Below are 72089 nucleotides of genomic sequence, written 5' to 3' on the forward strand. Positions count from 1 at the left end.
GGGGACTGCAGATTTGGACACCAAAATTGGGCGACACAAGGTGAAACACCCAGTCATAGTAGTGACTCCAGATGTTACACCCCGCCGTGCACATCACTCCAGAAGACGGGCTTGTTCTTTAAAAGGTACGCACAAACATGTTTTCCTTCCTTATGGTATGCAGCGCTTCATTCCCCCATTCCTTTCACAATGGAGATTGCGGCAGGGATTGAACAAACTACGAGTACCATGATGCTCCACTGCGCTATCATGTGCCCTGCGCCTCCAATCACCATGCTCTGACATTTTGCTTTCTCTTTCGGATAAATGCAGTCTTTTCATTCAGCTCGCTGCTTCTGATTGAAGTTGCTGACGCCTTTGAAGTTTCGTCTTCGTCCTTTCTTGAAAATCTGGAATTCTTGACCTTTGCCTGCCTAACGGACCGTCTTGTCTGCTGCTTTGTACTTTACTGCCAGGTTAGTGTACCAGGACCTATTTCTTGTTTTCACGGACTGCCTTGCCAAATCGATTTTGTACTTCTGCTGCCCGCACGTTAACAGGATCCTTTCAAGTCTTGCTCCTAGCCCCGAACAGCACATCTAACAGGATTACCGTCTGGGATTCATTGACATTTCTATCAAGTCTGATATTGGACATTCGGAATTGTGTTTACCTTTCTTCAACAAGTGCACAGGGGGACGCTGCGCCCTCACTAACATTCCCATTTATTATTTTATACTGCCGTTTGTTTCACCTTGGATTGATCCCAACACTACTAGTGGTAAGGAGTGTTTCTTTCCTATTCCAACCTATTGTCATAGTTCCTTGAATAGTCTTGACAGGGATATTGTCTTGAGGTTGAAATAATCCATCCCCGGTCTGCAATTCTAGAACTCATCTCTTCTTCTTTATTTTTACAGCTGGTAAACCGTGGCGGTGTGTTCTCCCCGCTCTTTTGGGTGATCGGGCTCTCGTACTGTTTTAATCAGCGACTTAAAGAGCATTACTCTAGCCGCAGGCACCATTATTGGAATGGTGGTTGATGACCGACATTTTTCCATTGATCTAGGAAATGAACTGTTAGGACCAATCCCCAAGGACTGTTTTGACAGTGACACTGATGACAATACAACACCAGACAGGATTTTCTCCCGCCATGGTGGGAACTTCCTGGTGTACACTTCTTGCCCTTATGGTAAGGAAGATGTGACTTGTGACTTCAGGAGGGATGAGGTGATTTTCCATGTCCATGAGGGCTGCCTTTCCCACCTGAAGCCTCCAGTCCAAATCAGCACTCTGACCAGGGACTTCTCCACCCAGCTGGAGGAGGCCGCTGAGATAGCCAAACCAGAAGTCTTTCCAGGCTTCAGGCAGATGGTGGAAGAGAGGGTCAACCTAGCTGATGCCTGCGTGACTCTGGAACAGAAGCAAAAGTTGAAACAAGTTTTCTTGGATTTCCAAGATCTCTTTGCGGTAGACTCATATGACTGTGGTCGCACCGACATCCACACCACAACAATTCCCACGGACCCCGGAATGACTCCAGTGTTTGTGAAGTAATATCGTTTGCCTCTCGCATCCATGGAGTCCCTTACTGAAATAATTAAGAACCTTGAGTCCCGGGGAATAATCCGTCCAGTACACAGCACCTTCAATAATCCGCTGCTGGGAATATTGAAGACAAACGGCCAGTGGAGACTCTGTGCCGACCTTAGGGAGCTCAACAAACGGGTCCATACTTCCCGATGGCCTCTGCCCTACATTGACCAAGGGCTGGCACAGATCTAGGGGTCACAGGTATTCACTGAAATAGACCTGACCAATGGATACTGGACCGTGCCTGTCAGTAGGGACGACCAATACAAACTGGCTTTTACCTTTGGGGGCCAGCAGTACACATGGACCTGAACTCCCTTCGGATACCTCAACTCCGGCAATGAATTCAACATTTTCCTACATAAGGCCATGCCCGACCTGGGTGCGAGGGATAACCTGGCTTATGTAGATGATGTCCTGTTCAAAAGTTCATCTGTGGAGGAACACATAGCCGAGATCTGTTATGTTCTGACGCAGTTGAGGGCCGGCTGAGCAAAACTTTCCTTTCAGAAAGCACAGTGGTGTAGAACCCGTGTTAATTTCTTGGGGCATGAGATTACTCCCCAGGGTCTCTGTCCCCAAGAAAAGAAAGTGGAAGCACTTCAGAAACTGAAAGACCCCACAACTCTGCGGGAACTAAGGAGCCTCCTTGGACTGACTAATTACAGCAGAAAATTCATTGAAGGCTACGCAGAGATCACTAGACCCCTGATTCATCTCTTGAAGGGGGGGGTCAAGTGGGAATGGGGTCCAGAACAATCCGAGGCAGTAAGACAACTCAAAAGAAGCCTCTCACAAGCGCCTTGCCTAGCTTACCCTGTCAGAAACAAGGCGTTCTTCCTGGAGACAGGGTTCTCTAATACTTGCTTGACGGCAGTACTATACCAAAAGCATGACAAGGTCAATAAAGTAATCTCCTATGCGAGCAAAACTTTATCCTCTGTGGAGGAAAAATTCAACGATTGTGAGAAGGCACTCCTGGCAACGGTTTGGGCATTTAAGAATTACCGCCCATTTACCAGGGGGAACACATCATAGTGGAGACTCCACACCAGCCTCTGCAATACCTCCAAAGTGACAGAATCCGGGCCAGAAATGTGAGTAATTCCCGAATTACTTCCTGGATTCTGTCAATGCAAGGCTTTCCTGTTGAGGTCAGATATGGCCAAAACAAGAAGAGTCCCCTCGCGCAAGGTCTGGCTGACTTGCATGATTGTGCCAGAGAAAACTGTCTCGAGGACGAAAGTCTAAAAATCAAGGACAACATGGAGGCATACCTTAATTCCCCACACAAAGTCTTTGAAGAAGACAAGTGTGAGGGAATGCCCACTGTCTATGTGGATGGATGCTCTTACCATGTTGACAACAATGGGGAGAAAGAACTGGTGGCCGGCGTAGGGAATGCATGGGTGAAGGAGTTTCCAGAACCCTCCACTGGATACAAAATTGGTCCACAAAGTAGTCAGGTGGCAGAATTGATGGCTGTGCATCAGGCCATCCTCAGTGCTGTCCAACATCAACTCCACAAACTGGTCATAATCACATATTCGGATTATGTACGTGGAGCACCTGGTTAACTGGAAAACCAGGGGCATGTTATGTGCTAATAACAAACCCCTGAAACATGGCAAGTTAATCCAAAATATTGATGATCTGGTCACATCGAATGAGATGACCATATACTGGAAAAAGATCATTATTGAACACCTCAACTCTTCACGTGCGGCTGGACCTGACAGTATTTGCAATGGCCTTGTTAAAGCGGATCCTGGAAACTGGACACACAGTTTACACGTATTATTCACCTATATAGGCAAAACAAGCAGTATCCCCGCAACATGGTGTGAAAGTCATATACTACCAGTTTACAAGAAAGGACCATGGAACCTAGCGAACAACTACCGAATGCTTGCAATGTTAAATGTTCCTTCAAAGATACTTGCTAAAGTGCTCCTGGCTGAACTAAATGATTGGATTGCCGCATACACTATATTGCCCCCAAATCAGATGGGTGTTATTAAAAACTCTAATACCACAAACAATCTGCTTATTCTAGTGACGTCCATTGAGCATGCTTGGAAGCGGAGAGACACTCCGGTTTATGCTGCTTTTATAGACTTCGATGCAGCATTTTACTCTGTGCTTCGCAACAGACAATGGAAAACATTGATGCAGTGGAACATTCCACCAGGTCTTCTTAAAATGTTGATGCTGCTCTATACTAAAACCACAGTCAAGATAGGTTAGACACTGAAGGAAAATTATCAGCTCCAATCCCAACACGATGGGTAGTAAAACAGGGGTGCATTGTTGCTGCAACACTTTTTAATCTTTACTCTCTGACGTTGGTTTGGTTTTTAACAACCCAATAATCTGTCTCGTACACATGGGACAACATGTGACTAGCTGGCAGGCCTACGCCGATGATTTCGTCCTCGTGGTTCATACTCCCAAGGGTGTACAAAGCATGATCCTGGCCCTAGGAGAATTTGCAGAAGATAATTGCCTGACAATCAATATAGACAAAAGTAAGACAATGATCTTTGCTCCTTCTGTTCCAAAAAGTCGAAAAATAGTTTGTACACTCAATGCACTGCAACTTGCTAATGTCCCCTCCTGTAAGTAGTTGGATATGTACCTACAAAACAACTTGCAATGGGAAACTCACTGGCAGGAGACCAAACTCAAATGCAATTGACCTGTAGGAACAATTCAGCAATTTGTTGGCAAACAATGTGGCCTTTCCATTGAAACTATCCTCTTTCTTTACCAGACCAAAGTTCGATCGATTCTCTTCTACGGGATGGAAATATGGGGACATACATATAGTACAGATTTTGTTTGTATTTATTTATAGAGCTCACCGAACCCTTAGGTATCTGGGTGCTTTTCTTACAGTTAAATAGAATAAACAATTACAGGGGAGGAAGCATAATAGAGTTACATAGAATATGTATTTACATGATGATGGTACATTTTACAGAATATTTAAAGAAGATATGCAACAAGTTTGGAACATCATTTTACAGGTAGTAGGACAGTGCATGAGTGGGATACAAGAGCAGTATAATTGAAACGTTATGAAGCATCGATAATGCACAAATTATTCTGTTTGCCTCCTTCTCTCCCAATAGAATGTATGTATTTAGAATTTGGAATTGCAGGTGTCTTAGCTGATCTAACGGTAAAGTCAGTAATGTTATGTGATACACTCTTAAAACTTGAGAGGAGTACCATGATGGGGACCTTTGTGGGTGTATTTTGTGAAATTGAACATTGTCATGTAATGGGGATACTTGGCCAGTTGCTTGCTCTTCTCACTAAATGGCAAGATGGATGCTGTGGTCTCAAGGTGAAGGGGGAAGTTTATGTGATCAAGGCTCGCTTAAAATCGAAACTCCTGCAGCACAGTAAAGAACAATACTTAGTTAACCTGTTTTTCAGGAAGCAACAGTTCCTCTTTTTGTGAGTATATTAACTCTCGAGTAGCTTAACCTACTTACTTAATTGCCTACCCATATGGCTCCATTGCAAGACAATATATAAGACGTAAATTCAACATCAGTATTGCACTCATGGCACAAGGTGACTGATTAGGATTTCTGAGGACCTCACGATTCTGTAGGCTATGTGGCACAGAGGCTACTGAAACACTCGAACACCTGCTTATATCTTGTGAGATTTTGCATAGGATAAGAACCAGTTATCTGAAAGCATATAACAATGGTTTAAATGTAGATGATCTCACCTTGGTGTCGCCTGTGTTTTTAAACGGATGTGACCACAATCTGATCTTCTATTTAGTGAAATGTTATTGGAAATGCGTGGAAATAATGAATTTAGTAGCGTGTTAGTTTCCTAATCGTTATTTATTTGTTTTGTTGTGTGAAGTGGTGATAGACAGAATTTTTTATTATTTTATGTAATGTCCAGTCTTACCCTGATGGGATTCTTTTGTATACATTTTTGCTATGGTTTTTGTAACTTTTCATGAATTATTTGTAAACTTGTAGGTCCTGATTTTATGTTTTAATATGAAGGACGTTTTATTCCGGTGTTTTTAGCACACAGTCTGAGCTTTATATGTGTATGTATATGTAATTTCATTGGTGTACTTTGTGTAATTGTATCTGTTGTAAATTGTGTATATACAAAGCCATTAGGCTGAATGTATATAAAATAAATATATAAATTAAAGAGCTTAGGTGGATCTGGTCGGTGCCTGAACTAAGCAGGGGGTGGTGTGCGGTTCAATTGGGCTAATTTGGATTCAATATCCGCTTTAGTTATTGACATTTTGCTGGACATAGCCTTTTCGATTTGGGTGCACCAGTTTGAATCTGTCACAATTGTATCATTAATCGGACAAAGATCATCAACTATTCCTCTAAATGCTACATGTTTTCGCAAATCCGTTGTAAAAGCTTCAAAATGAGACAAAAGCTCGTGGATTCACTTCATATGATTGCAGTTCAAAAATACATACAACATCATCACGATTTTATCCCCAAAATACCAAAACACAAACAGGATTATGCCTATCAGAGTACCAACTGAATTATTTTGTATTATCACACGGCGATCTTTATTGACAATCTCTCAGCCAGTCAGAATGTTCTGAGTGAAGTCAATGACTGCTGGCATTGACCGCATTCTGAACATTCTGTCTTAAAAAAAAAAAAAAAAAACTCGGAATCAATAATGTAGTTCCCAGACAAGATTTTTTTCAACGAGACTCTTCCTCTATGAGAGGAGATTTTGTGCCTCAACATCCTCCTTAACAAAATAAGGGGAAAGCTAAAACATTGGAACATGCTTCCGATTTCTTACACAACAATCATTTACTTTTACATAAATCCTAATGCATAATCATGTTAAAGACAAACCATGTTAAACATGTTTGCAATTTAAATGCTTAATTTATGAACACAACCTTATTTAAATCATGCAAAATAAAAATTTTAAAAAACACATTTAATGTACTAATCCGGTTTGTCTATTTACTTTATTGACTATTAAAGTTACATTTTTACTTCACCATGAAAATTCCACAACTTGTAATACAATACCCCTATCTGCTAATAGCCTTATAGATCTTGGGAGGGGTCATTATTGCTTGGGATGATGAGCCTTTCCCAATTTATAGCCTGAGGCTTCCCCTCGGGCCATAATCTGGCAGGGAGTCATTATCCCGCAATAAGGATCCCTCCCAAGGTTTATAAGTCTTTTATGTTTTGTGTTGGGATAGATCTGGAACACTTCTTCATCATGCCCAAATGGTTGAGGGTTTTCTGAGATGGCATTGCATTTTCCGGTAGTCTGTAAATAGTATTATGGTTTGCGAATGAGATGGAATGTTGCAATTATTCTGGAAAATAGATGCTCAAGTTATCACGAGTCCTTCATCAATCTTCTGAATTTGACAGTTCTACCACATGTAGATTAGCTAGTCTGTTATACTTAACTGGCCTAAAGGCTAAGAGTCCTTTTCTTGTCCCATGTAGTGTAGATTTTCATATATTCAAATGTTTGATCGTATGAAGTGATTCATTTCTTTATCCACATATATAAAAAGTTGTTTATGGTTTGGTTATTTAGGTTGATAAGCTCATCTCGGACAGACACATTTTAAACATTTTAATATTTAAACAACTACAATAAAGTGGCATATTTTATCGTAATATATGTTGTATTGTATTGTATAGTACTAAATGTTTTTAAGTCTGTAGTTGAAACCCTTACACACACACACGCTGTGGGGACTTGATTTCACTGTGGGGACCTAAACCCAAGTCCCCACATGTTAATGCCTTCCAAATGATTTAAAACAACTTAAAAGTCGTCTGTGCCAATTTTTATAACTTTTAAAAAAATGGCCTTGTGGGGACCTGTGTTTATTTTGGTGTGTTGATTTTTTACTCAGCTCTGCCCCTGCAGGCTGAGTGTGGTATTGCAGTCATCAACACATGGACAGGAATTTAAACACACTTGATAAATCGGATGCCCTACATGCTTAGGCAGTAGACAGCAGATTCATGGGAACCATTTATACACAAACACAATTATGTTTTAAATGACCTGAACTCTTCGTTTAAATGTAAAATAATGAAATTAAGATGTTTTTTTGTGTATTTTGTATGTTTACAGAATTGGATATAATTGATGTACAATGTAAGTCTTCCCTCATTGATTGCACAACACACTTCCAGATTCATTTCAAGCATTGGCTACTTTTGTAACATACGAATCACAATGTAACTTACTTTACTTTCTTATTTTTCTGTGATTTGATTTTGTTGAAGTCCCTATAGGGGTGGTGTGTGATGATATTGAATTCTACACTGTCAAGACAACACATTATGAGCACGGATGTCATCTTGTCTATAATCTGATATGTGAATGAATTGAATGTTGGCATTACATTTTGTCTGATTATTCAAAAAAATATTCACAAGGTTGATGTTTAATTGATACTCATTTGGTTACAAGTTGATCTCTAAGGGGAAAAAGTGGAATTTCCGCCACTTTGATCAATCTGCTGATATAAGGGTTATTGAAAATGGACGCTAATTCCTCTGGTGGAATTAACCCTGAAGAAATTAGCGTTGGAGGAATAAGCAATGAAAACCAGTGATAATTCCCCCGTGGCTAAACCCTCCAGTGGAATTAGCGCTGGAAATAAAAATGCTAATTGCATCCTATCTTCAGGTTAAAGTACTGAACGAAACACTGCTAAAAATATGGCTGATTTAACCAAAAATACCTAAAAGGTGAAGGAAAATGCATTCAGGTGATGCAAATGAAGCCACAGATGCACCCAATTGCCCATACAAAGGTATGTGAATACGAATAGTATTTAATGATGCTGAAGTGCCCATAGAGCTGATAGGATGGCACTGAGTCCACCAAAAGGATGGTGTGTGGTCATGTCGAGGTCCCCACTGGGATGTTGTTTAATGACATAGAGGTCTTCACAGGCATGGTGTGTCATGGCATAGAAGGCCCCATAAGAATAGTGTGTAGTTATGCTCAAGGTCCCATAGAGATGGAATGCAATGATATTGAACCCTCCAACTGGATGGTGTGTGCTGATGGTGAGGTACCCACAGGGATGATATGTGATGATATTGAAGTTCTCACATGGATGGTGTATGCTGATGGTGAGGTCCCCAAAGGGATGATATGTGATGATATTGAAGTCCTCAAATGGATGGTGTTTGCTGATGGTGAGGTCCCCACAGGGATGATATGTGATGATATTGAAGTCCTCACATGGATGGTGTCTGCTGATGGTGAGGTCCCCACAGGGATGATATGGGATGATATTGAAGTCCTCACATGGATGGTGTGTGCTGATATTGAGGTCCCCGCAGAGATGATATGTGATGATATTGAAGTTCTCACATGGATGGTGTGCGCTGATGGTGAGTTCCCCGCAGGGTTGATATGTGATGATATTGAAGTCCTCACATGGATGGTGTTTGCTGATTGTGAGGTACCCACAGGGATGATATGTGATGATCTTGAAATCCTCATATGGATGGTGTATGCTGATGGTGAGGTCCCCACAGGGATGATATGTGATGATATTGAAGTCCTCAAATGGATGGTGTGTGCTGATGGTGAGGTCCCCACAGGGATGATATGTGATGATATTGAAGTCCTCACATGGATGGTGTCTGCTGATGGTGAGGTCCCCACAGGGATGATATGTGATGATATTGAAGTCCTCACATGGATGGTGGGTGCTGATATTGAGGTCCCCACAGAGATGATATGTGATGATATTGAAGTCCTCACATGGATGGTGTGTGCTGATGGTGAGGTCCCCACAGGGTTGATATGTGATGATATTGAAGTCCCCACATGGATAGTGTGTGATGATGTTGAAGTCTCCTTAAGGAAGATGTATAATGATATTACATTTTGCATATGTGGGCTCTTTGACATTACATGCCTTACAGATATATAATGCTTCAGTAAAATAGAGGTTTTGTGAAGATGGTGAACTAATTTAAGAAAGTATTTATAAGCCTGAGTGTGTTTTATGTTAACTTGAACGCATGTAATGGTAAATATACATCAAGCTCTGCTTAGTACACGACCAAATCAGAAATCGAACAAAATCTCACCTGACAATGGGGATCATTACGAGTTGGGCGGTATTCCGTCTGTAAATCCACTGGACTTTCTGTTACTGCCACTTGGTCTGGCAGATTTACAGCTGGATTACACGTGGTGCTGGTGGAGTATGTTCCCATTTTTTCAGAGTCCATTGGACCCTATGGGGCATTTTTGACAGAACTACTGCAGCAGTAATTCTGCTGCAGTAATTTCACTGAAAATGGGTAGGTCAGCAGATTTACCTCCAGTTCATAGCTGGAGGTGAATCCTTTACATTTCTGCCAAACTTCTGCCACATTTCACCAACTTCACTGTGCCCATTTATTTAGCATGAAATTCACGACTGTCCTTTACCGGCATGTTGAAGCTGTCCCTCAACTCTCCATTTAGGAGACTTGTTGTTGCTTCAGAGACCACAGCCCAAAATCCAAAAGATAACTTGGCCAAGGTGCAGGATGCATTTAGTGCTTTCAGGGCAAGTTTGCCCGTAGTTAATATCTTGTGGCCTAAAGCATCCAGGCCCTTGCTACCCCGGTCAGGAGACAAAAGGGGGAAAGTTTGGTTGGGAAGCTAGCCACGATGACCTTCACCACCAAACCTTATGGGGATGCATGGGTGGAGGGCAGCAAGACCACCCCCCTTACATTTCTTGCAGGCACTGCTGAGCTCACCTCTGGTGTGCCTATACCTATCCTACCCTACCTACTGACCTAGGCATACATACCCTTTCTCTTCTCGGGGTTAGTGTACATATTTCTAGTGCAAGTTTCCATTTTTCTTTCGTGTAAATAGGATTTTGTGCACATTTGTGGATAAGGATTTGTTTATATTCTTGTAATAATTGTGATTTGCCACCACAGCAGATAGACAGGCACCATCTTCATAAATTGGGTTCTAGTAGCCAGCTGGGCTGAGTGTGAGGGGTTTAAGACTGACCATTAATTAATTATAGGTGATGTTGCATGGAGCACACCCCTACAACAGGTGCTCAAAATGACGGTGTCCCTAGAGTCCCTCGAGTCCCTCACAGGCCAGGTCAAGTGCCTGGGTAAAGACCTTGGGCCAGCAAGGACCAGTATCCTAGTCTGCCATGCTCCTAAGAAAGTCGACGCTGAGACATTGCCCCCTTACCATCCACAGTTGTGACTCAATAGTGTCCTATCCTCTTTGGGCATTAAACATCTGGCCAGTGTTAAAGGCTAGCCTACCATCCATACCACCTATGCCTAGCTCAAGCCCTTCCCTGCCCTGCCTGGACCAATACTGCATGCATTCACTCTACAGTGACCACTGTATGTGCCATCATAGCTGCACCCACAAGCAACACTAGTTCACCTGGGTGTAGCATGCACCAGTTCTACACCAGAGGATAGAGGCACCATACTGAACACTTCCTCCATGGTGAATGCTTTCAAGCATATGTTGAATGAGGGTATCATGACACCAGCAGAACATGGACCCTATATCTTCCTGAGACCCTTCTCTGGTGAGAAACCGACCCGAGATGTGAACCACACCAACCAGATAATCCATGACTGAAGAGCACCTGACAGGGAGACAAGGCATTGCACTCATGAGTCTCTGATGTCTTGCCACAAACCCAAACCCAACATCAAAGGACATTGTACATGCTGGATGGAGTCTTTGGAGTCTGATGCAGAGCTGACATTTTAGTATTATGCGAGCCACCTCCAACACAGTGAGAGTCTCTCAGAATATCTGGCCAGAACTGAACCGATTCTGCGACTGGCTTTCAAGCAGAAGGAGGTTGAGACAAATAACCTGAAACTGGTCAGGCTGCAACATGTAATGTGTGTAGCAAGATCCGTGCTGCTGATGCTTCTGCAGCTACGACTCTGAGAACGTAACCCGAAACCACCTTCCTTTGATGAACTGGCCCAGAAGGAGAGATGATGGACACAGTGTATAGTCTACCTAGTCAACTGGTGTCTCCTTACACAGCCCCAGGATATGATCAGAGACATCAAGTGGTGAAATTGCATTAGACCAGCTTGGTGATGCAGCTGCAGAGGGCACCAGCCAGGACATTACCTTTAGGGTCACCCATGCTACCAGAGTTTGGAAGAGACTCTACACTATCCTCCCAGGAGAGCAAATGCCAGCTCTTCGAGCTCAAGAGCCGCGGCTGACCCAAGAGTGCCAACGGTGAACAGCACCGCTGCAGTCCGGGCAGTTCTGCCAAAGGTGTGGACAGCCGAGCAGCACTTTCTGTATGTGCACAAACCCACCAGATTACATCCGAGTTGCAGAGAAGTTCCAGGCATTGAACATTCCAACATGCGCAATGGTGGGAAATGCCAGTGAGGACCAGAAGGAGGAGCAACCGAATCCTCACAATTATTATGCACTGACAGTGTAAATAAAGAGAACTGCAAGTCTGTGCCACCAGACAGGCCCAAAGCTGCAGTGGCACCACTGTTGGGCAAGTCATCTGAGAACCAGCACCATCCAGACTGGATAGCCCACCTGAGAGGTAGATCACCTGTAATCTAACTACCATCAATAGCAGCACTGGAACACTTTGGGGAGTATCTAAAGGGCTCACATGACCACCAGCCACTGTGACAGTTACCATTAATGGATAGCAGGCACAAACTGCAAAGCGGCTCACAGATGACCATTGTGTATGAATGCTTCTACAGAAAACCCCTAACTGATATCCAATTGGATCCCTTGACTGGACTGATCCTCCTCTGCAAGAGAGATCACCCCTGCAAATATCTGGCATACATCTGATGCAGGCTGCATATTCCATGCAATGTAGCTGGAATCAGCACCTCCATCGTCTCCATGGCTTTGTTGTGCAGCAACCGGAGTGAGGAACCCACTCACCGGTGGTGATTAGAACCAATTCCACGATGTTCAATGCATTGGCTGCACTATGTCGGGAGATGGCTCATAACATGTCAGTACATTGTCCATGCACCCTATGTGCCAGTAGGCATGCTTGCAGATAGATATTCAGTCTAGAACTCCACCTAATGGACCAGTTGGAGCTGTTTGCAACAACTGGTTCGGGCAGATCACAATCCTGGCACACATCATAGTGTGGGGTTCCTGCCAGAGTGCGACTCAGCGGGGAGAAACGCCCAGGATGTCTGATGATGGAGGTCCTGGAATGTGGGGAGATCCAAGGGGGTTTACTAGTACAGGAGACCCTGGTGACAATGGAAAGCATGGACCTGAAGACCATCAAGGTATTGGTCATTAATGTGGCCAATAGGACCATTTGATTACCAGGGTGCACCATCATCATACAGTTACAACTGACCCCTTCTGTGGCCCCAGCAGATGTTGCTACCAGCCCATCCGACACGGTACTGGATTTGAGGACCTTGGACTTTAGATACTCCCTGATCTCAGAAAAGGACCAGGACCACCTGAGAGAACAGCTCACCATGAGCTTCAAGGCTTTCTCTACCAGGGGACATCGCCAAGGCCCAAACAGTGGAACACCGGATGAGTGTGAGCGACGAGACACCCTTCAGGGAGTGATCGTGATGCCTGGTGCCAGGAGATGTGGAGGATGTACATCACCACCTGGACGATAGTCTGAAGGCAAGGATCATCCAAGAGTCCAAGAGCCCTTAAGCTTCTCCTATCATCATCACCCGGAAGAAGAACAGGGATGTCTGGATGTGCAGCGACTAACCCACGCCATTAGGGAGCAATACACCATGCCCCAGGTGGATGATACAATAGACTCCCTGATGGGAAGTGCATGGTTTTTGGTTGTTTATTTTATTTGTAATGCGCTCCTCACCTAAAGGTATATGGGCACGACAAGAATGTACAGATTCTTTATGTACAGAGTATGATGAATTGCAGGTAAGCACAGTAATTACAGTGCATGGGTATTACAAGTAGAGCACAGTATTATAATACAAAAGACAAGAGTGTAGATACAGAGCATGGAGATAGCAATCAGATTTCATTAGACATCAACCAGGTTTTCGTATTTCTCCTAAAACCTGGGACGGTTTGGTCTTTTCGCAGGTGCAGGGGTAGTGCATTCCAGTATTGGGCGGCTTGGACTGGGAAGCCGTTCCCCCCCACCTCTTTTCCGGTTAAATCTGGACATCGTTATTCAATAAGATTGGGCCGCTCTGGTAGGGCGAGATGAAGATTTTCTGCTGATTTTTTTCTTGGATGTACAATGGGGCGCATTGTTCAGACATTTGTGGGTGATTGAAACTAGTTTGAATAGAATCCTATCTTTGATGCGAAGCCATTTGGTTTCTCTTCTGGCCGCAGAGATGTGTCCTCTATTAGGAATGCTCAGAGCAGATCTCAGAGCATTGTTTTGAAGGATGTGTAACTTTTTAGTGATTTGTTTTGCTGGCTCCTGCATAGAGGGTATTGCAGTAGTCGAGTTTAGACATAATTAGGGCTCTCGCTAGGGTGGTGCTGCTCTTAGTGGATAAGTAAGGTTTGCAGGAATGTATAAGCTTACAAGTGTACGCTGTGCAGATGAAGTGGCGTTGACTTGTTTTCCCATGTTCAGTGTGGAGTCTAAGTAGAAGCCTAGGGTTTTAGTTTCTTTAGCCACTTTGATGGTGATGTCATCAATAATAAATGCAGAGTATTGTGCATTGACTTTATTGAGTTGGGCTGGAGCATTTAGGATTAGGATTTCTGTCTTTTCGTCATTCAGGCATAATCCATGGACCACCATCCATGCCTGAATGAGTTGGTAGGAGTTGTTTTGTTAGATCTCGGTCGTAGTCGCCTGATAGGGGGAGTAGTATCTGGGTATCTTCTGCATTGTTGGTGTAGATGATCCGCAGACGGTCCAGTTTGTCGAATAGCGGCTTAGTGAATATATTGTACATGGTGGGGGATACACAAGAAACCCGAGGGACACTGCATGTGATTGGGGAGGGGTCAGTGGCAGCTGCCTGAGAGAAGACCCTCATCGACCTGTTAAGAAAGGATTGGATCCAATCTGTGGCTTTGTGCGAGAAGTTAGCCTCAGTGGAAAGGCGCTTGCAGATAATAGTGTGGTCCACCAAGTCGAAGGCGGCCGACAAGTCAAGTATTAGGACCAGGGCACATTGCCTTTTGTCCTTGAGTAAGTCAATTTGCATTTTTAGGTTGATCAGGGCGGTTTCAGTACCATGGTCTGAAGCCCGATTGTCTGAGTCCTAGGAGTTTGTTTCCAGATAGTGCTGGATCTGCAGGTAGGCCGCCTAATCTACAATTTTAAGGAGGAATGGGATTGTGGTAATTGACCTGTAGTTTGTGGGGATGGTTGGGTCTAGGGAGACTTTCTATAGCAAGGATAAGACCGAGGCGTCCATCAGGTTGGTTGGGAATTTGCAGGTACAAAATGAAGCGTCTATTAATTTAGTGATTAATGGGGCAAGGTCTCTGGCAGCTTCTTTAATTATTTGAGGGGGGGTGTCGCCTTGGCACCTGGAAGGCTTGAGAGATGTGATGATTCTTTCCACCTCTATGATTGCAACTTGTGAGAATTTGAATTCAGGAGTGCATTTCAATTGGGGTTTTGCCGGTTCTGGGTCTGAGTCAGGTTTGGCAATATGTAGCCTTTTGGCTACGATCTTTTTTTGGAGGGTGCCTATTTTGTTTGACAGAGCAATTTGAAAGTCTCTGCACCAAATGTTATCCTTGCTACAGGGATCTTGAGGGGCTATGGGGGATTCCAGTTCCCTTAGGATCGTTAAGATTTCCTTGGTGTTGGAGCTGGCTTTGTTGATCCGGTTTTTGTAAGTTTCTCTTTTAGTTCGAAGGATTTCAGCTTTGTATTTCCTTGCTGATTCGATTAAATTTAGTTTATTTTCTTTGGATGGGAGATTTCTCCATAAAACTGATTTTCTTTTTTCTGCGTTCATGATTTTAACTGGGGGGTGAACCAGGTGTTGAGATGGGCTTTGGGTTTGCTTTTACGTCGTTTGGAGGCGCGATGGCGTCTAGCGCAGTGGTCATGGTGACGTTGTACATTTCAAATAGTTTGGCTGGGTCCAATGATTCTGAAGCGGTGTTCAAGGTGGGTAGTAGGAGAGGAAAGAGCCTCTCAGTAGTTATATTTAGTTTGCTCCTCGTAAGGAGGGGCGTCGCTATCTGATTGGTTTTGGTTTCACTTGTTTGGTCTGAGTGGTGAAGGAGATGAGAAGGTGATCTGTCCAAATTAAGGGTAGTATAGATGATATGGGGGTCTCTGTATTGATGTCCGCTACCCAGTCAAGAGATCTACCTTCTCGTGGGTAGGTTGATTGACTCTTTGAGTAAGGCCCAGTTTCGTTAAGACGTTGGATAGTGCCCTGGCTTGTGTATTGTTAGGGTCATGAAGAACCCAAATTGAAATCACCAAGCAGCAGGATTTGGGATGAGGGCTTGGTGTTGTCTGAAAGTAATGTCATGACGTCTTCTTCGAAGGCACCAATAGGGCCAGAGGGTCTGAATATTAAGTGAATGGTAAGGGTGCTAGTCTTGGTCGTGGGAAGTTTAACTGTAAGTAGTTCACAGGACTTAAGAGTGGGCGAGGGGGTTGCTCTGAGCTCTATGCTAGATTTGGCGATAAAGGCGATGCTACCCCCTTTGCGACGAGACTCTGTCAGGTCTCACAATGGTGAAGTTGTCAGGTACGGCCAACGCGAGGGAGGGACCTGCTGCTTCATGTAGCCAGGTCTTGGATACAGCTAGGAAGTCTAGGTCACCTGTGGTGATTGGATAAGCTATGTCTGTGGCATGGGCCACCAGAGATCTGGCATTGATTAGAGCACCTTTTAGCTGGGGGTTAGTGACGGCCGGGGGGTTGAATCAAATTTTTTCTAGAGAACCTCTATTTTTCTTGGGTGTCTTTGAGGTTGTGAAATTTGTCAAGTTAGAAGTGCAAGGTTTATTTTATGGGTTAGACTGCAGGGCGAGGTTATTGTTAAGTCTAGAGCAGAGCCTGGCATTTCTGACCATAGCAGAGCAAGGAGTGTGTTTCCTGGTATATAGATTAATCCATTGTGCTGGTGTTAGGGTTGCTACTGTATCCGGTTCGGTGTTGGTGTTGGCCTTAGGGGCCTTGGGGGTTTTGCACAGTTCAGGTAAGAATGTTGTGGGTCTGATGTTGAGGTGGTATGCGTTGGTGTTAAGGGAAGGTAGGAATTTCAAAGGTTTGATCCCTAGTGAAGGGGGCAGGGTCATAATAATAATAATTTGGCACTTATATAGTGCTACGAACCCTCAGGTATCTGAGCGCTGTTTATTATTACCCACGGAGTGTGGTGCTCATTTATCGACCTCGGAAGGATGAAAGGCTGAGTTTGGCCCCGCGGGCGAACGCTCTACTCGCTGTGCCACTTGACCGGTTTAGGAGGGATCCATAGCGGGATCTGTTAAGTGACCAGGGAGCTAATAACAGGCCCCGCTATTTGCGGGCCCGTTATTAGCTCCTTCCTCATTCCCATTGAGCCCTATGGGGGCTCGAATGGAATGGAGAATGGTTTTCAGAATGTGGACTTACCGGTCCTCCAAGGTTGGAATGACCCGGTAAGGCCCCATTCCGACTACCCAGACCCGGACACGGGTTTGGAGGCAGCCATGGTGCTAATAGCACATGGCTACCTCCAAACTCTTAATGACCCCCAATGTTCCTAAAAGGGTCCTTCTTGGCAAAGAATCCTAGCAAGTGGAGACCAAGGCTAAGATCACTCAATACATATGGCTGGATATTGGGTGCCCTAATGAGAATGGAGTAAAGTAGACTCATCATGCAAATATACATTCACAAATGGCTGTGACTTTGGGAAGCTCTGAGGTCGAATGATGGGTCAGCGTGAGGTGATGGCGTGCCTGAGCTAGACTGAACAGTAAGGTAGCTAGGCGGAGTCAGGCAACATGCATGTTGAGGTTGGGAGATATAAGGGGGTGTCTGTTCCCCATGGGGTGATAACGTGGGGTATACAGTACACCGTTGAGATTGAGCTCAGTAAAGTTGGCAGAAGCGCAGCATTTGAGGTGTAATTCAAAGCGGTACAGAAGGAGTTGTGTATGACATGCTGTGTGGTATGCTAGTGTGCCAGGAGAGCTGTCCCACAATCATTGGTACGATTCGAATGGCAGTATAAAACCTTTAGAAATAGCCATAGAATACAGCAATACAATAGGTAGATGCTGGGCACACCATAGAGTATCACAATGCGGTGTCTCCATGCAAAGCAACTATAGAATATAGCAATGCAATGGGAGAATCCGATGCTCACCATAGAATACAGGAATGTAGGGCTCAAAATGCGAGGCTCACTAGGGAATACAATAATAGAATAGGCAGATGCGGGGCTCTCCCAGGCATACAGCAATACCCTAGGTGAATGCTGGGTTCGCCCAGGAGTACAATAATACAATAGGCAAATGCGGGGCTCACCCAGGAATACAGCAGTACAGTAGGAAAATGCGGGGCCCACCAAATAGTACAATAATACAGTGGCTCAGTGCCAGGCACCCTAAGGAATATAGCAATGCAATGGGCAAATGCGGGGCTCACCAAGGAATAGCAAGGAATGCAATAGTACAATAGGCAAATGCAGGGCTCTCCCAGGGATACAGTAATACAAAAGATGAATGCTGGGCTCGCCCAGGAATACAGTCGGCAAAAAGTGGGGCTCAATCAGGATCACGCTGGCTAGGTATCAAGAGGTTGGCTATAATATGGTGAATGCAACCATTAGGCGCAAAGATGTCAATGGGGGTCATTACGAGTACGGCGGTAGAGGGTTAACGGCACCGGTAAGGATGCAGTGCCGTTAACCCCCTACCGCTGCATTCTGGTTTTGCCAGCCGCCCTTAGCGGGATCCGTTAAGGGACCAGGGAGCTAATAACAGGCCCACTATTTGCGGGCCCGTTATTAGCTCCTTCCTCATTCCCATTGAGCCCCATGGGGGCTCGAATGGAATGGGGAATGGTTTTCAGAATGGGGACTTACAGGTCCTCCAAGGTTGGAATGACCCGGTAAATCCCCATTCCGACTACCCGGACCCAGACACGGGTTTGGAGGCAGCCATGTTGCTAACAGCACCATGGCTACCACCAAACTCTTAATGACCCCCAATGTTCCTAAAAGGGTCCTTCTTGGCAAAGAATCCTAGCAAGTGGAGACCAAGGCTAAGATCACTCAATACATATGGCTGGATATTGGGTGCCCTAATGAGAATGGAGTAAAGTAGACTCATCATGCAAAAATACATTCACATGCACAAGAATCAGCAATTGTGGGAAGGCGTAGAAATAACAGAAAGCGGTAAATACCAGTTATATGCTCAACGCGGCTGCAATATTACATTGATAATTGCATGTATTTTCATATATCAAAGAGGTGGCATGCAAGCTTTAAAACACATATGGTTATGTTACAAGTACTGGCAACATTTGTCATTAGTTCCATCAATAAAGGCTTTGGAAAATATTTTGTATGATGAGCTATATATTGGTATTAAAAAGGTAGTCCTATGTGATGTTCTAGGTGGACATCAGGATGGGAAAACCGATTTGGTCATGGACCTGCGGAGTGGGTGCTACCAAATCCCAATGCATCCGGTGGATGTTGAGAGAGTGGCATTCACCTGCTTTCTTGGATTGTACAAATTGATCAGGATGCAACAAGGGATTTCCAGTGCACCAGCAAATTTCCAACACCTCATGTAAAAGACTGTCAGTCACATGAACCACCTGAAGGTAATGGTTTACATGAATGATTTCATTTTGTTCGGAAGGACCCTGGAGGAACACAACAAGAGGCTCATGAAGGTGCTTGATCGCCTAAGGGAGCAAGGGCTATAGGTCAGTGTGAACAAGTGCCAGTTTTGCTTGGTAAGCATCAAATACAGCGGAAACATCATCTCTGCAGACAGCATTCCTGTAGATCCTGCAAAGACGGAAGCCCTCCTCACCTGGTCAAGACCTCAGAACTTGAAGGATTTACAGAGTTCCCTTGAATTATTTAACTGCTACTGGATATTTGCTGTGGATTATGCCAACATCGTGCAACCACTTGTGGTCCTTATCAAAAGATACCTGCCTAACCAGATGAGCCGCAGGATTACCATCAACTCTGCAGACCATTTACACCATCCACATGAGCCCTTTGATGATAGGTGGACCGACTAATGACAGGAGGAATTCAAGGAGCTGAAGCGGACCCTCACTACTTGAGCTCCTCGAATCCTCAAACCAATTCTGGGCTACACAGATCCTCAGTTGCCTTGCATCTTGCACATTGATGCAAGTATTCTGCCTGATGATTGTGTGTTGATCCACAGCCTGGGAAAGAGTGGACAGAACAAGCTGAGTGACAAGTGGGAGTCTCAACCATTCCTCATTGAGCAAGATGTGCAAAACCATTAAAGAGACAAGTAACATGACATTTTGCAATACCAGCCCCATTCCCTCGCAGAAACTCTGTGATGACCATGCAAACCACTTTAAAAACAAAGTCATGAACATGAATCAAGTCATCCACGCTATTGCCCACGGGCATAATCAACAATATCACCCATGACCCAAGCCCAGAAGCAAGCAAAGTATTGAACTTCTTCATACCAATCTCAACAAAGGACTTCAATACTAGTGAAAGAAAGCAACAAAGCCAGTTCCCCAGTAGACCCTTGCCCACAAGACATCTTCAAGAACATCCTCAGCAAAGAGACACCTGATAAATTCTTCAACAACCTTCTGAACCATTTGCTGGAAACAGGAACCGCACCTGGGAGTTTCAACGCTGCCTACATTAAACCACTTCTCAAAGATCTCTCATGAAACGCAGACAACCCCGCCAACTCCCAACTTATATCAAACATCTCTATAATGGCAAAACTGCTAGAAACCTACATATATGGACACATCCTGACATGCATGGAAACCAACCACCTATTGGACCAGGCACAAGTCGGCCTCAGACGAATGACTAAGTGAATCAGCACTACTCTCCATACGGGATGAGCTAAAAATGAACTCAGACTCCAACATCACTTCTCCCTGATACTATTGCACCTTTCAGCAGCTTTTGACAAAGTTTATCTTGAAGGAGAGGTGTTTATCAATGTGAAACCTGAGGGACTTGGCGCAGGAGTTGACCTCGGGTGTGAAGCACTCAGGGTTCAAGGTTTATGGCCAGATCTGTATGTCTGGTTGTTCGGTGTTGTTGGTATGGAGTAGTTATTTGGTCTTGGAGGGGTTGAGCTTCACATATGCAGTGAACATCCAAGACTGGATCAGCGATAGGCAGGTTTTGAGCCTGTGGATGTCCTTGATGGAGTTCATCTTGAAGTATAGCTATGTGTTGTCGTTTTATTGGTGGATGTGGATGTTGTGTGTGGCTACGAGGGCTCCCACCGGCTTCATGTACAGAATGAAGATCACTGGGGAGCGGATGGAAACCTGCAGGACTCCACAGGTGACGGGTAGCATTGGCAATCTAGAGGAGTCCATCTGAACAAACGGTTGGCGGTTGGCAAGCTAGGACTTGAACCAGCATAGGACAGGGTCTCTGATCTTCATGTGTCGATGCAGGGTGCCTAGTGGTCTACTGTGTTGAAGGGAGTCAAGAGATCGAGTAGAATCAGGAGGCAGGGATAGCCGTCGTCGAGGATGCTGAGGGAGTCGTCGACCACCTGTATAGTTGCCGACTTGGTGCTGCATCTGGGTTTTAACCCAGATAGGCAGGTTTGGAGGAGATTGTTGGTGTCGATGTGTTGCTGCAGTAACACGCCTACTGCTTTCTCTATGATCTTACTGCAGAACGGAAGATGGGTCATAGGGCGATAGTTACCCAGGTTGTCGAGATCCAGAGTGGGTTTCTTCAGGGGAGGATTTGTCGTGTCTTTAAGGTTGATGGGAAGGTGCCTTGAGTTAGGGAACTGTTGATGATCTGCAGGTAGGGGAAGGAGAGATTCTGCGGGAGGGTCTTGAGGATGGATGCTGGGAGGATGTTGTCTGTATACGATGTGGCTTTGAGGGCAGCCAGCATTTCTGCCAGATCCTCTGTAGAGAGTGTCTTGAATTTCATCCAGGGTGTGGAGTTTTCTCGAGGAGAGACGTGAGTGAGGTGGGTCTATAGATGTGGAGCTGGTGCCTGTGCTCGCAAATCTTGCTGATTTTGTAGATGAAAAAGGTGTTGATGGCAGTGTTTTTTTTGGTGGAGTGTCATATGGCCAGGTTGGGTAGTAGGTTGGTGCAGTGCTTCACCGCTTTGAAGAAGGCTCTTTTGTTGTCAGCTTCTGCTATGGTGTTCTGATAGTCGGAGGCCTTGGCTGTGTTGATTAGTTGTCAGCGGGTTGCTCGAAGTTCCTTGAGAAGCGCCAAATCAGATGCGGTCCTGAACCGGCACCAGGTTTTCTTTTGTTTCCTGATGACTCTTTTGATGAGGTTGAGTTCTTGCAGGTACCAGGGTGCTGATGGTTTCAGTTTGCAGGTGCGTTGTTTCAAAGGTGCGTGTCAGTCGTTGGAGGCTGAGAGGGTGGTGTTGAGTGCATCCAGTAGAGTCGCAGTTCAGTTAGAGGGTTAGGGGTGTTCGGTCCATGTGAGGTGGAGGTTGGAGATATTGAAGACCTGACAGGGATATTATGAGACAGTAACAAAACCCTCACAGAGATGTTTCATAATTCTGACGTCTCTACAGGGATGAAGTGTAAGCACCAGTTCGTTAGTGTGTGATAGCGTTTAAAGTTCCCCAGGGATTCTATGTGATTATATCGACTTCCTCAAACTAGTGTTATACAATAGCACAGAAGTCCTTACAGAGATGGTTTGTGCTGATATTAAGATCCCCACAAGGTTCATGTGTCATATATTGAAGTTCCCACATTGATAGAGTATGAGAGATTGTTACCTATTGAGCCCATAGCATCTTGAAGAAGTTGTGGTGTTTCTGCTATGCTCTGATGTGACACTCCGATGTCAGGTGGATCATCACATACCTCCACTTGGTCCAGGGCTGATGTGTTTATTTTGGCAAAGTAATCCATTTTTGTTTGCTTTTCAGTAGTGTTGGATTGGCCTGCCATGGTGTGAACCGAGTGTTTGGTTCTATTACACTCTATCGTAGTAGAAATGGTATTTGGCGAAGAAGATGCTGAATCTCAGCAGATTGTGTGCCTTGACAGTAATCCCCCATAAGCGAGCGCTGGATTAGGCAAGATCAGGAGCTGATCCCAGCTTGGTACTGATGAGTAAAACAATATCACCCCTTGAGCTTTCTCCTATATACCTCCTCAGATGAGTGCTTGCTACAGACAATGGTCTGATTTCACTGCGGCGGAGAGCAAGTTCAACCAGCATTGAGGGTTGTAAAGACTGGTAGGGGGTGCCTGTACTTCTGCTCTCTATATGGTAGAGGAGAGGCACAGAGGACCCCAGCCAAGATTCTCTATTTGGTAGCAATGGACGAGCAATCAAGGCCTAGCTTCTCAGGAGGTGATGCAGGCTGGTTCTTAAGTACAATGTACCCCAAGCCCTCACAAAGGAATGTCCACACACTGTATTGGTTAGAACACAGACTTTATATAATCAATATTCAAAGTTATGTACACTATCACAATAACTCACTTTGTACTCAGGAAAATCAACAATGGCAAATATATACAATTCTAAAGTGGTACCACCCTTTGTATTAGACCTCATTAAAGTGCATCAACAATACTGTAACAATGTCACACAGATCAATAAAGAGGAAACCGGCAATAGAGAGGAAGGAAAGTAAGATGGTTGAAACAATAGGCAGAATGCTGGCCCCTACCAAGAGACACAGTTCTGTGTGGAGATCCCCCCACCTGGGCAACCTGTAAAATAAAGATACATAACACAAGCCCAGTCCATATATTGTTCAATATTCTTATTCCCTCCTATAATGTTTTTACCCCCCCCAATGTACCTGGTGGAGTCGAGTTTTCGAAGAGGCGTCGACAGATCCTTCTGGAGTGACCCCCTTTAAAGCAGGAGTCACGGATCGTCGAGAGGCGTCGAGGAATTCGGCGTTCGGCGTCGGGGAATCGACAACCATTCTTGAGTGCCCTCCCTTTAAAGCTGGAGTCACGAGTCGTCGAACATCCGACAGTGAACAGGGTAGAACAGCGTCGTGGGGCGGCAGCTTCGATCCGAGCGGTGCTCGTCGATGACAGAGAGTTGGCGTCCTGCAAGGAAGAGGCGTGCGGGGCACCTGGGTGACAATAGTTCTGGACCGCAAAGAGTGTGAAGAACTGTGGCCCAGCAAGGGCGTCGATTTGTTCGAGTCTTTGTGGTCTTCGGGTGGCGGGAATCCCACCGGTGGATTCTCCTCGGCGCGTTGGTCATCCTCGACTTTCTCTGGCGGGACAAAGCGGTCGACGATGCAGATGAGGGAGTCCTTCGATTCAAATGTTCTTAGGCAAAGGAGCGGGTGGCTCAGGTCGTTGGCGGCACAGCGTCAAGTGGTCCCCACGGCAGTGCAACACAACTTCGACGGGCCTCCAGCGGTTACACAAACCTGCGAACACTGGTCGACGGCAATGGACTTCGACGTCGGCAAAGTCTGGGTGCTTCACTTCGATCTCCTCGGCAGTCCCGTCTCAGGTCAGCAGCCTTTCGAGGGTCTGACTTCCAGGGCGCTAAGGCGAAGGTGTAGCGGTGCTCGATGGTCCCTCGGAGTACCGGAAGAGGGCGCCTTACCAGGTCCTCTCTCGGGTCAGTCCTCGACGTCGGCAGCTTTCAGATCGGTCGAAGCAAAAGCAACAGCAAGTCTTCTTCTTCCTGCTGGGCGTCGAGGGTCAGCAGTTCCAGTTACTCTTATCGTGTAGACTCAGCTTCTGAAGGCTTCTGAACAATTTCCAGTGGTGAGAGGTCCCCAGATATACTATTCTGTCTCTCATCCACACTGCTGGGTCACACTCAGCAGCCAATCATACAGAAGGGCAGTCATGCAGTCGGTCAGCCTATCAGGCACGCAGTGCATTCAGGCCACACTCCTCCCTCTCAGACACTCACAACAAGGAATGTGGATTGGGGCAAGTACCCAGCCATTCAACACTACACACTGCATTCAGGCCTGTTTCGGGCAGGGCTGTCTCAGTCTTTGTCTCTCATGCCAGAAACCAGACAACCACAACAAGAAGTGCATATTGGTCACACACTCCATTCACCCAGGTCCCACCCACAGGAGGTACCCACAACATACAGTCCCTGGGAAGGCTCCAGCTAGTCTGGTCGGGCCTTCACAACAACACCATATATGGAACGTCCACCCAACAGTCAGCCAGGGGGAAGGGACAGAGTCAGGGCTTCCCAGGACTTTGGGAAAACAAGGTAACAGGCAATAGAAAGCAAGAGGCCACAGGGGCTATCTTGTTTCCTATCAGGAATCAACTGATTCCAGTGGCAGGGCCTGGGTATCCCAAAATGGAGGACACCCAGAGCACCTGTCAAATTCAGCATGGGGCTGCCACCAGCCCATGCCCTGCTCTGTGGGCCACCCACAGGTGCCCAAAAACATACACTGGGGGTACAGGGTTGTACCCCCACCCATGGGTGCCAAAGGGGTATCCCATGGGTCTGAACACCAAACCAAAAACAGGAAGAGCTGCACTGCCAGGAGTCCCACATGGACTCCTGGGCAGAAAATAATACAGGAAACAAATGAAAAAGGACTACAGGACAAGGACAGGGAGGCCCTGTCCCTTCAATGCATTTCCAGCATCACAGTCGCCCCCCCTCCCCCCAGACTGAGGTTAGGGTGCCTAATCTCCCACGGGATAGGCACCCTCATCCAGACGGTCAACATACCTTCTGGAAAGGCCATCTGCATTATCGTGACTCTTCCCTGGTCTGTGCTCTATGGTGAAGTCTAGCCCTTGCAGGCTAATGGACCACCTGAGCAGTTTCGGGTTCTCACCCTTCATCTGCATAAGCCATTTCAGGGGCTTATGATCTGTTTGGACCTTGAAGGTAGACCCCGTAAGGTAGGGCCTAGAACGCCTATGGCTCCAAACTATGCTAAAACATTCCTTTTCAACAGTAGCCCACCTAAGTTCTCTACCCTTGAGTTGTCTACTGATGAATATGATAGGATGTTCTCTCCCTTTGTCATCTAACTGGGACAAGACAGCACAAATTCCAGTGTTGCAGGCATCCGCCTGGACGATAAAGGGTCGGCTGTAGTCAGGCGCACACAACACAGGTGCCCTACACAGACTTTCTTTCAAGCCATCAACGGCCCTATGACAGTCTTCAGTCCAATTAACCTTCCTAGGCTGTTTGGGTGAAGTCAGAGCTGTCAGGGGTGCAGCTATGGTTCCATAGTCTGCCATGAAATTGCGATAGTACCCAGTGAGGCCCAAAAAGGCTCTCACCTGGGTTTGAGTAGTGGGAGTCTCCCATTCATGTACATCCTGTACCTTACTGGGGAGAGGTTGAATTTGACCCCCTCCTACCTCAGGACCAAGATAGGTAACTTTCCCCTGAGCTATCTGCCACTTGGTGGCCTTGATAGTAAGGTTAGCCCTTTTCAAGGCCTGCAACACCTTATCCAGATATGCCAAATGCTCTTCCCAGGTGGAACTGTAGACGGCAATGTCGTCTAAGTAAGCCACACAAAAAGCTTCCAGCCCACTGAACGCATGGTTGACCAATCTCTGGAAGGTGGCAGGGGCATTCTTCAACCCAAAAGGCATGACCCTAAACTGGTAGAGTCCCTCAGGTGTTGATAATGCCATCTTTTCCTTGGCATGGTCCGTCAGGGCTATTTGCCAATAGCCTGAGGTAAGGTCAAAGGTGCTCACAAATTTGGCAGCACCTATGGTGTCCACGAGCTCATCAGCCCTGGGCAATGGGTGCGCGTCAGGTTTGGTGATGGCATTGACTCCTCTTGGTAGTCCACACAGAACGTCCAATCCTTGGTACCGGCCTGGGAACTTGCCTTGGGGACAAGGACCACTGGACTGGATCAGGGACTGGTTGAGGGTTCAATAACACCCCGATCCAACATCTTGGTGACCTCAGCCTGGATGTGGTTCTTAACGGTATCTGACATACGATAGCACCTGCTTTTGACAGGCACATTGTCACCAGTGTCAATCTCGTGCCTACACCACGGTGTAAGGCCTGGCGTCAGTGAAAACAGAGAGACATACTGCTGAAGCAAAGCCCTGCAGGCCCTCTGTTGCTCTGTTGTCAAATGTGGAGAGAGATGTACTCCCTCCACTGAGCCATCCTGAGGGTTGCTATGCAGAAAATCAGGAAGGGGCTCACTCTCATCCACTTCTTGCCCTGAAGCTAGCAAGAGACATGAGACCTCTGCTCGCCTGTGGAAAGGCTTGAACCTGTTGACATGGAATACCTGAGGGGCTACCCCTGGCATTCCCATGTCAACTAGATAATTGACTTCGCCCATCTTGGAGATGATCCTGAAGGGTCCAGTCCACTTGTCTGCCAAAGCTCTAGGCTTGGTAGGCTCCATCACAAGGATTTCCTGTCCCGGAGTCCAATCCACTTTTGAGGCTTTAAGGTCATGCCAGTACTTGTTCAATTCCTGGCTGGCCTTGAGATTCGCTGTTGCCTGACCCATCATCTGTGTCATCCTCTGTCTGAGGCCTAACACATAGTCCCCCACTTGCTTGGCGGGACCTGGAGGGGTGGCTTCCAAGCCTTCTCTGATCAAGGCGAGGGTCCCCCTCACGGGATGTCCAAAGAGTAACTCAAAGGGGCTGAAACCAACACCCTCTTGAGGTACCTCTCTGTAAGCAAACAGCAGGCATGGCAGGAGGAGATCCCATTTCCTCCGTAGGGGCTCTTCCAAAGCACCTATCATGCCCTTGAGAGTTTTATTAAATCTCTCAACCAGACCATTGGTCTGGGGATGGTAAGAGGTGGAGAACTTATAGGTTACCCCGCACTGTTTCCACATGGTTTTCATGTAACTAGACATGAAGTTGGATCCTCTGTCAGAGACAACCTCCTTAGGGAATCCAACACGGGTGAAAATGCCCAGGAGAGCCCTGGCAACCAGGGAAATGGTAGAAATGGGCAGAGAGCCTCTGCTTAGTGTTCTTGGTACCAAGATGACCAGCTAAGGGCACCTCATGCGCCAACTTCAGTAGGAAGGGCCTGTAAACCTGGGGTACCACCAACCTCTTGAGGGCACCAGGTTCAGGCTTAGTGGGCTCACTAACAAGGAGCTCACCCTCCCAATAGATTCGGAATGCCCTAGGCACTTCTCCTTGTGCCTGGGACAGGGCCTGTTTCCACAGACCCTCGAAAGAGTGGCACTCTCTCTGTCCCTTACAGAAGTCTGCCCGGGAGGGTCCCCCTTCAGCCAACAAGCACTGAAGGTCAGGATGATCCTCCGGGTTGAGAACCTCTCCCACGGGAGAGTCTTCTGTCTCTTCTCCCTCAGGAGTTGAGTTTGGGTTTTCAACTGGACCCAGCCCGTCCGGAGCATGGATCCCAATGGGTGCTGTAGGAACAGCAGGAAGAGAAGGAGCACCTTCCACAGAGGTGGCCTTCTTGGTCTTCCTTCGTCTTGCCTTAGGCCTCGCCTTTGGCTCGTGTACCTGACTCACAGCCAGACCCGGTGTCACCTGTGACCTAGTGACTGCAGCAGCAGTCATGGGAAGACCATCCGAGATCAACCCCAACTCTACTAGATCATTACCTAACAGAATGTTCGTATCTTGTCTCATGAGTGCGACTAAGGCTACAGGCGATAATTTGGGAGGCCCACCAGCTAACCTGGTGGTTCTCAAAGGAGCACCTTTTAGTATCACTAGAACCAGTGTTTTAATAAAGGGCAGACCTTGATTGAGTGAAGAGCGCTGAAGAGACATGCAAAAATCTGGATTTCTGTGAAGGCCATGTCTTTGAAATGTATTTAGAAGTTATTTTCATCCCACAACACAATGCTTCATTGTGATCTGTAAACCGAGTGCTTGGTAAAGGAGAAAGTGTCCAGAAATTCTTATCTTTGACACATATGATATGATGTGATAGTTCATTTATATAGCGCCTATACACAATGTGTTTCAAAGTGCTTCAAGGCAAGGGAGGGAACAAGGGAAAATACAATGACATTCTTACAGGACATGAACAGTAAGGATGTGAAATTAACTATTGTCCTCGGCCTGACGACATTTCAGATAGTGCAAGCGCTAAGACATAGATAGGAAGGTAGGGGGAGAGTGAGAAGGAAATGGAAACATGACAGGAGACTACCATACTTGGCCTGACGACATTTCAGATAGAGCCGGAGGAAAACAAAAGGTGAGGGAGAGGGTGCAGAAAGGGAGGGGAGGAACAAAACAAGTGACTATCATACTAGGCCTGATGACATTTCAGATAGTGCTGGAGGGGGCGGAAGAAAAAAAACAAGTAAGGGGATGGGGGAGGCAGACAAGGTTGCTATCATACTATGGCCAGGGACAATTCTGATAGAGTAAGTGCATAGAAGAAAGTAAGGGGAGGAGATAGGAACAGAGAGAAAGGGAGAGTAGGAGAGAACAGAGAGTAAGCAGTCAAAAAGAGTGGACAAGCAAGAGGTGAGAGCGAATACAAATGCAGAAGTCTGTAATAACACACAATGTTGCAAGCGAGGATACAAGATGAAGATGGGAACAGCATGAGTCAGTGCCACCATGAGTACAAGATGCAAAGGAGGTCCAGCATGAGAGTTGAGAAAGAGTGACGCACCGTGAATGAATGAAGTCCATAAAGTCAAATCCAGCATTGGCCACAAGACGGTTATGGTGAAACCAGAATGTATCAGGACAGACTCCTGCAGATGTAGGCTGGAGGGGATCAGGGGGAGCAGGATAGAAGAATCAAGCAAACAGGCAACACCTGTGTGCAAGAAGGGGGGGCACAAGGGAACGTCACGGGTAGACCCGAGGGGGTGGGGATGGCCTGTGAGGGCAGAGGGAATAAACACATGTTGGTGCATGATTACCTGCTGCCTGAGCAGGGGGTCGGGCCCTGGGTCCTCCTGGTCCTCCTGGTCCAAACAGGAATTGTCATTTTCTTCATCTACCCTTCACTTTGGACCCCTGGGCGAGAGACTGCATGCTTCAAACACCTTTCATTGAAATCCGGAATGTTTCATGTGAACTAATGTTCATTTGTTTGCTTTCTGACCCTTCAGCTCACATGCTGTTTATTTTAGAAAAAGCAGGCCAGAGTAAGATCTTCTCATAACAGACTGCACCTCACAGGTTTAAAGGGAGCCTTTAAATTGCATGACATGCCTGTGAGTTTAGTTGCATGGTAAGGTGTGTGCTAGGGTGGCCAACTTTGTGAGATCCTTTTGCGGGACACATGACGGTGATGACATCACAGCTGCGGGTGCAATGTAATGCAATAGGACTCTTATTCACAGATTAGCTGCTACTTGGCAGCCACTGTTATTCCCATTCGTGGGAAATGTATGTATATGACATACATGCCTAATTGTGACTCCTGACTTGTGCTCGTACAGAGCAAGTTGGGACAAACCGCGTCCCGCAGAGCCACTCGGCAAACTGCGGGACATAGTCACCAATTACGGGACAATCCCGCAAATTATGGGACATTTGGCCACCCTAGTGTGTGCTGCAAAACCTAGTGAGTATTGAGAATCTCAGGTCCCATCACAACATTATTGTGGCATCTGGTTTAAGGACATGGACATAATGCCTACAGTATCATGTGGCATTAAATTAAAGTACTGCTTGCGGGAATGAAAACAATGTAAGATTTTTCAATGAGCAATCCTCTGCATGTAATAGTATACTTTAAGATTCCTAAATATGCATTTTTTCCCCTATTTTTAAAACTGAAGTACACGTCATATGTCAGATACAACACAATTATATTGTTCCATTGCTATAATAAACATCTCATCTGTAGTATTGATATTGTGGAAACATTCACATGCCGTTCTGTGGCACGCGGCTGCATTTCCATGAACAGATACAATAACATTACAAAAGCACCACAGACCAGGAAAGCTTCTAGTGCCCGATGACTGTGTGGCTGACATGGAGAGGGGTTACTGAATGCTTGCTTGTCACTGCAGTGTTTCATGTGCTGGTTTCGCCATTACAAGGGTAATGTCTGGCTGCTGTAGTGTACCCGAGTTGATAAGAATAATAACTTAAAACAGCTTTTGTCATTTTGCGGCTCAGTAAATAATAATATTTAGTAATATTACTCAATTTGAATTGTACAAAATGATTTACTACTTACACGTTTCTACTGAAGGGTGATTCTTTTTAAAGTTGGCAAAAAGAGCAATCTTATCTGTTACGGTAAAATGTGATTTATATTTATTTCGTGTGTGCGGGTTGAACAAGGAATTCACTGATGCACTTCACTTTTAAGTAATGCATTACTTGTTTTGCAATGCAAGCAGTACATAGCAGTTGTTTTGTTTCTTCTTTAAAGTTACCTCCCAAGTAAAGGGAGTTTAAATCCATTCACATGGAGAACTTTGTGACGTGCAGTTAGCAGAAGAGCAGAGAGGGGGATGAGGCGTAATTGCGTGCAGCCTTTGTTATGGAGAGTTTGCCCGCAACCCTTCACACCTAAGGTCCCTGGTATCCATGGCAATTGGAATGTTTCTTCAAAGGAGGAGGCTAGCCCAGCCCAGCACACCAAGGACAGGCACGGGCACACTGAATGGAGCAACTTTTGGCTGATAGTTTAAGCATTTTTTCATGAAATACTGCAGATTCCTAACTATCCGAATAAGCTTTGAAGCTGGCAGCGATGTCACAAAGGTTTTGCCCGATCCGTCCAGTGCCTCAAAATACTATGAACTGCGAAACTATCTTAATGCTGGTACGTTATGCAACCCACCGCATTTTCAATACTGTGGGAAAGGGCTCCACATCTAGGGCACTCTTACCCCCTGGGTACAAGGGTAAGCGACTTTAGTATGGGGAACCATCCCGCAAGTGCTTTATATACGTTCTGCCTTATCCAAAAGCAGTGTGCTTCCTACCCGTAAGCGAGCAGCGTAAATTGGGCAGAGAGACTTTACTTCCAAATCACGGTTCTCAAACCTTTGCGGATTTTGGAGGCGGAGAAAATATAATTTTTCAATGTATTTTTTCTTTTGCACTCAGAAATCCATTTGGCTCATGCACTGGAGTGCGGTGGCAAGGGCACGCCATTTTTATATCCAAAAGCTTCTGCGCTTGCATGCCTCCTTAATTTTGCCAGGTGTGCATACCTGGTGCTATAGAGGTTTGGGAACACTATATCCTGGCCACGTACAGGCGCGGTCTTAACCTGACAGAAGGTGCAAAGTAAACTCGGTCACATTTGTCCACAAATGGAAGAACTCCACATAAAGCTGAACACAATGGGGCATCCCAATGACCACTAAATAGGGACTGACGTGACATGGGCCAGAGCAGGCGCTGAAGGGCCTTGTGACAGTGTGCTTGCATGTATGTACACACTGCTGCCACCTGTTTTAAACTGAAGCCAGCCGTATCGTGAATAATGTAAGCCCATGATGGAACACAATATGATATGGCATTGATAACGCGCCTATACACAAGTGTTTCAAGGCGCGACGAGGCAAGGGAAGGGGAACAGTGGGAAGACAGAGACAGTGATCTTACTAGGCCAGGTGACAGAGATCGCGCAAGAGGGAAAGAAGTCAAAAGTGCAAGGGGGAGGGGGCAGTGCAGTACATGGGATCAACAGTAGAAATAAATAGAACATAAATAAAAGAAAAGAGCAGCCAGCTGATGGCAAGTGCAAGGGTAAGTGCAGACATCAAGTATCAAGTGCTGGTGGGGGACTGTAGGATACCAGAAACAGCCCGAGTGCAAGGGTTGCCAGGGGGGCAGTGCAGGTGTGCAACTGGCAGGAAGGGGACCTGGGCCGGAGAACAGAGGGTAGCCAGGTGGCCAGGCAGTGTCAGTTTCAGCCAGGAGTTCAGCAGGGGAGAGCAAGCGAGAGAAAGCAGAAGCAAAGAGGGAGGTCTTGAGGTGCTTCCGTCTTGCCACATGACAGCTGCTAGTGTGTTAGCAGAGAGGGTCCGACCAAGAAAGCACCTGTGTACTAAGCTCCATGCTAAAAAGGTTTAGTAAAGTGAGACTTGATTACAGGATTTCATTTCTGAGACAGAATTACCAGCATTATGTTATAGTGTACAAATAAAAACAGTTTTGGCTTGCACACCCGCACAGATGGCATTTATGAAAGTGTGCTATATGCATATTGGTTTTTCTTCTCAGTGTTGCTGTAGAGTTCCCCTAGTGGTTCCATGTAGAGGTTGAAGATGGAAGAGGACAGTTTTGTCACACTGATGAGTCTATTCAAATTAACTATTCTCCCTTTTGGAATACGCAGGGTTCCTGCTACCATCCAACACATTATGGACACAGCTCTCCATCCATCTGCATCAACCTTTTGCAAGAGCCAACCTGGATGGGGGGCACTGTTGTGCACCAACAAAGATGGCTGCTTGAGATTGGAGCTCCGCACAAAATAAATCCTGGACCTAATATCCTGCAGATTGCCCGGAACTCTCTCTTCAAGAATACACCTGTCAAGCAACATAGCGTTCCTGCAACAGCAGGTCGCTTCTGAGTCATAATTGTGCATCGGATCGCCCTACTCGAACGTTAGATCATCATGCCTGCCCCGGGGCTGTGGCGCGGTCTGCGCGCCAAATCCTGTGTGACGAGGGATGTCGTGAGGAATACAGCGATCTACTGTTCCAAGCACCGATGAGGAAAGGTGACCCCCGTTCCCTTTGTGGACACCTCTGATCTGAGACCCGGGCCGCTGGCTTCATCAAGGCAGCTGCTGTCGCAGCCATGAAAGGTATGTGGTGAGCCCCCATGTCTGCAGACACTGAACGCCTCAAGTGTGATACTGAGTTGGGAGCCACACACATACACAGTGGGATAGGAGCCGTCAGGGAGGTACAACTTTATGCCTCTAATACCGAAGCCCTGTAATAAACACACGAGGAGCCCTGCAGAATTCACATGCTGGCACTAGTAAAGTAGCCAGAACGCTACCGGAGTACTACGGCGGGAACCCGCTTCCATAACAACACAGTCTGTCCCACACCTTTATTACCAACGCCCTGCACTTAACACAAGCAGAGCCCTGTAGCAATCACATGCGGGCACTAGTACCATCGTCAGAATGCTACCGGAACACTACGGTAGGTAACCGCTTTCATAACAACACAGTCCCAGCTGGCAGAGAAGGGAAAGAGTGTCATATAGCTGCAGCACTATACACCCAATCTGAAGTAATTGGTTAAAAGCCACATACAGGCCTGCATAGCAAAAAGCCTCACTCTCAGCCTGTATACCATGCAAGGACATGACACATGGCATGAAAGGCAACAAAAAGGGCCCCATGGATGCCTTTACAAAAACACACACCATGAGGGAAACTGATCTGATCCAAAAGAACACCCCGGTGGCGAGTCAGGCTCATGTAGAAATGAACATGGACACATTCAGGACAGTACTGCAAGCTGGCTTCTCAGCTGTGAACAGCAAATTCGATGATATAGGCAGTAATATTGCCTCCATAAGGAGCGACCTGCAGAAGGTAAACACAAGAGTCACGGAGGCAGAAACCAGGGTGAGCGCACTGGAGGACACATCAGCCACACATGGCAAGGACATTGAAGACATAAAGAAGAGTTTAAAAGCGGTGCACGTCAAATGTGATGACTCGGAATCTAGGTCATGGCGCAACAATATTCGGGTGAAAGGCATGGGCGAGAGGTCCATGAATGTTCCAATGGAAGTGTTCCTGGAAGAGGTACTTTGCACAATGTTCCCAGAGGCACAGTTCTCTCCACAATTCTTTGTGGAAAGGGCTCATAGATCTCTGGCCCCACCACCCAAACCAGAGGCCCTGCCAAGCACTATCATTACTCGTCTATTGAACTATCGTGACCGTGATCCGATACTCCGGATGTTGCGTGAAAAGGGCAACCTGACCTATGATGCTGTGGGTAAAGGAGGGGAGGTAGTTGGGGAATGGTTATTCAGAAAAACTGACAGTTGTGTTGGAAATAAACTCAGTGTTTATTATAGTTGACTGCCCTTCGTATATATTGACTTATGGTGGCGATGGCCGGGCTGGACCGTATGATTAGGCTCCTCACTTGGAACATTAGCGGGTTTGCCAATCCTATCAAAGCCCAGAAAAATCCCGCCTATGAAAAAAGACATAAGATCCACATTCTGATGTTGCAGGAAACACACGCCCAGCATAAGGTGGAGGACACATAAGCACGTGATTGGGGTCCGCTGTGTGTGAGCACTGATTATTCCTCACAGTCCAGAGGTGTGATGACCCTTATACACCAAAACACAGGGTTTCAACTTACAAAAATCCATAATGGACACGTTGGGGCGTTCTGTGATTATCTGGGGATCAATGGGCAATCAGGATGTCGTACATGTCAATAAATATGGCCCAAACGTGGATGAACCTGACTTCTATTGATCTGATATCACCGCTGGATGACTACAAAGTTATATCGGGAGGCGATTTCAACACCATTCTCGACCCACAGGACTACCAAGGCACCCCAGGTGCTCACCAAAGTTGCACACACGATTCTTTAGGGTGTGTCCTACCTACCTCTTATTGATGCCTAGAGGGAGTTACTCCTCAGAGAAGAGGAGTTTACCTTCCATTCCTCTGTTCATAATTCAAGCTCCTGCACAGACTTCTGGCTGTGTTTGCCCGAATATATTCCCCATGTAAAAGATTGTGTCATCCTCCCACGTACGCTGTCTGATCATTCACCGGTGCTGTTGGAGGTGGGCATGGCCTGCCTTGAGCAGGGCTCCCATCTCTGGCAGATTCCATTGGCCCTGTTACAGCACAATGATATGATAGAACCCCTTAAGGTCGACATAACAGAGTACAGGGCCGTAACGTGGGATCAGTGGGATCGATGGCCACAGTGTGGGAATCATTCAAGGTCTGGTTGCGGGGTCATCTACTGTCACTGGCTCATGGTACATCACAAGTGATAAGAACGGAACTGCAACACACTGAACTCACTCTGCGCTCCCTGGAAAACGCACATGCCATATCACCTGGGGAGGATACTCTCGTGCCCTTACAAGCACAATTAGAGTAATATAGGAGACTGGCAGACCAGGAAATATTATATATTACTCACCCAACAAGGGCCAGGCGATACGGGGAGGGGGATACAACAAGTAAGACCCTTGCCAAACTAATTAAAACAGAGCACAATGTCAAACCCATTACAAGTATCGTTGGAGGGGACGGGACTGCTCACACGGAGGCCCATGCAATCAACATCTTTTTAGAATTCTACTCATCCCTATACACAAACTCAGACCAGGTATCCACAAGCGAGTTAGACCAATACATGGAATCGACTTCGCTTCCCAAACTTGTACAAGAGGACATGGAATTACTGGAACTACCCCTAACACTGCAGGAGATCGGGCAGGCGATAAAAGACCTGGCAGCAGGGAAGTCCCCCGGACCTGATGGTCTCCCGTTAGATCTATATAATTGTTACATGTTTGAACTGGCCCTCAAATTAATGGCGGTGTGGGAGGAGGCATTGTCAACTGGAAACACTCCCCCTGACCATGAGGGAATCAGTCATTACAGTCCTACTCAAAACGAACAAACCTTAGCCCAAGCCCACATCCTACCGCCCCTTATCGCTGATAAACGCTGACACTAAAATACTCGCCAAAGCTATTGCAAACAGGCTATTACCCCACATGACTAAACAAGTACGCCTCAACCAATCAGGATTCATCCCCAGTAAGTCCACCTCCCTAAACCTATGCAGGTTATTTGCCATAATATCCCAACTATACCCCAAGGCAAGAGTGATAGCGATCTCCTTCGATTCATTATCATGGAAGTATATGTATGCTGTGCTGGAGTTGTTGGGGTTTGGACCCCAGTTCCTGGGTTTTATACGACTCCTATATGAGGACCCAAGTGCTAGAATCAAATCAAACCACACCCTTTCACCCGGCTTCACATTACACAGGGGCACACGCCAGGGATGGCCATTATCCCCCTGATTTTCGTCCTCACAATAGAAGGTATGGCAGAATTAATACGGTACAGACACATATGTCAGGGTGTCCGGATACACGGCCCACCTCAATTGAGATCGCTATAAGCAGATGACACCCTATTATATATTAGAGACCCAGAAAGTAACTTAGTCCTGGTAATGTCAGATATAAAGGAATTCTCCAAATACTCTGGGTACAGAGTCAACCCAGCCAAATCTAAAATTATTCCACTGACACATGACACACAACATACGGACGCCATGGCAGATTTTCGCTTGGCCCCATCGTCCTCTCATTACTTAGTATCGTGGCCACTGACGGACACACTCTATACACAGACAATTATAAACCATACATCTCGCAGCTGGAAACTAAACTGAAAATCTGGAACAACCTACTGATTTCGGTGCATCGCCGTATAGCATGGCTGAAGATGGTAGTGGTACCAAAATGCTGTACCTTTTCAGTAACATTCCGATTTGGCCTGGTTAGCATCCAACTTTGTATGGGGGCGGTGAGAATGAGCTGGGCAAAGCTGTGCGAAAAGGTATGACACTGGTGGCCTTGCCGCCCCTGATTTCAAACTATATTATTATGCTGCACAAGCGCAATTCGCAGGATATTGGTTTCAGAACATGGAAACATATGCCCACATACAGGTGGAGAAGTACATACATAGCCACTCACACAGACATACGCTCTGTGATTTTTACTAAGACATATGGCAAGACTAAGGAGGTAGATCCAGTTGCCTGTATGGTGCGGCCATGGTCCAGGCTATTTCAGAGGGTAGAAAGCACAGAACCATATATCACCACTTCCCACCTATGTCATTACCCTCATTCTGCCCCCCACACTTGACACAATGCTACAAAGGGCTGGGGATCCCTCGATGTAATTGACAGTGGGAGACATGTTTCCGGGTGGTACATTCGTAACAATGGACGAGGTACAGGAAAAAATAGGGAGCTGGCCCATCATTACACTGCAATACCATCGGCTGAAAGCTGTGTGCAGGCACAAGTGGCCCTCTTTCCTGTCTGAACCGTCCTCCCACCCATTCATACTGGGTACCATAACTCAGGACGGGGTCAAATCCGGCACATCCACGCTATATAGAATGACACAAGCCCACGCCCCATCAGCGAATGTAATGAAATTAAAATGGGAAAGAGACCTAGATATGACAATAGATGAAACGCAATGGGAAAGATATTGCAAACTCACTAAAACAGTTTCCCTTAATGCAAACCTTAGATTGATTCAATTCAAAATCCTAAATCACCTACATTTCACCCGTAAGACAATTGTGAAATTCGATAAGAAATCGAGGGCACACTGTCCAAAGTGCAAAGCTCCAGATGCCAACTCATTTCACATGTACTGGGACTGTCCAGTCATTTTTCAATTCTGGGTGGGTGTTGGTGCCCTCTTAGCAGTATACTGGACATTCACATTCCTGCCACTCCACTGAAATATCTTCTAGGCGACATAGGAAAGGAATCCATCAAGACACGCAGGTTGTTCACGGTGGCGGGTGCAGTCGCTAAACGCAATATCTGTAGGAACCGGAAGGTGAGGATGGCTGCTGCGGGTCAGGCATGGATCAAAGACTTGGCATACATCAATGAATGTGAGCAGAGTTTTATCTCATATATTGAGACCACCAATAGACCCAAAGACATATGGGCCCCATTCTGGCGCTATCTAGTGAGCAGACATGAGGCGCCCTTGGCAGCGGCAAGGGCTGATGGGATATATGTACAGTAATGCTACAACCAAAAAGTGATTTGACAATATATGCACCTCGCTCTGTATAATTGTTGATAAAGTATGCATTAACATGTTGTAACCATCAGTAAAAAATAGTTTAAAAAAAAAGCCAACCTGGACAACATTGTCATCTAAAGTTGCAGCCCAGTAGACCAGAAATTACACTAATATGTAATTGCCCAGAGCCCCAGGAAGGTGGGACTGAAGACCAACCCTGACTAAATGTCATCTTGTGCTTTCCTAGTAGTGTACTTAGGATTCCAAATGTGCATGGGCACAGTTAAGCCACAGTAAGAAAAAAGTGAAGAGCTTGTAGGGTAGCCTGCTTCACACAATGAAAAGAAAACTGGGAGATTTGTTGGCCTAGTCAGCTATAACCACTGGTTCATCCACAACCTCTCAATCATTGTGTTACCTCTAAATGATCAACTGAAAGGATAACAATTTAATTGCATCCAGTGGTCTGAGAGTATTAAGGAGGTGTTTGAAGAATTTGCTTCTTTATCCCTCCTCTTAATCATGCCTAACTTTAACAGCCTGCTAATTCTGCAAATGGATGCTTCTATGATCAGTTTGGGACTGTATTCTCTCAGGTCAAGAAAGGGGTAGAACCCATTCTATTTATAAGTTGAAAGCTCCAACTCTAGGAGATTAACTATGCCATCATTGACCATGAGTGCCTAGCCATTAAGTGGGTGATAAAAGCTCCCAAATATTACCTCAGAGGGTGCAAGTTTACTTTGGCCATACTTCATTAACTGGGGTATAATAAACTAAGGACATCAACCCCAGATTGATGAAGGGCATCTGGCCCTTGGCCCCATTCCTTTTGTGCGGTACACCGGGATGCAAGAATGAAGCCAAATTAGTCTGTTTAAGTAGATACCCGATGGTAGATCCAAAAGTTGTAAAAGCAAAGAGGGGAGCTATGCGAGAGACTCCTGCCTGGGTCTGGGATTTAAAGGATGGATTGAGCAGGGCCCCAGTTCTGAAACTGCCAGACTATGGTCATGAGTTCATTAGCCAGACAGACACATTTGATTTTGGGATTGGAGCAGTGTTAACACAGCTGGGGTATAGCAACCTGTCGCCTACATTTGCAAGCGATCGACAAAAAGTGAAAGGAACTGTGCCGTTGTTGAAAAAGAGGCTTATGCGGTCATAGGGGCAGTAAAGAAGCTGAAACCCTACATCACTGGGTCACGCTTTACTATCCAAACAGACCATTGGCCTCTTTGAGGGTTAATGGCCATGCAAGGAGAGAAACCTAAGCTATGCGTTGGACCATATCCCTCCAGGGATTAGATATGGACATCCAGCACAAGCCAGGCTACCAGCTTGAAAGGCAGATGGCCTCAGCCAGTACTTTCACCTAGATGATGAACTAGGCCCTCAGTAGGGTGGTGGTTCACATGTTGAGGCTGGGGGACAAAAAGTTTAAATCAAATTGAATAATGGTAGAACAACCTCTAGAAAATGTGTGGGGCTAAACCACACACATGTTTCTATGCTCACTGCATGACAAAGGCATAGACCTGAGTGCTCTGGGTGGGCACAGCCTACAGGCACAATCCACCCTGTGGGTGGGTGGGGGTAGAGAGAGTGAGGGGTAGGGTGAGTGAGTGGGTGTAAAGATAGTGGGGGAGTCTGGGTGGAGTAGACAGAGTGGGGATAGTGTGGGTGAGTCGGGTACAGAGAGTGGGGTTAGGGTAGTCGGGGTATAGAGAGTGAGGGTAGGTGATTGGGGTAGAGCGGGTAGGGGTATGCGTGTACAGATGTGGGTGTTAGGGTGGAGCCATTGGTTGAAGAGCAGGGTCTTGAGCTGCTGTAATTCCTGTAATTCAGAAGCGAGAGGAGGAATCTGGTATTGAGCGGGAAGAGATTCTAGAGTCTGTGAGCATAGATATTTAAGAACTGTCTTTTGGTTCTTTCCTTCCTGCACTGGCAGCGTTCAAGTCTGCACATGTCCTTGCTTCTGGTGGATCATAACCATTTGGAATCCCTGAACTTTCCAGTGAGATATCGTGGGGACTTGAGGGTTACGGCATCGCATAAGATGCAACAGGATTTGAAGGTGATACATAATTGCAGTGGGAGCCAGTTATATTCAATGTTGTGGTCACATTTGCAGAGACCTTTTATGAGGCATGATCCAGCATGTAGGAGATGTCTCAGTGGTGCCAAGGTTGTCACTTGAAGGCCAACCAGTAGGGGATTGCCACTAATGTTACCCCTGAGCATCTGAAACCATTTTCTTCAAATAGATCTCAATCTTTACATAATGCAGAAAAGGTTCTATGAGAAAATGTCCTGTGCTATTGATACTTTAGTAGTAGTAATTATTTATAAAGCACCTTTTCCAGCTATTATGGTCACAACACGCTTGGGGTGCGAACGCCCTCAGGGACCGAAGCCCAGGTAAGGGAAAATGCTCAAAAGGCTAAGAATGCCTGTGTGCATTTGGCCAAGATTAGGGATTAGATGGGCTGGCTTGGCTCCAGTAAGCAACTCAAGAGGTCAGGCCCACGAGTGGGAGCTGAGGGAGGTGACAAGTGTGTGTGAGTGCAAGAGACTCTTTATGTGCCCAGCTTGACTGAATTTTGTCATAGGTTGTTGCTGTATCCTAGTGGCAGAGGTGTTGAGGCAAGTCTGGGGTCAGTAGGCTTAAAAATATTAAGTGTCCAGCAAGACCAAATAGTGATGTAGGTTGTAGCTACATTCTAATTAATGTGTGTGGATGGATAGATGTACCTGCGGCAGATAACCACCGAAGTGGTGCATTTATACGTACATGGAGCTCCAATGGAGCTTTATCTTTGAAGTCTGTGTCATCAGATCATCTGTGGGGACAAAAACAGCAACCATAGTAGACTCTTATAGGCACTATGAGCAAGGCTACCCTCAAGTATACTAAGCGCAATGGACTGGCTGTCCTAGAACCCCCAACTCACTTTGACAGGCAGGCTACTATTGGATCTAGGATAATTGGATCTAGGATAATAGGATTCTCTAAACGCAATACCTTTCATATCCCCTAAATACAGCTAAGGTCACATATTTCATGCCTCCAGCAATTCATCGAAGTGCAAAAAATATCTTGCCCACAAAATACAGCTAGGGTCACGCATTTCATACCACAACAATCCAATAGATTTCCTAACTCCAAAAAGCATCCAAGTGCATTTAGACCAATTCAAGCTTCTGAAGAAGCAGAAAAAAGCAGCCTACTAGTAAATCTTGCCTTACTTCAGATTTTAGGGCATTGAAATGGCTTCTGAGACAAGCTGGACTCATTGGAGAAGGAGCGAAAATCCAATTTTGTGTAGTTTCTAGATCTTATAAAGAGGCTGAGGCCAGGACAAATGAAAATATTTTTCAAATCATATATTTAATAGCTCTGATCCTTCTAAGGAACTTTTAAAAGTACTTAAAGAACTTTGTGGTGATCTTTCTTTTTGTTTCAGACAAAACAGTTCTAGACTTTCAGTATATTTTGAAGTCACATCTTCTAAAAAAATGATATCCTTATGTTACCTCCAGGGATTGCTGCATGATCCATGCTATCCACACATTCTGATGCATGCTCATGCCCTGGTTGATTCTGATTTTTGCACCATTAGTAACACTTAATTTTTCACTTACGCCTAACCTGTCTTAAATCAGCTGTATCCATTCTATTGCTAAAAAAGCCTTCGTGGACCCGAGCAATCACCCTAACAGTAAGCCAATTTCCCAAGCTAAAGGAAGTCATTACTCCCTCCCAGCTGCATTCTTTTATCTATGAATCCTCTATTCTGGTTAATTCATAGACTCCTGTGTCAGTGACTTGTGGTTAAGTATTTAAGACCCCTGGCCGATCTTGTCCATTCCCATTGGCTTACCTTCTTCATGTATACTAATGATACTTAGGGGGGTCTTCTGACTTGGAGGTGACTACGCGGTGACCTGGTGTCTACGGATAATATTTTTAGGAAATGCATTGTGGAGACTGGCCAACAATAAAAAGTAATATACTAAAATGTAATCCCTCAAAGACAGATGTTCTGCTTGGCACAGAAAAATGTAAGTCAAATACTTTTGTTGAATAATTAAACTCACAGCTTGTCAATTCCTGGCCTTCAACCCTTGGATCCGGCTCGGTCTTTGTGACACAAGCACACAATTCTACCATGTTAAAAACATACAATGATTTTTATATTACCATCATCACACACCATTCATGTAGGGACATGTTCAGCATTATCAGTACACATACAATCTGGAGGGACTTCAACATCGCATACCATATTTGACGGTATTTTAACATCAGTATTGTTAACATCATTTCTCTGGAGGACTTCAAGATGAGTATTATCACGCACCATCTCTGTGGGGACTTTTACATTATTATCACACACCATGTATGAGGGGACTTCAACATCCTCATTATCGCACACCACCTCTGTGGGGACTTTAATATCATAATTACACACCATCACTGTGCAGACTGTGATATCATTACTATCACATACCATCTTTGTGCGTATTTCAGCATCACTATTAGGACAAAACATTTCTGTTGGGACTTTACTATCATCAAGACACAGTGAAGCTCTGTGCCACTATCACACAATATCATTGTGAGCACATTAACATCATTATAATCACACACCACATCTATGTGGACTTTTACATATCATCACACAGCCTCTCTGTTAGGACCTGAGCATCAGTATCATCACACATCATCTCTCTGAAGACCTGAGCATATCATCACACAGCATCTCTGTGAGGACCTGGACATCAGTATCATCACACAGCATCTCTGTGAGGACCTGAGCATCAGTATCATCACACAGCATCTCTGTGAGGACCTGGACATCGGTATCATCACACAGCATCTCTGTGAGGACCTGAACATCAGTATCATCACACAGCATCTCTGTAAGGACCTGAACATTAGTATCATCACACAAAATCTCTATGAGGACCTGAGCATATCATCACACAGCATCTCTGTGAGGACCTGGACATCAGTATCATCACACAGCATCTCTGTGAGGACCTGGACATCAGTATCATCACATAGCATCTCTGTGAGGACCCGAGCATCAGTAACATCACGCAGCATCTCTGTGGGGTCATGAACATATCATCACACAGCATCTCTGTGAGGACCTGAACACCAGTATCATGACACACAATCTACATTGGGACTTCTACATCGCTAATGTCACACATTACGTCTATTGGAACTTTAACATCATAATAATTACACACCGTCTTTGTGGGGACTTCAACAGTGGTATTACTACACAGCATCGCTATGGGGTCTTTACCATCATTGTCACACACCATCTCTGTGGGGACTTTATCATTGTCATGACAGAACATCTCTATGGAACCAGAACATCATTATTATCACACACTATCTCTGTGGGGGACGCTAACATCACTGTTATGATGCGCCATCTCTATAAGGACTTTAGCATAATATTAATCACACACCATCTATGTGGGGACTTCAATAAAAATATTATCACACACAATCTTTGTGGGGACATTCCCTTTACCACAAATATGCAGCATCACTATCGGGAAATTTACTTCACAATCATCACATACAGTCCCAAACTATTGAGTGAAATTTGTATCATCATACTAATCATACAGATCATTGGGCAAGATGGCGACTGTGAAACAATGAAACCTGAATTCAAATCACTGCTTCCCACCTTGACAACAGTATGTGATCCTGTGTTATGCATGTCATCCTTCTCTGTGCCAGTTCATTTTTCTGAAACTTTTAGACTATTTGATATAGGATTTAATACCAGAATTAGGAGCCTTTAGGTGAATATTTTATAAGAAATGCACTACCTCTACCATGTATCTGTTGAGCATCCCTAGGAGGTGGGGAGGTACCAATTGTTAGAAATAGAATTGTATAATGTAAAAAGAGTACTGTAAAACCTTTAGTCATTTGTATATGGATGTATATAATTCCAAATAAGAATGATGAAATAAGTCCCCACAAGGATGGTAACACATGTTCAAGTCCCCGCAATGATGGTGATTAAAAATAGGCATTTTTCCAAATTTAAAGTTGGATCCTATATTATGAATTTTTTCTGAATATATTTCTGTTATTTGCATGTTTTTAAAACATTGGGAAAGGATAGCCCCCACAAGGTAGGTAAAACGTGTGTGTGTGTGTGTGTGTGTGTGTGTGTGTGTGTGAGAGAGAGAGATGTGCTTGAAATATGATAGGGCGTGTGCAGGGGAGTTGCTAGGTCTGGAAAAGACCCGGGGCTAAGCTGATGTCGGAACAGTTGGGACTGGGGGCTAGCTAGTCTTTTGGCTGTAGCTCCTGAGATTCTATCCGGGGCTACAGCCAAAAGATCAGGGGCTATAGCCCCCTTAGCCCCCCCTTAGCAACGCCCATGGGCGTGTGTAGATGTGGTTGGAAGAAACAAAACGTACATCGACGTGTTATTCTTTGTCTACTCAACAGGAACATGTGCAGGCCAAAATAGACTGTATCTTCATACCTGATGCCTAAGCTGGATATACGAGACAACACTGGGTATAAGAAACTATATCTCTTTAAATAGGGCTTTTTCTAGCATATGAGCTTTTTAGGGCATTTGATGGCAGAAATTAAGCATATTTCTTTTTTTTCAGGGCAATGGTATGACGCTGTAAATGTGAGCTGTTACTAACAGTTGGTGGTAGTTGGTTGGTGGTACAAAAGGGATGTGACCTAGCAGTTCGGGCTGGACTACCCCTTTGGGGGTGGGACCAAGCCTGTTTTCCAGATGGTTTTTCCCCTTTTTTAATGGCTTGGCAGGCAAAGAACAATGGTCTGGAGGGTTGCCCAGAGCAATGTCAGAGGTCAAGATTTATTCTAAACCTTCCAGCCATCAACTCTTTTGTTTTGCTATTGTCACCCCGAGTGGGAAGGGTATGCACAGACGTGAGTCCCTTGCCTGCTGGGCCTAGAGACCCAAGCTACTCCTCACTGATGATGCCCAACAAGGCTGAAACATGTCTGGGGATGCTTGTGGTCTTGTGCAAAAGGGATGTGACCTAGCAGTTCGGGCTGGACTACCCCTTTGGGGGTGGGACCAAGCCTGATTTCCATATGGTTTTTCCCCTTTTATAATGGCTTGGCAGGCAAAGAACGATGGTCTGGAGGGTTGCCCAGAGCAATGCCATAGGTCAAGATTTATTCTAAACCTTCCAGCCATCAACTCTTTTGTTTTGCTATTGTCACCCCGAGTGGGAAGCGTATGCCCAGACGTGAGTCCCTTGCCTGCTGGGCCTAGAGACCCAAACTACTCCTCGCTGATGACGCCCAACAAGGCTGAAACATGTCTGGAGATTCTTGTGGTCTCGTGCAAAAGGGATGTGACCTAGCAGTTTGGGCTGGACTATCCCTTTGGGGGTGGGACCAAGCCTGATTTCCATATGGTTTTTCCCCTTTTGTAATGGCTTGGCAGGCAAAGAACGATGGTCTGGAGGGTTGCCCAGAGCAATGCCAGAGGTCAAGATTTATTGTAAACCTTCCAGCCATCAACTCTTTTGTTTGGCTATTGTCACCCCGAGTGGGAAGGGTATGCCCAGACGTGGGTCCCTTGCCTGCTGGGCCTAGAGACCCAAGCTACGCCTCACTGATGACGTTCAACAAGGCTGAAACATGTCTGGGGATGCTTGTGGTCTCGTGCAAAAGGGATGTGACCTAGCAGTTCGGGCTGGACTACCCCTTTGGGGGTGGGACCAAGCCTGATTTCCATATGGTTTTCCCCTTTTATAATGGCTTGGCAGGCAAAGAATGATGGTCTGGAGGGTTGCCCAGAGCAATGCCAGAGGTCAAGATTTATTCTAAACCTTCCAGCCATCAACTCTTTTGTTCATATGAAGAGTGGATCTGAATAGTGCACAGAAGTGGCTCAAGTTACTACTCCACTTTTTTGTAATGCATAAAAGGATCATTTCTAAACCTTGTGTCTGTTTGATGGAAAAGGTGATGAGAGGGTGTGGGCGTTAAAGATCGTACCTGTCCGCCTCCTTCTAATGTCTCCATTCGAACAGTTGATTTTTTTAAACATGCCGGTTTTGGCCGCGTCAAAATTGGCTTCGCGGCAGATTTGACCACGGTCAATTCGGCTGCAACCAATTGTGCCATGGCCAAAACGGATAGATCCTTACGTCCAAGGCTGCAGTGAGGCTATTAGTCTTTTATTTAGTTACAAATACTTTCAATTAATACACATGGTACTTTTGGGGCGAATGTTTTTGTGACATTACTTTTTGTGCGTGATCTGGTTCAAAGTTCAAATAATCTCAGAGAGGGTGGTATCAGGTTTGAGTGATGTCATATCGGCTACCTCCTGGTATTTTGATTAATTGATGTCATTGCCTCGAATGAAGATCTGTTAATTTGGAATTGATTGCTGTCTCAAAAATCTGCATGGGCTTCGTCTTCTGCCCTGAAATTGCTTGCCGTTCCCATGTGCACAGCTGTTTCACACTTTAAAGATTTTCCTTATGCTACATGTTTTCTATACATTTATATATTTAATTATATATTTAATATTTCAATTTTTATTTTGCACCATACAGGAAAACTAATCACCTCTGAGTAGTAGAATGGCAACAAATTATAAAAACAGAAAACTGAATATTTAAAAAATATAATAGTTCATTTATAACTCACCTACAGGGTAATTCATGGAATAAATGTGCACCGAAAAGGGGAGCGCAAGCGTGAAAATCGCAGCGCACGCGTGCCAAAGCCGTGCATGCAGTCGTTCATCAATTCATGGAATGCGCTGCGCTAGAAAAACCTGGTATGTGCGCCAAATCCATGGGTGGCGCATGTGGGCGCACACGTCACTAAACAGCGTGCGCTATGGGCACAGGGAAAGAGCACAACGTGTAGTGCACACAAGAAAAGTGGTTGGAACACGGCGCGTAACACGCGGAATGGGGAACAACGCGAGAAAATGTGGGCGTTACGGGGAAGTACAGGAGGGAAATGCTTGCAACGCCCACACGCGCGCTAGCAACACGCAATCATGGAATCAAACAGGGGAAATCCGTGCACCAAAAAAGACACGATAATCTGGAAACATGTAGGCCAGCAGGAAGCAGGTGTAAGCAGGCCCGCGCAGCATAAAAGTGCACGCAAACAACAAACAAGCTTAGACGCTACGATGAATGTACCGTTCCCCGCAGTAGTGGTCGTGGGTGACTGCAGGAGGAGGAGGATAGCCAGGCCCTGCATTTTTTCACCCAGGACCAGCCTTTTTGGGATGTCTGATGACCAGGTGTATGGGAGGTATAGGTTTCCACCACACATAATCCTAGAACTGGTCAGGAAGTGGGAGGATGACCTCACATCACCCACCCTGTGCTCCCAAGCACTGAGCCACTTGGAAAAGGAGCTCAATGTACTGAACTTCTTGGCTACTGGTTCATTTCAGAGGACAAGTTCCATAGTGGGTGGTGTGTTACAGGCCACACAGTCACACTGCCTACACCAGGTGTTGGCCATCATGACTGCATGCCCCTCAGTCCGCAGGCACATATACATGCCCAGAACACCTGCAAAAATGCAGGCTGTTGTCCAGCAATTCTACGGGGTGGCACACTTCCCCAAAGTGCTGGGTGCCATTGATTGCAACCATGTGGCTCTAGGTCCTCCCAGGGCCACTGAGCATATCTATCGAAACCGCAAGCACTGGCATTCCATCAACGTGCAGGTTGTATGTGATGCCAAGGGAATCATCACCTCAGTATATGCCAACTATCCAGGGTTTAGCCATGATAGTTTCATATTCAGAATGTTACCCCTATACCGGGACCTGGAAGCTGGCCGGCATGGCGACACATGGCTAATTGGTGAGTATAAATGCCTCTGTACATGCATGCATGTCAGAGACAGAGAAATGTGAAAGCCCCACTAATGGCAACCATTATCACCACCCGAAGGGGAAGGTGCCTACCCTCTGAGCACCTACATGATGACGCCAATTCGGAACCCCACCACACCACCCGAGGTAAGATACAACACAGCCCATATTGCAACCCGGGGCATAGTGGAGCGCACATTCGGAGTGCTCAAGTCACACTTTCGCTCCCTTGACCGCTCTGGTGGGCATCTGCTATATGCGCCCCCAGTAGTGTGTAGGATCATAGTGGCAGCATGTGTCCTGCACAATGTTGCAACCGGGCGGGGTGTGCCGGTGGACATGGTGGTGCCCTCACATCCCCAACCACATGCATGGCCGCTGTGCATGGGAGGTGAAAGGGCACATGGTGAGGCAGCCAGTACCCAGCTTGTGGCAAATTACTTCACCTAAAATCCCACCCCTGCAGAGTGCACACAGGCCTGGCGCATACCAGCTAACAATCAATGATGATGACAAAAGGGACAGTCAACTGTCACAACCATACCAGCCTGAGATTGTTCACCTGCAATTGCTACATTGTGTGCATCCCTAGCTACTCAAAGACACCCAATGCTGTGTCAGAAAAAGGCACACATTCATGTAGCATGAAGGACTACCCCTTGCAAAATACCACATCAAAATAGTGGCATGTCACACAACCCCTCCCCATCTCACCTGCCCAACACACCATGGCATGGCATGCAATGTGAAAGTAACCAAATGAATGCACAACACATGACACAAGTGTCACAAAGTGCACTGCCCCAAATGGAAACAGGCCACAGATAATTTGCTCTCAATAATGAATAAAAAAACAACACACATGAACAAATACTTACCAGCAAGAGAAAACATCAGTACATGATCAAACAGTGGCAATATATGAGACTAAAAAATTAAGGTAGTGCAAGTGTCACAACCTGGCTAAGGCAGCACATCGACCCCTTCCAACTGCAGAGTGTTGCTGGAAGGCAAATGTATCAGTGTACTGCATACAACATGAACTGCATCTGCAAAGTAGATGGGCTTGTTAAGACATGAAGAATGTACATGTATAGAAGGAAAAAGTAATGGATGTAGAACCATACATAAATCCACCATGCAGTGGAGATTTCTACAACAATACCCACTAGGGATGTATACACAGTTTTGACTACAGACTGTCCACATAACTTATGGGAGCCCAATGTCACTGTGTAAGTTACTGTCACTCGGTCACGCCCTCTGCAAGCCCGTGGAAATGGGAAGCAGGAGGGGTGTGTGTGTCAGGAACCAAAGTATCTAACCCAAAGACAGGACAAACCTGCATGTGCCCAGCTGGAATACACAGTGGATGACTATGGGAGCCACACAAATCAACACACTGTAAAAAAAAAAGACAAGAAAAAATGCCCATGTGTGGGCCAGGCAGTGGGGGGAGGCCACCCAGGAGGGATGAGGTACAGGGTGCACCCCAACACCCACATGCATGGATGTTGAGAAAAAAAGAAAAACCCTCCATGGGCTCACGGCCTGCACGTCTATGCTACAGTGGGAGAACTGCCATTGCTGTCATCACCCTCTGGTGGTACATTAGAATGTGGGCATGATATGGGAGGTAGATCACGCAAAGCCCTGGCATACTCCTCCATGGCAGCAAGCATGCAGGTCTGAAAGGTTTGGTTCTGCAGGATAATGGTAATGCATTTCTGCCTGCATGGCCTCGCGTGATGCCTGGATCTCCTGATGAGTTGCCTGGAGCTCAGCTGACAGTGTGCGTGTCAGCTGCTCCAACTGCTGTTCTGCCCTTGTACTCCGGGACACCTCAAGTTCACACAGAGTATCTCTGAGGGAGCTGTGTTCCAACCTCAGGGCTTCCCTGTGGGCCTGTGACTCTACAGATATGGCTGTGTGCAGAGTCTCCAGTCGAGCCTGTCGCTCCCTGTCGGACACCAACATGTCCTCCCTGTGTGAATGGCAAATGGACTCTGTTGCCTGCTGCTGGAGCTCCATCTGCCTTTCAGGGGGGAGAATGGAAGTGGCCACCCTATCCATTGCCTGAGCCATCATTTCGCACAATGCCCCTGTTGTGCTGCTATAGTGTAGATGGAGTTCTCCCACACAGTATTGCCTGGTGGCACACGGCCACTGCATTGGTGGCCACCACACCTGTTTAGGGCAAGGTGATGTGCACCTTGCTGTGCTAGGACTGCCTGAGGCTGCAGGACTGCATTCCTCCTTTGATCTGCTGGCCCAGGAATAGGAGCAAATATTGTGGAGTGTGACCCTGCATCCGTAACCGCCACAGGCGGACTTTTCAACACTGAAATCCTCATAGAGGGGTCCACCCTCGGTGCAGGTGGGCTGGACAGAACAGGATCCCTGCCAGAAACACTCACCTGCGACGGAACATATGTCTCAAAGTCCGATTCAGCACCTGATTCATAGAGGTCTCTGGAGGTGTACCCAGAGACACCCGTGGATAGTATGGTCTGTAGGAGTAATGGGTTTTCACCCACCACCACCCCACGTCCTCCACTGGTGCCCAGTGGTGACTGTGAGTCCTCCTGTCTCTGCGCCATCTCCACCTCAACAGCATCAAGTGCCTCATCACCTGCAAAAACATAAAAGAAAAGTCATGAAAACAGGCATGAGCACCATAGCCCACACACATAGGCATGACGAGGCAGACATCCAGTACATGAATGACACATGTCCCACATGGCAATAACTCTGTCAATGAGTTGGAAGGGGAGGAAAAAAGCAGACACTGAGGACTCCAAGATGGAAAACCAACACATGTGCTGCATGCTGGATAGCACTGGCATCACACATTAGCCTGTGAGTGGCATGACCAAAACACATACATGACACATGCCAGCACACAGATGGCACGTAGCATAGCCATGGCACATTTCACAAGGACACCGTGATGGTAGCAAATCAGTACTGTCACTTATCCATGTGAGATGGACTTCATGAAATAAAACATGCAAAATAGTGTGACAAAACACGCAGGTGCCACACGCTGCAAAAAAGCCAGTGTTCACTGATGCAGTGATGTCAGGCACATGAATACATCAATGGTTGTTCACTTCAACATGACAGAAGACAATTGTCATGATCAACATTCAAACAGAGCCCCAAAATGATTGTGTGCAGGCCATGTGTAGGTGCACATTACTCAATCAGCCTGATTGGTGAAATCATTCCCATAATAAGGTAATACATGTGAGCCATTGTGGGGTGTAACCTATGACTGAAGTGTGTTACATTTGGGGCAGTAGGGCACAAAATGTGTGGTAAAAATGGTAAGGATTTCATCAATCAGGCAGAAAGAACAGGAACACAGTATGAACAATGTTGTGGCAAGATGACAGTCAAAGGGCAAGTGCAGTAATCAGGTGCAAATTGTCAACTGCGGTCAGAAGGGATACGTTGAAACCCAATTCCAAGGCAGGGGAAGGGTTTGGAGGGACCACATGGGTGACCCATAGCAGTCATGACTACACAGACTCATCTGGCACTCAATCAGAACACATCACCCAAGCAACATACACATGGATTGCACACACATGCATGGGCACTCACCGGACATTGCTTCAAGATCTGGTAGGTCTCCCACACGTTGGATCTGATCCTCTGTGATGAAGGCTCCAGCGATAGACTCATGTTCAGTGAGTTGTTCCTCCTCTGGTGGAGATCCACCGCCAGTCACGACAGTGGAGGCATGATTTCAAGCCAGCTTGTTCTTTGCTCTGAATTTTCAGGTCATTCCACCGCTTATAGCAATCATCAGCTGTGCGCCTCACAAATCCAAGGGAACTAATGTGGTTCACGATGGTCTGCCAGTGGGCCCTACGTTGAGCAGGCGTAGTCATGCACCCTGCAGTCACCACCATTTTGCGGCCATTGGCCGACACGTAGCCCACAAGGGCGTCTAGTTCTGCATCATTGAAACTAGGCTTCCTTGATGTGCCGGAGTGGGTAGCCGTGTCTGGGGTCCCAGCCTGTACCGCAAGAGCACCCTTCTACCTCTTGGAAGGTGGTGCAGACCCTGAGTGGCTTACGCCGCTCTGGTTGGTAGGAGCTGAAGCACAGGTGGACTGGGCACTGGAAGTAGCCAAAGGCACGATAACCAAAGGTCTCACTACAGGCATTGGCTGCTGGGTGATGTTGGCAGGACCAACCTCGGTGTGATGGACTTGGAAGAACACTGTCCCAGCTGGGAGAATCAGAGCTGGGGTGGATTGAGCTGCAGCTACCCCTGCAGCCTCCTCACCCTGCCTACCTGGGGCAACAGATGACATTGCTGCCCCAGATCCACAGGGCCTGGTGACAGCAACTTTCACCGCCACAGGTGGCTTTGACTTGGTGACACAGAAGTCAGCCTGGGAGTCATCCTGTGCCGATTCAGTTGACAATACGGGGGGGGGGTAACAAGGCCTGAGCTGGGATGGTGTCAGCTGCATCTCCCTGACCCATTGGGGGGGCATAGGTGTCCCTGATTGGTCTTCCACACACTGGCCTCTTGGGCCATCCTGAACATCCTGGCCACATCCCCTACCGCGCGCATCTCATGAAGGTCGGCCACCTTTGCCTCCCTTACCGCTTGGTCGCCTCCCAACCATGGCACTGATGTTGTTGTGCGAATGGGAGTTGCAGTAAACAAAGGTCCTGGACAATTGTGGTGAAAGGGGTCGATACAAGATGTAATACATACCCTAGTGCTCTAGCAAGGCTGTCTGTGACCCCTGGGGGAAGATGACGGGTCACGCAATGCACAGGCACCCTGAAAACAAAATTTAACATGCACGCGAGCCCTGGTAGACCACGTGCGTGGAATAAAGAACCCTCAAAACGCTGTGGCACCCAGAAACAGAAAAATAAGCGTACGCATGGCACACGCAGGCTACAATGACCTCTGAACGGGTACACGCTACACGGGGGCAACCACAGTTGGAAAATACGAGCTCGACTCACCGTCTGCCTGGAAAAAGGACATGAAAAATACGCGCGTGTGCTCGTTGGCAACACCCCTGATAAAAGAAGAATAGAACTCTGTCTCAGTATATCAGGAGTACGAACTGGAACCGTTGTGAAGTAATCGCGTGTGAACCGACAAGAAAAACAAGAATCACCCGCTCACTCTCCACAGAAAGCACGTACAAGAAAATGGCATCCTATGCGTACCTTTTAAACCAGCACACATGTGCAACGTCACTTACGTGTGTAAGCGCTAAGGGCCTTTCCTCCAATTACACGCATTAAGACGCGTACGTGCTGTTTCTTCATGTGCTCATTCACTATGAACCTGTCACGAGGGAAACGCCCACGCGTGTAACGTCACAGACGCGCTTACGTGCTAAGGGCCTTTCCTCAAATTACACGCTGACGTGCAGTTTTTTCACGTGCCAAATCACTCCGTATCAAGCTGGCCACGCGACAACACACAGAAGACCACACTCCTGCCCAGAAGGCCATTTTTCTGCCCCCAGATCCCTGAGCACGCTCCCACCTGCCATCTGCTGCTGCCTGCCTACCTGCTGCCCACGTGCCCTGCTATTTGGTGCCTGCAAGTCAGCCATCTGCAGGGGTCCAGTTGCTGTGTCCACCCCTGCTGGAAAAGAAGACTCCCGACTGGTATACCATCGCTCCACAGCCCAGTCCCAGGACCCAGTTGCCCAACCACACCTGCCTCGGGGGTCGCCATGTCGGGACAAACACCATCCGAGACCACTGTCGACCCTAAGCCAGAGAGGCAGAGGGCTACCATCCTCTGCGATAAGGAAGTTGGTATCCTGGTGGAGCAAGTTCTGGGGCATTATGATGCCCTCTTCACACCATATCGCGCTGACAAGGAAGGACGGGAGAGGATCTGGTAGGATGTTGTGGTTGCCATCAACACGGAGGGGGTGGCAACCCGCGACATCAAACACGTCCGGAAGCGATGGGAGGACTACAGGTCCAGGACCCTCAGCAAGGCCCGGCGCCTCTTTGTTAGGCGGAAACCTGCGCAGTTCCCTCTGGGACCACTGCAAAAGATTTAGGACTACAGGTGTTTGGCGGTGAACCCACTTGGTAGCAGTCTGTACCACACAGATTCACTTGGTAGCTCTGGCTGAGCAGTCAGACGTCTCTCAAGAAGAGTTAAGCAGTATGTGGAGTATACAATATAGGACAATTCTTCACAGTAAGACAAGCAAACACGCAACAAGGCTTCAGTGTAAAGATATTAAGGTATTTATTTATAACGGAACATCTATAGGAAACACTATGGCACTATCACGGCAAACACTTCAATTACAATTACTCTACGCAGAAGAAAACGATCAATCCCCCTAACAATATTTCGACAAGTCTAGGTTCTACCGGTATCACTTATTTTCAGACAGAGGTGTATACCTCAACCTAGATGGCACTTTAATATTAGTTAGGACGGGAGAGAAAAATAGGCAGGTTACGAAATCAACACAGTTCAATACTTCACGGATAAAATGCGAGGCAAGAAGGCAAGAACCACAATCTATCATAAAGTTCAGAGGCCAGGCCCACTCGGAGAGAGGCAAGGCGATATGTCCCAAAAAGTCTCTAGTGGAAATGCGTTTGAGTCTTTGTAGCATATTGTTATCGGCAGATTGAACCTGTTCAGAACAACACGCTAGAAAAAGCTTGTAGGCGACCCAACGGAAAGGCGAGGATTAAGACACCTCACTCGAACCGATCGAAAGGGAAGCCAGGCGGACACGGTACCTTGTTGTGGAGAGACAGCTCCGGCGGGGGCAGTTGTTCCTGGTGGTGGATGCACGTCGGGTCTTTGCCAAGAGTTGCGATGATCTCGTCGTCGAAGAAAAGTGAAGTCCGGTGCACCACCAGGGAAGAGACCAGCCGCGGAGTGCTGCGTCACAAGGCACCACCTTTTGGTCGCGCTACAGGGGTAGTGGCTATCCGTTGCCGGGGTGCTCTGCACGGGCAATTCGACCACCGCGTCCTGAGGCGAAGAAAAAGCAAAGGGGACTGGTTGTTCCCACCAGTCAGGGGAAGAGACTCTCCGGCAGGGAGATCTCCTCTGTCGTCGGGAAGTGGTGAGTCGGTTCAGCAGGGCTCCACCGGAGGTGTCATCGTTGCAGGTCGGCTCAGCGTTACCCTCGTCGGATTCTTAGGTCCTGTGGCGACTTCTGAAGATCCAGTCCCAAAAGCCCTGCTTTTATGCAGAAAACCCCCATTCATTCAGCCTAGCTGTCAATCAACACTTGCTAAGTGGTGAGCGGGGAGGCTCACCACTTGGGCCAATCACTCCAGAGTGCGACCGGAGTTGGCAAGGCAACTCGGTCCAGGGTGCCTAAACCCCCTCCCACACCCCTGTGGTAACCCAGACAGAATGGCCCCACTTCGGAGGGTCTCTGTACCGAGGCCCGCCAAAAGTGGAACAAAGGGCTCAACCTCTGGTTTAGGAGTCACAGAGACGAACACAGACGCCGTTTTAAAAACCGAGTTCTGGCAGAAAATACCATCCGATAAACTTATTTAAGATAAGTAGACCGGTGGTACGTTAGAGATTAACGAGGAAAAGTATCAATCTCCAACAATGGGACGAATCCCATTGGGTTATGTCCGGGGTCGAACATAACAAGTAGTTTCCACTGCTACCAGCCAAAACTCGACGAGGGGGGACGGGACAGTGCCCCCTCGAGTAACAGACCCAGGAGTAATCGAATTACCCCTACTAGCACGTCCACAATAAGATGGTTGGTACTAGTTCTGTTAGTAAATTTAGTTCTAGTAAAGCCAATGGTGACTTTACATGCCCGGGGAGACAGTAGTCAGTCCCCGGGTATGGAGTCTATGGTGGAGGTCCGCTAGGACGCCCCAGTGTTACGGCACGTAGGGTGTGGTGTAACACACATAGAAAAACATATGAGACCCTATGGAGTAAAAGACCCCATAGCCCATAGAACACATGGATATTCAAAGGAATTACACACATTCATGTCCAAGATTGGGAGGAAAAGAGTCTCACTCTTGGCAGGATGGAAAAAAACAAACTCCAGAAATCCAGCAAAGCTGCTGGGGGACTCACTAGGTTAGGAAATTCAGCCTAAACAGAGAATTCTCCCTAACACTCTTGAAGGCAGAGGATGCAGAGGAGTGCCGGGTCAGCCTGACCAACATCCAGATGAGGGTCCTGGAATACATAAGCCCAGCGCTCCATGTCCAGATCCTCCAGAGGCAGACCCGTCTGGAGTTGAGCGGTAAGTGGCCATGCATTGCTTTGTGAAACAGGGCATGTTGCAGTGTGCTGGTAGTCAGCTACTTGCCTGTGTGTGTGACATAGGCCATGTATGTATGTGTGTGTGCAGGGACATCATGGTGCTGCATGTGAGACCAGTCATGCGTGAACCACATGGATGGTGCATATGTTCCAATGCAACATGGGGAGAAGCATGCGGAATGCACACATGAATGCATGCCTGTCTCTGTTCTTGGACATGGATGGGGTGTGACAGATGGGTGCTGCTGTCATGGAAATGTATGGTGTACATGTCTGTGTGCCTGAGTAGCGTGTGTGTGACCAGATGCATGAGCCTCCGGTGATGTGTGTGCATGGGATCAGTATGACCCATGATGTATGTGAGTTTAAAGACAACATTGTATGTTAATAGAGGCCCTTGGACACGGATGCAAATGTTGATTGCATGTGCCGTGCCGGTTTCTGCATGTGTGTTGCCTGCATTGACCCATGTGTTGTGGAGGGAAATGATGGAAGTGACGTTTGACAGTGCCACTCATGTACTATTGCTTCCTGTCTTGGGGACTATTGTACAGTACCCTGATGCTTGTGTTCTATGTCTCCCTCTACACAGCGTCGGGTGAAGAAGAGGGCGGAGACGGCGCTGTGGAGCAAAGCCCCAGGGATGCCTCCACGGGCTGGCGATGCAAGGCCCAGCCACCTTCACAGGAATTACCATCATCCGGGAGCGAGGGGACTGGTGCCGCGTCTGCCACTATGGCTGCAGCAGAAGGGGCGGGTGAGCCCCCACAAGGGTCCGCAATGGCGGAAGACGGTACGGAGCCATCCAGGTTGGTGGTGTACACAGAGGAGGAGGAGGCTGCTACTGAGCGCAGATGGGGCCTGGTGGGGGTGGTACCACTGGTGCAAGTAGTGCAGTCCAGGGCCAGGGGCAGGAGGCAGCACAGGTCGCCATGGAGGGGCCTGTGCATGTCACTGTCCCTGACCCTGTGACTGCACCACCATGCACCAGCAGGGATGCCCCGTCCCAGGCCCATCTGCATTTAGGGGGGAGGCCCACGTCATCTGGCACTCCACTACCTGCGGACAAGGAGACCCGTGACTGTATGGAGTCCGTCCTGATTGGTGTCGCGTTGTGCACGCGTGACATTCGTGATGACGTGCGTGCTTCCTGGGGGGAGCACGCACGCCATCACGAAGAGCTGCGTGGCAACGTGGCCCAGTTGGGAGGGGCCCTGGTCGGAGGGTTCCTACATGTGTCGAGCACTCTGGCGGCCCTCTCCTTCTCTGTGCAGACTATGCGCCAGTCGTTCTCCCTGCCGTCTTCCGGCCCAGATTCCACCAGGGTCCCCTGTGGACCTGGCCCGACCAATGCAGCCGGCTTGGTGGAGATCACATCCCTGCCACAGTTGGGAGTCGGAGATCCAGCAGGGGTGGACACCCCACCAACTGGAGACCAGCAGATGGAGGATGTGCCGGCATCATCGGGCAGGGCACATAGACGGCAGCAGCAGGCTCAAGGTGGGAGCAATGTTGGCTTGGTGCCATCAACATCAGAGGGGCAGGCATCGGCCGGAGGGCAGGAGGACCCTGGAATGGGAGTGTCTTCCGTGTGGCAGCGGTTGGGCCAGCGGATAGATGCGGAGTGGCGGCGGGCAGAAGAGGAACGGCTCACTATGGTCAGGGCGGAGTTCTCCATGCGCAGGGCGTTGAGGCGGGCTGAGTGCCTGGAGGCAACTCGCAGGGAGTTGGAACAGGCCATGACTGCATCCCTGCAAGACCTCGGGGCCAGGGGGGAGGCCCGCCTCCGAGACATCGACATGGAGTTCGATGATGCCCTGGCCCGGGACATCACAGAGTGAGCCGTAAGACTTGCCCACCACCATTGTATATAGTTAATTAGTGTTAGGTTTCCTTTCTGTTTTCATTTCTTTTGGGGCACTTGGACAATGCCCCACCTTTTTGTATATAATTGTTCATTAGGTAGGGTGTTTTGTAGGTTTCCTTTCAATGGTTGGGCACATGGACCCTGGATTTGTACTTTGTATATAGTTCAACACTGGATTTCACTTCTTTTTTTTTATGGGTCAATGATTTTGTCTTATTTTTTCACTTTGGATTTGTTTTGACAGACAGACACTTTGGACCCATGTGCTTTTGGTTTGATTTGGATTCTGCTTTCACACATTTTTATTTTATATTTTGGACATGCAGCATTTTCTTTATTATTTCCATTATTGTGTGTTTCATTTCATTCCCTTGCTTTTGTGTTTAATACATTTTTATTTCACACTTCAATGTATGGTATTCTCTCTTTGGTTTCGTGCATGTCACAATGTGTGTTTTCTCAATCACTTGCACCCATTGTGTGTGTGCGACAGACCTGTATTGATGTGCACACTTGCCATTTGGGATGTATCATGTGATGGGGATTTCAATGTGGGGTGGTTGGACTGGGGTGGCATGGGGTGTGATTTGGGTGGCCATAAGGCCCATGATTGTGGATCGTGATGACGTGTTGGGGGGGACATGAGTCAGGGCCTGCTGGCAGGTGCCTGTCACTGCTGGGTGGGTGGGGGTGCAGGAGGACATGAGTCGGGGCCTGCTGGCAGGTGCCTGTCACTGCTGGGTGGGTGAGTGGGTGGGGGGACATGAGTCGGGCCTGCTAGCAGGTGCCTGTCACTGCTGGGTGAGTGGGGGTGCAGGGGGACATGAGTCGGGGCCTGCTGGCAGGTGCCTGTCCATGCTGGGTGGGTGGGGGTGCAAGGGGACATGTGTCGGTGCTCACTTGTGCATGGAGACATGTGGGCTGGCTGGGGGGAATGGCCAGGGTGGATGGGCTGCCTGCGGAGCATGGCCAGGGGTGCAGGGTAGTCCCCTGTGTTGTGGGCTGCCTGCAGGGCCTGGGGAGGGGGGAGATGGCACACCTGGGAGGACACACACTGCCAATTCGCGTTGGGGCACCCCAGGAATGCACATACCCCACTCGCCCAGCATAATTGTGTGTGGAGCTCCCCGCACACCCCTCAGTATACACGTACCCCGCTCGCACAAGGCCTGTCGTGTGTAAGACTTCCCGCGCACCCCCAGGATACACGTACCCCACTCGCACAAGGCCTATCACATGTAAGATTTCCCGCGCACCCCCAGGATTCACGTACCCCGCTGGCACAAGGCCTATCGCATGTACAACTTCCCGCACACCACCAAAATACACGTACCCTCCTCGCACAAGACCTATCGCGTGTGAAACGCCCCACGTACCCCAGTCATACACTTACCCTGCTCGCCCAAGGCGTATCGCGTGTGAAACTCCTCGTGTACCCCAGTCATACACGTACCACACTTGACCAAGGCCTATCGTGCGTGAAACTCCCTGCGTACCCCAGTCATACACGTACCCTGCTCGCCCAAGGCCTATCGCGTGTGAAACTCCCTGCGCACCCCCAATATACACATGCCCTGCTCGTCCATGGCCTATCGCGTGTGAAACTTCCTGCGTGCCCCCAATATACACGTGTCCTAATCGCCCAAGGCCTATCGCGTGTGAAACTCCCTGCACACCCCCAAAATACACGTACCCTGCTCACCCAAGGCCTATGGCGTGTGAAACTCCCTGTGTACCCCAGTCATACACGTACCCTGCTCGCCCAAGGCCTATCGCGTTTGAAACTCCCAGCGTACCCCCAATATACACGTGCTCTGCTCGCCCAAGGCCTATCGCATGTGAAACTCCCTGCGTACCCCCAAAATACATGCAGCCACCCCATCCACCCTGGACATGCCCCACAGGCAGCCCACTCACCCTCCCCATGCCCTGCAGGCACCCCATCCACCCTGGCCATGCCTCACAGGCAGCCCATACCACAGGGGCTACTTTTTCTACACAATTAACCTGGCGCGAGCGGGGTACGCGTATTCCGAGGGGTGAGCGAGTACATTTTCACACGTTTTGGTTTCCCAGAGCGGGGTACGCGTAGTATTTTCACACGATTACAGTGTAGCAGCCCTGTAAACTGGTCCAGGGTTAGTGCAGCCCTTTGCGCTGCATTGGCCATTTCAATGGCTTTTCCTTGCGCAAGAGGCGTTTTTGGGGGCGTAACTGGTGCTGCGGGATGTTCACTGCGCCAGCGCTCAAAATGGCTTGGTAATTCCATGAATATGTGGTGTGCCAAAATGCTGTTTAGCACACATGGCTGGCGCACGCAGGCGCACGCTCCCTCTCTGCGCTGCTCGCGCACGCTACCTCTGCGCTGAAATCTATGAATTGGCCTGTTAATACCAACAGTGGTTTCTAAGTATGGATCGGGATTCAAACATGTGTTGCTGCTGCATTGTCTTGTTTCCTAAACAAGTGTGTTGCTCCTGAGCTATCATTCCTCCCCAATGAAGCACACTTTAAAAATGCAAGCCTATTTTATTCATAATCATCATTATAAATGTTTATTATTGGCATTTTAATAGTAACAATTTTACTACGAAGCGTGTCTCTTAGTTCTTGTCTAGAAATTGAAGTGGGAAGATAATTGGAGTTAGATTTAATGGAAGAGTCAGATTTTCATAGATCTTTGGAGTCAGGTGGTCATGGATATTTGCTGACGGGTTTACAGTTCAAATCAGTTGCTGGGTTAGAAATGCTGGAAGTAGGTAAGGAAAGTCTTCTCAATCACAAAAAACATACCAGTATATTTGCTATCAAATCATAGCGAAGTGTTGACGACAATGGGCCCGATTCATGGAATATTTGCCCGGTTCAAAGTCAATTTGCACTGCTTAAAAGTGACTTTGCACTGCCGACACAAACCCTGATTCGTGGAACCATGCAAAGTTTATTTTTGCAGTGCAAAGTCTGGAAAAAGTCAGTGCATTGTCATTTCTTCAGTACAAAATGACTTTGCCCGGACTTTGCACTGCAAAAATACACTTTGCGTGAATTGTGTTGACAAAGTGTTTAGGTGTTTGGGACTTTGGAGCTGCAGAACTGGGTTGGGAGCTCTAACCTCTGCGGCAATGTATGTCAAGGCTTCGTCCACCTCACAAATTGACATAAGTTGATAACGCAATTTAGCATTCTTCTATTAAGCATTTGGCCGCTGCAATCAACTTTCTGACCTTGGTTGACACTGCGCCTGTGGCTGCCAATTGCTTTGTGTGTTTTGATTGAGCTGTGCACTTTGAAGGCGGGTGGGGTGGAACCGTGTGTTTGTAGAGTTTGCTCCCGAAAAACAAAGGAAGCTTGCTACTCACCTACCACCAACTCACCTACCACAAAAACATGCCAGTAAAAGTTGCTTCCAAAATTAGGATTTCCAATTTGAGAAAGGGGAAGCCTTCCAAAAAATTGCTCCCCAAAGTTTTGATATTGACCTCCTCAAAGGAATGGACATTACCGGGACAGCCAACACGACAACTTCCTCTCTTCCTGTGGTAAAATCACATAGTTCTTTTATCTAGAGATGGTGGATAGTCGGGGGTCTGAAGATCTCTGTTATATCCTGCAAGATGCTGCAAGGTGCTGCACTGTCACTTACAGGTAACTCTATCATGTTGGAAGACAGGGATATGGAGCGAGCCCTAAAAGACTTGGCTGGTTAGGGAAGAGGATTAGGTCAAAAAAGAGGTGCATGTTGTAGGTGACACTCGGCTTCCCAATGATGTGGAGCTGGCAATTTCACGTAGCATTGTGATCGAAATGCCAGTTTAGTTCCTGGTTTGTCTCAGGTCTCGGATTTACCTGTCTCTCCTCAGGCCATCGACTCTGAAAACATTCCAGAGACTTGTATGGAGCTACTTCATCCCATAAACTTCTCAATTGGTCAGTTCCCCCAGTATCAATCTAAGGAATGGATACATAGAACTGCGCTCCTGGATATCTGCCACATTGTGCCGGCTCTGAGAGTACTAACTACCAGGGACTTACATTGTGGGTCAGCTGCGGTAGTGCAGTTAATTCGCCTTCATCCGTCCTTCCTTTTCAGCCTGGTTTATGGAATCGATAGTGCTACCCATGTTGTCCCGGCAGTTAAACTGAAACGAATGTCACTTAAGAGCAGCCCAAATGGCTGGGTAGGGGATAATAGTTCTGGTACTACTAATAATACCACAGTTTCTGAACAGATGAAAAATGCTTTGGGATGGGAGTGGTTAAAGAAGATGTTTTCTGTAGCAAGAGGAGGGAAAAAATTGAAACATTGGGATTGTAACCTGGAACACCAGGGGTCATAGCCATTTACTGAACAGTAAAACATTGCTTCCTCTTTTACTTGATTTTGACATATTCCTTTTACAGGAAACGTGGTTGACTGCCCCAATTTGTATCGATGGCTTGCAGCTTTAGCAAAGAACTAGCAGTAAACGGCTTATGGGGGAGGCCTCATGGTGGCCTTACCATCGAGGAAAACCACAAATATGCATTGCGTTACCTATACACAAAGGGGTGCAAAAGCAAAGTGATGGCAGTGGAATTAAATGTGGGTGAGAACCGAGTACAGAAGACGATACTAATTTTTAATGTTTATGTTAACATACAAAATTGTATAGAATGGGCAGTTTCTTCTGGGTATGACGGTATTCTGTTGGTAGGGGTATGCAATGCATATTGAACAGATGATGAAAAGTGTCCACCCTATAAAAACACGCTGGAAGATTGCATGATGATGCAAATTAGAACAAACTTAAAGGGCAGACAATGGGTATCTTTCCTGAAAGAGTGGGACCTTACTTTAGTAAATGGTAGGACCAAGGGTGACTCCCCTGGCCAATTTACCTGGAGTATGGGTCCAAAGAGGGCAGCGTTGGACTATTACTCTGGAAGTAGTGTGTGCTTGGAAACAGTGGCATTGCTATACAGGATGCAAAAAGGCAAATGAGGAGGAAGTTAAGGCAGATAAATAAAGCTGGGTGCATCTTGTGCGAGATCACCAGTAAAAGTAAAAAAGGTAAAGTAAGAGTATGGGAACTGGTTGAGAAGATGGCAGTGGTCTGCAAAACATCTCACATTGGCAACATATGGTTAGAGACCTGAGGAGTTGAGAACCTCGCACCATATGGCAGATGTTGGCAATAGGAAATGGTAATAAGACAATGAAAATGGTTAATCCTATAAGTGGAGGTGAATGGTTAAATCATCTAAAAGCCAGAGTAGTAATTGATCAGGTAACACATAAAGTGGAAAAGAGCAGTGAGACATGGCCTTTGGTGGTTTCAATTGATGAGGTTGAGCTTGCCATAACAAACTGGTTTCGGTGAAATTAGTAAATCGTGTGGCATTGATGATCTTTTCTGGGTCCATTGAACATGTGGCTAGCTCTCACTATTTGGGGTGGATATGGCTGCCGGCTTGGACTACTCTAATGTCAAGGAAGTAAAAAATGAATGTAAGGCCCACCAATTGATGTACCTTATAAGCAAATTCGTAAGGCAAACAATGAGATACTCCGTGGAGGGAATTATTATGCTGTATAAGCAATGTGATTGCTCTGCAATCTTATACAGATTAAAAGCCTTGACTATGCAGGACTTGGCATGGCTTAACCACTTAACTGCCATGGGTTCCCCCCAGTTCCAAGGCCTTTTTTGGTGATTTTGGTATATCGCCATACAATGCCTTCTAACGTTTTCTCTTTCATTAACCCCTTAAGTGCCAAGGGCAAGGTATCTCGTCCTTGGCAACAGGGAGGTAATCCCAAGATCGAGATACCTCGTCCTTGGCACTTTGTATTAGAGGGCTGGTTCTGGCATAGTATATTGAATGTATCATATTTCACTTCCATGGAGTATCTTAGACTCGAATAAGGCTTAGTGTCACTAAGTAGTCAGGCGTTGATTAGGAGGGGAGCTCTGTACATCATATTCAAAGTGAATCATAAATGCCTGTTGTTGAATTTGATTGGACGGGGGGATTCGACCGAGCCTGGTGCAAGAGGGAAGGGTTGTAATTTTGTGGACATGAATAAAGAGTGCTTTAAGAGGATAGACTTGTTTCCTGACTTTGAAATGGGCACAGACTATGAAACTCTAAAAGGGTTTATATAAGAACAAAGTTCAGCAATGGGATTGGATAAAGAACTATATCCATTTGTCCACACTGTATAGCTATATGTATGTAGCAAACATCACACACCATTATTTGAAACCACAGTCATATTTGCTTAGAAGTCCAGACGCGCGACAGCTGATGCTACGACTCCGGGTAAACCACCTTCAATAGCTGGTGTTACAGGGTGCATATCATAACCTCCCGATTGATAGAAGATTTTGCTGCATGTGCGGTCGGACCAGTCATTTGGAAATGACTAGACACGTTTTCACTGAATGTGTGAGCCTCAGTTCTACATACATGTGCCTTTTGGGAGCTTATGTGAACAGGTATGATGCTATCAAAGCTCCAGAGTTCTGGAACTATTGCCTAAATACTGACTCTGAATCTCTGCACATTGCACTTTATGGGATATGGTGCCAAATTGAGAAGATTTTAAAGAGTAAGGACCCGAGTTTTAAAGAGTTCGGACCCGAGATGTATATGAAGATTGTTATGGTTCTTTTTATTTACTGATATATATGTATTCTAGCCTATTTATGGTTGTATATTTGTGGGTTTTTTTGTATTTGCAAAAGCTCTATGAACCAATACAAATACATGAATAAAAACATTAAATCATGGCAAATGAACATATCTTTCGTGAAATGTATCTGGACATCAAAAGTATCTATAAGCATCTTTTAAAGAGTGCACTCAGCACTCTTTGCCAGTTCTGCCCATTTCCCGTTAATGCCTTGTACAGCATAGAGCGGGAATCTCTCAATTGCATGTACTAATTGGTCAACATGTGTGTTTCTCTAGAAGTGTTTGAGAGTACGCTCACCGTCTGTCTGTCATTTCCAGTACAAGCTCCCTTATCGTGCGTGCATCTGGCCAGTAATTCTCTGAATACATTGTTGACATTTAAATGATAGGGCATCCATCAATGTCAATTAAGTAATGAGAACAAAGCAAGCCCATGAGTCATCATGTGTTGGACAAAAGACTATCTTATAATGCGCCTCTTCGTAAATAGTGCTAGCCAGCGAGCGATATGGGTTCCTGTGACAAGACTTGTGGCATTCTGTATGGATGTACCATCAGCTGTACTCACTGGATCACCAGCTGCATGTACACATTGGACCACCATCTGAAGCGCTATACAGCCTTGTGTTGTAACACTCACTCTGACAAACAGCTGCAAAAATGCGGGATATCACACATTATATTTCGTGATAAACATGGCAGGTGTGGTTATTAACATTTGTTAAGTGTAAAATAAATTATTCTCTGATGATTGTACAAATAGTCAGCAATGCAATTTTAATGTGTATGCATGGCTCCCCCCACATTCCTCTCATGTGTTGGTTCATTTTTCAAGTGGATTGTAAAATGACCAGAATACCTACGGGTAATCTTCATTACTGCTAGTCCAACATTTCATCATCACTCTTCCAAATTAACGAGCAGGTCTCTGACTCCGAGACAGGCAACATGTAGTTTGAAATAAAGAAACACCTTTCTGCACAGCTCCCATGCCTGCCCCAGAATCGCTTATAGACACACCATGTGGTGCCAAGCAGTATCTATGGTCCATCTTTTATTGTGTAATCAGACTGAGACAAGGACGAGTAGGAGAAGGGGTAATGAAGATTAGTGGTAAATAGTCTGGGCATTACCTCCACTCCCTCTACCTTGTTCCACTCCAGAATAAGTTATTTATTTGTATTTATTTTATAGGTTTTTTATAACGCACCTGAGTTTGATTTCTAAGCGCAGATCCGGGATTCAAACCTCTGTTGCTCTGCGTGATTTTGCTTTCAAGACCAGCACATTGCCCCTGTGCTATTCTCCATTCACAAACCAGTGCCATGGATATTGGAGGAAGGCATTATCATATTAGCCAATTACGTTACATATTGACACAATTGTGTGTTGGCCAAGACGGGCTGAGTATTCTGCTTGCAGCCCTCGTATACTTCCAACATTGCCACCACATTATTTTTGCCGAAGTGAACTCCTCACAGCCGAGCTGCCTGCCTATTGGTCTGCCCACCTTAGAAAGAACCAACCATGGGTGCCGGCTGGCGGTGGCCGGCCCACCCCCATAGGTCCTCCCTAAGGCCCCTGTCTACTCACTCCTCCTCCCATTCACCCTCAACTAGAGAAGGAGCAGCAAAACTGCGGGATCAACCATCACCTTTGCTACCGGAGGAGCGTGGTCCCTGCCGGAATCAAGGTATGTCCTGACAGGCTCTATGACTGTAACAACAATAATATTTGAAATATTACCCAGCGAGCGTTTACATTGCCATATTGCATTGGCATTCTCCCCGAGGCTGCCTGCTGTATGTGCAGCTTTTCTTCCAGAATCCATCTTGGTTCTGTGTGTTGGCCAAGAAGGGCTGAGTAATCTGCTTGCAGCCCTCGTGTACTTCCAACATTGCCACCACATTATTTTTGCCGAAGTGAACCCTTCACAGCCGAGCTGCCTGCCTATTGGTCTGCCCATCTTAGAAAGAACCAACCATGGGTGCCGGCTGGTGGTAGCCGGCCCACACCCATAGGCCCTCCCTAAGGCCCCTGTCTGCTCACTTCTCCTCCCATTCACCCTCAACTAGAGAAGGAGCAGCAACACTGCGGGATCAAGCATCACCTTTGTTACCGGAGTAGGGTGGTCTCTGCCGTAATCAAGGTATGCCCTGACGGGCTCTATGACTGTATCAACAGTAATATTTGAAATATTACCCAGCGAGCGTTTACATTTCCATATTGCATTGGCATTCTCCCGGAGGCTGCCTGCTGTATGTGCAGCTTTTCTTCCAAAATCCATCTTTGTTCTGTATGTTGGCCAAGAAGGGCTGAGTAATCTGCTTGCAGCCCTCGTGTACTTCCAACATGGCCACCACATTATTTTTGCCGAAGTGAACCCCTCACAGCCGAGCTGTCTGCCTATTGGTCTGCCCACCTAAGAAAGAACCAACCATGGAAACAGGTAGGCGGTAAACCAGCCCACACCCAAGGGCCTCCCTAAGGCCCCTATCTGCTCCCTGTCCACTACCTGGATGTGTCTGGGGTCCACCACCCCTCACCTGATGACCTGTAAAGCTAATCTGATACTGCACTCTCGTAGAGCCCACTGAACATTGTGTGACACTTCACTTCTTTTTGGGTTAGTCGCAACATCACTTCCCTCACCTCTGACTTCCCCTCCCTCATTCCTTCCGAACTGTGTCTACATCTGCTTGCTATTTTCTGTATTTAGCTGTGCCCGGTGGTGCACTGTGTCTACATCTGACTGCTCTTTTCTGTATTTAGCCTTGCCCAGTGACACTCTGTGTCTACATCTGCCTGCTATTTTCTGTGTTTAGCTTAGCTGTGCTCAGTGGCACACTGTGTCTACATCTGCCAGCTATTTTGAGTATTTAGCTGTGCCCAGTGGTGGACTGCCGGCTATTTTCTGTATTTAGCTGTACCCAGTGGGGCACTGTGTTTTCATTTGTCTCACTTTTCCAGTCAAGTTCTGTTGCTTCTGCTTGCACTGCCCTCCTTGTGTTCTCCCCCAGGGTCTCCACCCCTCCTCGCTCTCCTCCCACCCTCTCCACTTCACCTATGGTGCTCTCTGTTTCTCCTATTTTCTCCAATTGTTTCTCTATCGACTACCCTACCCTTCTCACTAAGTCTGGTAGGAAGAATTTCAAAAAGGATATGCTGGTCACCAACCCAGGCCTCCCTATCACTGATACCAACACCAGAGCTTCCTCCAGAAAGACCCTCACTGCCCTCCTCTTCGTTGTTCCTTCACCAGACCTATGGACTCTTCATGTGTTCTCTGTGCTCGCTCCTTACTCTTCCTCTCCCATTAATGGTGGCACCCGGTGGCAGGCCGTCCTTGCTTCCTTCCAATTCGTCTAAGGTCATCATAAATGTTTACCACAATGGCACTGTCCTGTTCCAATGCCCTCGGTCCAACATCCTCCATTTTGCTAGACATTTCATGTGCCTTTAATCATTTTCTGTCCTCTCCCGCTATCCATGCTCTCTCTTCTTTGGCTTCCTTGCCTCCACCCTCTGCCACTACTCTGGTGCCCTCTTTCTCCTGCTCATCTTCTTTTCCCTCTCCTCCTACCTCCTCTGCCCTCCCTCGGGCACCTTCTACACCTCTGCAGGGAGTACCTCTGATTTGTACCCCTGCCCGGAAGTCTTTCAAGGATGGAAACCTTCTCCAACTCGCCACTGTTAGTTCTTGCTCAGCCGACAAACACTCCTCTGACATCTGCCATCACCTAGAGGAACTAGACATTGATGTCCTTGGTCTCACCGAGACATGGTTCATGGCCAGCTCTGTTACGAGCTTTGACACTCTCCTTCTTGATGGCTAAAAGTCCCTCTCCGTGCTCAGACCCAACCGTTCCAGTGGGGTTGTAGCCCTGATCTTCTGGAGTGGATTTCTGCCTCTATAATTCCAATGCAGACCTACTCCTCCTTTGAATGTTTGAATGCCTGGTCTGTAGTCTTTCTCTCTCCCCTGGCCACTCTCTCACTGTGGCTACTTTCTACCAGCCACCTTGCCTTATCTCCCCCTTCCTCTCCGAATGGGCACACCTCTCCTCCCCCCTCCTGGCCTCGCCCACTCATCTCCTCCTTCTTGGCGACTTCAACATAAACTTCGATGCTCCCTGTCCCACCAGATTACTCTATCATGACCTCTGCTATTCTCTCTTCTCTCTCTTTCTCTCCATTCTTCCCTCCGGCCCGACTTATTATGCAGGACACACTCTTGATGTTATGATCTCCTCGGACCTTCCTCTCTCTAAACCTCTCACCACTCCTGTGTCCTGAGGTGACCACTTTCGCCTCTCCTCTCATCGCTCTCTCTCTACCCCTCAGGCCAAACCTACCCACACACTGCCACCCATCTTCTCAGTCATTCGACCCATGAAGTGTGAGTCAGTGGAGGCTTTTGACACATCCTTCTCTCCCCTTCCTGCACCCCTGGCTGACTCACACCCTGACACAGCCCTTTCCATGCTACACTCTGCTATCTCTGGTACTCTCTCAACTCCTGGTATGACTTAGACCTTGTCACCCTTAAACGTAAGTGTAGGGTGGCTGAGAGGAAATGGTTGGCTTTTTGTTCATCCTCTGACAAACTGGCATGACGCCTGCACCAAAGGCAATACCGACTGTCTGTCCTTACTAAGAAGAGAGAACACATCCAGGCCCATGTTTCTGCTGCAGCTAACAATTCAGATAAACTCTTTAAAATCTGCAAGGAACTGGCCAATGTCTACCTCTCCTGTCCCTTCCAAGGCCCTCTGATCAGCCCTCGCTTCTCAGTTCATCTCAAAAACTCATGACATCCTGTCCACCCTCTCAGCTTCTTCTGCTTCTCCCTCCAGTCTCTCCAGTCTCTCCTCTTGCTCCAGCCACCCAGCGGCCACCCCCCCCTTCTCTGCCTTCCCTCTCTTCTCCTCTGATGAGGCTTCTAGACATGTCCGATCTATGAAAACCTCATCAAAACAGGTTCTTCCCAAAACCATCAAGGATCACATTGACACCCTCGGCCCAGCCTGACTTCTGCAACCATTCCTTTGCCTCCAGAACCATCCCCTCCCCCCTGAAGCACTCGCTTGTGCACCCATCTTCTCATGAGACGTTCAGCCAACTCCTCCCTTCCGGCTAACTATCAACAGATCTCTATCACTCCTTTCATGGGCAAACTCCTTGAAAGGCTGGCCATCTTCCAGCTTAATCTTCACAATTAATCTGTTGGTTGTCTCCATGACCATCAGTCTGGCTTCCGAGCAACCAGAAGCACGGAAACTGCTCTCCTGAAAATCAATGAAGACCTGCTCTCTATCCTTGATTCTAAATCCCTCTCTGTCCTAATCCTACTTGATCTCGCCTCTGCTTTCGACATGGTCAACCATTCCACCCTGCTCAACCAGATCTGTGATAACCTGGGTATCACTGATAAGGCTCTGGCCTGGCTGACCTCTTTCCTCTCTGACGGACCCTCCCAGGTTCAACTTCAGTCCTTCCTCTCCTCTATCTCGCTCTCCACCTCCGGTGTTCCCCAGGGGTCTAACCTTTCTCCCTGGTTGTTCAACCAATACCTGGCACCTCTGACCCACCTCATTGCTGCTCTCTGCTCCAGCTTCCAGTGCTATGCAGATGACACCCAGCTCGCTTTCAGGCTCCCCACTGCCGCCTCTTCTCTTTCTCTCATTCCAGACTGTCTGACTGCAATCCAGGAGAGATGTGCCACCAATGATCTCTGTCTGAATTCAAGGAAGACTGAGATCCTCCTCATCCACACACCTGCACCCCTCTTTCCTGCCACTCTATGGCTGGCCTCCCTTAGCCCTCCTCCTGCTCCCACATTTGAGGCTAAGAACCTCTGGGTTATATTCCACTCCTCTCCCTCCTTCTCTCCTCATATCTCCGATTTCTCTAAGAAGTCAAACTACCAACTGCACCTCCTCAGATGTATTCGTCCTTTTCTCTCCTTCCACCAGAAGCTTGCTGTATCTAGAGCTCTTCTTCTCTCTAGACTTGACTACTGCAACAGCCTCTTTTTAAATCTGCCTGCCTCCACTCTACTTCCTCTGCAACTCATCCATAACAGGACTATGAGACTTGTCCTTGGCTTCAAGCCCACGGATCACATCTCTCTAGCACTGAAATCTCTCCATTGGCTCCCTGTGGCTGCAAGGATCAAGTTTAAGGCCTGTTGCATTGTCCAAGAGGCCTTCTGCTTCCCCACCTCCAACTCCCTGAGGGTCAGTTGCTTTCCCAAGCAACAAGTTGGTGGCAGATCTCTCTCTTCGGCTGGTGTCCCCCTCTGTAACAGCCTCCTTGCTTCTCTGAAACTTGAGTAGAACCATCTCTGGTTCTGGAAGCAGCTTAAGTCTCTCCTCTTTGCTTCTGCCTTCTCCCTTCTGCTACGCGGCTGAGCCCCTGCCTGATATTGCACTGGTTACCTGACTACCCTCTGCACCACAGGCCCAGGTCCCTGTGCTCTCAGTGTCACTCCTGCACTGCCTCCTGGCAACCCAGCTCTTGGGGCTGTATCTGCAACCCACAACCCCCCTACTTGCACTTATCTATCACTTGTTTTTCTGCACTCCTACTTCCGATGTTTGATCGTCTGTCTAGCACTGCTCCTCCTCCCCTTCCACTGGCACTTCTCCCCTTCATTCTGCCCTGCACTTGCGCATTCTCAATGTCACTGGGCCTAGTAAGATAATTGTCTTGTTCCCCCTTGGTCCCTTCCCATGCCTTGTTGCGCCTTGAAACACTTGTGTATAGGCGCGATATAAATAAAATATCATATCATATCATATCAATTATTTATGAGACCTAGCACCTTCCAAGATTCCCAGCCTCC

The sequence above is a fragment of the Ambystoma mexicanum genome, chromosome 5p (genome assembly GCF_040938575.1).
Source record: "Ambystoma mexicanum isolate Mex_15411 chromosome 5p, UKY_AmexF1_1, whole genome shotgun sequence".
In the NCBI taxonomy this organism is placed as follows: domain Eukaryota; kingdom Metazoa; phylum Chordata; class Amphibia; order Caudata; family Ambystomatidae; genus Ambystoma; species Ambystoma mexicanum.